Below are 72089 nucleotides of genomic sequence, written 5' to 3'. Positions count from 1 at the left end.
AAGATAAGAAGGAAAGGTCGAACAAAACAACAAAAAAAGAAAAGTTCGAACAAAATAAAGAAAAAGAGAAAAGTTCGCTCGCTAGGGTGTTCGTACCCTATGCCTACTGTGGACCTCCGTTTTTTTCGGGCCATACCTCTGAGCGGGAGAGATACGTGAACTGACTCTTTTTTATCGCTTATGCTTTCGCATTTTTTTAAAATTCACAGAGTCGCCACCGACCTTTTATTTTATCCAATTAAGGAAAGGTTTATAAAAGAAACAGAAAAAAGACCTTTAAGAAATTCTGGGTAAGGGGGTAGGTTATACAAAGGGAAGGTGTTAGCACCCTTTGTATCCATGGTTATCCATGGGCTCTTAAGTTTGCTTAGCTCACTTGTTTTTCGATCATTTTTCAATTGCTTTAGAATGCTCATATGTGGTTTCAAATACCTTTGTAAATTGAATTTTGTAATGATCCTTGTGCGGATGTATACAAAATGTTTGTTTATCTTTCGAAAGATGTTTTGAAAAGAACATTAACTTTGTAATGATCCGTGTTTGGATGTATACAAAATATTGTCTTTTTGGAAAGTTTTGTTTTGAAAAACAACAGTGTATGAGAATTTTGTTTGTTTTGATTTGAGCAAGCAAACTAGGAGGTCTACCCTGAGTTGTAAGGTCTTTATCCTATTTCCTTTAAAAATCTATCCTTTCACCGGATACAAACAAAAGGTTCGATTTTGTACTCGAAACAGTGGAATTTTGACTTTGATTTTGAAAAGAATGAGAAGGGATTACCTTAAAAGGTGCAAGTGTGATTGTGTTTGTATTCAGATATTTTATCTTTGAAGTTAGTGATCTAACGGTTCAATTTTATCTTTGACATACACGCAGTTTATATTTGCTGGAAATTAAAATGCGGAAATGTAAAGTGCGGAAAGTAAATCTACGCTATTACATCGATTGTGCAGGAAATGTAAACTAGCCTATTTACATGAATTTGACATCCTATACATTTATCTAGGAATTTAAATTGCAAGAAAAATAAAAGGCATGTTTTTTGATTTTTTTTTTATGATTGATTTTAATTATAATTAATGCATGATTAATTAAATTAAAATGAAGGAAAAAGATGAAAATAGATTTAAACCTAGAAATTAAGTTTAAAATATGTACAAAATATTTGTCAATTAATTTTAAAACAAAACTAATTTTTTTGGAATTTTTGAAATTGATTTGAAATTGATTAAGCTAATTAAAACATAATTATGCAAATAATTATACAAATAATTAAAACTTAAAGAGAAAATTATCCTAAATATGTACAAAATTAGTTTATAACATATAAACAATATTTAATATAAAGAACAATTTTTTTTTATGATTTTTTGATTGGTTAGAATAATTAAAAAGCAAATATATAAATATATACTAATTAATTATGCAAAATATTGAAATTATGAAGAAAAATAAAATATTTTTATTTCAGAAAATACGATATTATTTTAGAAGTCTAAAAATATTTTTTGTGTATTTTTTGGATTTTTAAAACTATTTTTAATTAATTTTGCAAAGAAAATTAAAATAAAATAGAAATAAAAGGATACATGATCATGTGTGATTAATCTGAGAGTCCATGGTATGGGGATTCATTCTGATGCGTTGGATGAGTCATTAAATGAGATCAGATGACCCAGATATTGAGGCACGTGGTAAAAGTTACACTTGCAAAGCACAGAATCAGAGACAAATTTAAAAAACACGCGCGCATGCCAGCCAATAGGGTGAGGACACGCATCATCTTCAACCTCCAGACAACACCTTTGACAGCGCTTTTGTAAAAAAACGCTATAATAAGTGATGCTTAAGCCTGTAAAATAGCGAATAGGTGTAAACGTGAATATAAATTTGGCGCGACATGCCCATTCAATTCGTCTAGTCCATACGAATTCAGTGGTACCACTTGGAACCTGTAATTTTGCTTATTTCAGGAAGCCCTAATTTGGAGAGTATGAACCCTAAAATGGTAACTTCGTATATAAGCAACCAAACCTTAATTAAATGTCCAGAAACGATCTACACACCACACTAAGTTCAAATATATGTCTACATCTTGCTAGATATGCGTGTGTTATGAGATATAAGTTAGTTTTAGTTTGAACAAATCGTGGCCTAGGTAGCTCGATTTATGAGGTTTCAAGACTTGGAAATGATTGAGATATGTTCAGTGATGCTTGAGGAAGGTATTAGAATGTTTAGTTTGTATGGAAAGTGACTGGAATTCAAAATTCGAATTTGAGATTTCTTTGAAAAGTTTCAAGTGATTACAAGTGTGTTACAAGCAAGGCTTTGTTTCTGAACTTGTCTCTCTTCATTACTGAAGTATGCTAGCCTATATATAAGCATTGAAGTGCTTAAAATCTAAGCTAGAAAGCAATAAGTGCTTTGTTGAATTTTTGACTTTTTCCACATGTGTAGCTTGGCATTTAAGCCACTATGGCTTGATTTTCTTCTCTCCCTCTGCTGTACTTTGGCTTGGGACAGAGTTGAATGATTCTCTTGATGAGTCATTCTTGGAATTCAAGCTATGCATTATCCTTCCATTTTCCTTTTTAAATTTAATCTTATATGTGATAAAATTAAATAAAAAATGGATAAAAATGATGTGGGCTTTGTCTTGGTCGTGGGAGGCCCATTATATTATGGAAATGATGTTTGAACCATGAAAACTTGGCCCCATTTGGAAAAAACACATTTTTGAGCAATGTTGATTTCATGTATTTTCCCAAAATTTAGCCAACTTCAACAAGGTGTAAATCCCTCAATTTTTGTCATATGAAGGAGATCTTGCACTTTTTGGAAACCTCAAAGAGTCCTCTAACCAATGTCTTTGGTCTCATGTCAAAATGATTTTTGATGCTCCTTGTGTGTCCTTTTGAAAAAAGTGTCTTTTTGTTGACTTTGAAAATGACCTGTAATGTCTTTGGTCATATTTTTCAAATGGTGAATGCAATGACCATGGGATCAATTTCATTTGAAAGATAATTGAATTTCCTTCAAAATGAGCTTTGGTTTGAATTTTTTGGATGAAGGATGAGAGAGTTATGACCAGTCAAAGTTGAGTTGACTTTTCAGGCAAAAACCCTAATTTTGAATCTTAGGGTTTTGTTGATTTTTGATCTTTCCTTAATGAATTATGATCATCCAATGATCAAATGATGAATCCTTTGACAAAATATGGACTTTGACAAAAAATTTCATTTTTGACTGTCTGTTGACTTTTTTGGTCAAACGGGTCGTCTGTTGACTGTTTGAGCTGCTGACGGTGCGTCTGAGTGAATTGAAGTTTGAAAATTTGTATGATGGTACTTTGAGATATATGGATGTGCATGAAATCCATTTGAGGTCTCAAAAACTTGTTTCTCCTGTAAAAACAAGAAAACCCTAGTTAGGGACTGTTTGTGTAGGAGACAGTTAAGCGTACCTGATTTTTGTGCAGTGTTGAGTCTCTGCTAATCGCGTGATATTCAGAAGACTTCTAGAACAAAAATCTTCGAATTTTGAATTGTAAAATATTGATTTGATTGATGGTACAAAACACTGAGAATTGTACTACCAGCAGTTTGACTGTCGACTGATTGTTACCAGTATAGTCTGAGTTTCCTGATTCTGCGCCTGCAAAAAGATTTTAACTCTGTACCAATTGTGTGAGTACTATTTATCTGTAAATAAATAAATAGCATGTGTGAAGTAATAAACAGTATTTGGCGTTTGCGTAAGAATAAATTCAACTGCAAGCCAAATTACTGTATAAGAAAAATTCTAAAAACTAAGTATTTCATATGTTAGGATATTTGTTGAAATAAAATCCATGATTATATGAGACTCTTAATTTTCAGATTGGAGTTTTCTTGAAAAAAGATGCGGGCAAATTTTGGGGTATGTACACCTACTTACCTCCAATGTGCAATGGAGAAATCAGAGCGCCGTAGTTCGGCTCAAAAGTTTCTGTTTCTATCTCGATTCGTGTCTCCTAGCGAAACGGAACCGAGCGAAACGGAACCGAGCAGCCTAAGGGAGCATGCAAACAAGGAGCATCACAAAGATCCTAGCAAACATGGCATGTGAACAGGCATCACATATAAGAACAGGCGAACAGGCATCACAAAGATATCATACGAACAGACATCGCAGATAAATGACATACACGTAACAGGCATACATGCATGGCAAACATGTAACAGGCATACACGTCAAATGTGAACAAGTATCACGAATAAAAATGCGAACAGGCATCGCAAACAACATGTAACAGGAATACATGTGCAAGTGTGTGAACAAGCATCACAAAGATATCATACGAACAGGCATCGCAGATAAGAAGATAGTGGACAAGCATCACAAAGATATAGCATACAATCGAGCGCCGCTCGAAAAACAAACAAACTACTGAAGTAGTAATCAATGCAAATGCAGCACACAAACGAGCTAGGCTCGTAAAGCAAGCAAACTACCGAAGTAGTGACCTAGGGACAGGGGAAGTGCTTTAACTAACGGGGAAAGCCACCCGAAGCTGCTATCAACGGGGAAAGCCACCCGAGATAGATACACTACAGACTCTTAGCTAACGGGGAAAGCCACCCGAAGCTACTATCAACGGGGAAAGCCACCCGAGATAAACACGCCACAGACTGTTAGCTAACGGGGAAAGCCACCCGAAGCTATTGTCAACGGGGAATGCCACCCGAGACAGGCGGAAAGTAAAAAAAGAAAGAAGCAAGGAATAATAAACAAACAAAGACAGAGCCTCTTTCGAGGGCTTGGCCAGATGAATGCCTAGGTCCTACTTCTCATGGCAAATATGATGTTGCATGCCTACCCTACTTCTCATGGCAAGATATGGTGCGCGAAAGAGTAAAAGGGACAAGGAGCGGTACCGAGCGGATAGCAATTCCGCAATGAGCTAGCAAGCGTAAGCAAATAAGTCCGGAATACTTCGCGTAAGCTAGCATCAAGCAAAGTCAGAAAGCATCGTCGCGAAAATAAACCACGAGCGACATGTGGTGCGTATCATACACAACCACATAAGCAACCTGCAAGAGAAATAATCCAGACAATACAGGAGTATACATCTCACTGAATGAGAGATCAGGTGACTGGCATCAGAAATAGGTTCGTGTCCCACAAATAAAGTGGAACACGACGCAAATCAATCGCACCGGAAGCGAATTCGTGTCCCACAAATAAAGTGGAACACGAAGCAAGTCGAATCGCAATCGAAGGCTCTCTCGAAGTACCTCGCACATCTCAGCAAACAAATCAGTAGTAACAAGGAAGCACGCTATAGAAAATACTAGCAATTAAATTCTAAGTAAATTCTAAAAGAGAAGCTAGCAAGATTAAATTGTTTTTTTATGACATTTTTATCAAAGAATTAGAGCAAAACTATGTACAAAAGAATTAAATCTAACACGGAAAATAGTACATGTTTTTATTATTTTTTTTATCAAGCAAAATCTAAACAAACATAATATTATTTATGGCATTTTCTATCTAAAAACTAACAAAAATAAGAGATCACATGTTTTGTATTATCTTTTTACCATGTTAAGAAAGCTAACAAAATTATTGTTTCTATGTGACATTTTATTCAACCAAAAGCTACCGAAACAAACTATTCGATTAATTTCTAAAACCTAACAAAACAATATCAAGATTAAATCCTAAATCTAACAAGGTTTATTATGATTTTATGTCATTTTTATTATACTAAAAATAATGGAAAGCAAACTAGGTAAAACAATTAAAATTTAAATACACAGGGGGGTTTAACACTGAGATCAGGGGTGCAGTCTAGGTGGAGGGCGCAGGGCCCATGGTTGTGGCCCAAGCAAAATGTTTTTGTCACAGTTTGTTGGTATCAAAGAGGGCGTGATTGGGCTTATTGGGGGGGTGAAGTCATGCAATTCAGTGATAAGCCCAAGGGATTATTGATTCAATACAATTAATCATATTCCAATTAATGTCAACTAAACCATTCTGATCTTTGTTAATTCTCCTCGTTAATCACAATAATCACAATTACTCAGGTTGAAATCATAATTAGAACAAAAGAGGATTAGGTTTGGAAGCATACCATTGAGCTCTCAAATGGATCTCCCTCCTCTCTAGCGACGGCGTGAACGGCGGCCGAGCCGCCCTCCTTCTCCGGTCGTTCTCCTGCCACCAACCAATAGCCTCACGTCGTCCTTTCTCATCTCTCTCGACATCATCCTTCGAAATCTCAACTCGGTTCTCAATCTCTCTCTGCTTCGTTTCCTTCTTCTTCTCTTCAATTCAAGTTTCGTTCTCCGTTATCATCCCTCATCTCTCCGATCAAAACAAAGACTCGCCGCCGCAAATTCTCTGCCTCTCACTCTTTCCAGTCCGGCCTCGTCTCAAATTCAAATGAGACGTAACGCAAGAAGCGTTGAAAATGTTCACCTATCAGAGAAGTCCGATGTCTCTTCAAGATCGAACGTGACGAAATAGACGTGACAGAAGACTTCGAATCAGGTGTTCTTCACTCCTTACACACTTTCAGATTTCGTTTCTTCTTCTTTCTTCGTGAATTTCCGCCGCATTTTGTTGTTGTTGTTTTGCGGCAGTGGTGATGAACGCTATGTTACAACTGTTACGAATTGTAGTGAAGAAGACGATGTTGATTGGTTGAGTTTCTCGAAATTGAAGGTTTGGTGATTTCTGTTATGGTGAATCCAGAGAGAAAGATTGAGGAAGGCATTGAATATTGACTGTGGATTCAAGAAGATGATGAAGGTTCAGGTTTGTTACATTTCGGTTATTTCTGTGAAGCTTTTCTGAGTTTTTTCTGTTATTGATTTTGTGGTGAAAGTGAAGATTGAAGGTGGTGAAGGATTTCGATGGAGGGTGATGAATCGTGGAAAAGTTTGTTATCGGTTTCGGTTAAAGGTTATTCTCTTCTTTGTGAATTCTCCTTTTTTGTTCTCCCTCCCTGAATCGGTTCTTTTTTTCTGTTATAAGTTCCCTCCTTATTGTGATATTTTTTTTTGGTTTTATGGAACAAGTGCAGGGCTGCGGTTCGGTCTGGTGCAGGGTTGAAAAGCGGCTGGTCTGAACCGTTTTTTGGATCTTTGAAATGCAGGGTGAGGTTTTGCGCAAAAGGGATGGTCTTGAAGAATTGAAGAACACATGAACGGGCATTTAGATCTTTTGATGATTTTTGACTTTGATCCCAGTGAAAGTTCTTGTAGCATATGGAGATATTTGAATATTTTGTGTAATGGACATTGACTTGATTAATCAACTTAAGTATGTTGAATTCAAATAAACTTCTCTTTTTGCCTTTCCAATGGTTCTTTATTTCCTTCCCATTTAATGATTTACGTCAAACAATAAGAATCAAATACTTGCATTCCAGCTCCATATCTCTTGGTTTTGATATTTGTCTGAACATCTTGTACCAATTACTTGCAACCCAAGTGAACCAAATGAATAAATGAGGGAATCATAACATGAAAAACTAGAATCATAGTCCATCGTCTGATCATTAGCAAAAAAAAACTTAATGATGACTTATGTGCTAAGAAATTCCACCCAACATTCAAACTTTTATAATATTAAGCCATCAATCTTCAAGTCAACTTTAATGAACATCCTACCCAAACTTTCATCAAGTAACTTGTATTACAAGTCATAAGCATTGAGACGAAGGACATGTTTTGAACCACAGAAGAACTCTTTTACTATTTTTATTCAATTTTTGAACGACGAATTAACGTCGTGGATAACTTATAACACAAATAAAGAGGGCAAATTTTGGGGTGCAACACATCATGTACATCAATATATAGTTCATAACAAAGCCATATATTATACTACATCCGTTCCTTTTTATAAGAGACAACTCACTTTTTAGGTTCATTGAATAATCAATGTATATAGTCTATAAACAGACCAAATACATTGGTTATTCAATGAACCTAAAAAGTGACTTGTCTCTTATAGTATTTTATAATGAGAGATGAGAGAAGGAAATATCAATCATTGGATTCATCAAGAGAGAGAACGTTAAGAATTTAATGTGACTATTAATTTCTCTCTCTTGATGAATCCAATAATTGATATTTATTCCTCTCATCTCTCATTATAAAATGATCTCACTTGATATGCTCCCATATATATATATATATATATATATATATATATATATATATATATATATATATATATATATATATATATATATATATATATATATATATATATATATATATATATATATATATATATATATATATATATATATATATATATATATATATATATATATATATATATATATATATATATTGTGTGCGGTAACCATTATCAAACAAAATATCTATGATTAAATTATTATACAAAACAACTACATTATCATCAACAACGACACAACATCAATTTTACACAGACTCAATCCCTATATAATATTCATCATAATTCTCATTATAGAGTCAGAACCTCACCCTTACCTTGAATTTGGAGGCCGCTCTATACTTTTCTGGTTGAATCCGCGTTCTTCCTCTTTTCCACTTTTCCTCTTCTGCACTTTTTCACGATCAATCTTCTTCTCCAAAATCCTTATTCTTCTTCTCTTCTTACTGATAGAATAAAACCTAATATTTTTATTTTTAACCAAATAATAATAATATTCTTATTGGGCCTAACAACACACCTCCCACTCCTACTACCATCAACACTTAATTAAGCCCATAATAATATTGTCTTATAATACTCTAATAAATTAATACTATATTATTTTCTACAACTTAATCAACCCATCAATTAAATAATATCTCATAGTATTTTGCCAATAATTCCAACTTCAACACTTTTAACAATTAAATTCCGCAATAATTTAATTGAATAATTAATTAAATTATTGGGGTGTTACATACCTTACTGCATAAGGGAACATGAAGTTGTCGTTGTTTGCAGAAACTAGTGTGGGCATTCTCCACCAACCCCATACTTGTAGCAAGAATGCGCATCCATAGAATGTGCAAGTGTCGTTTTTTTGCATTCTTACAGAGAGATTGATACAACATGGCCAAAACGGCGGAACCCCAACTATACTTTCTAATTTTATTAATTTTGTGTTACACTTCAAACTTTCTTCTTCTGCATAAAGGAAAGAACTTATGTCAAAAATCAAACATCTCATTACACAATCAACAACGGCCTCTACACAATACGTTATCAATGCTCATGTAAATGGTGAGACATACGTTTGTGAAGATGCTGATTTTCTGTTTAGAAACACTGAGATTACATGATTCTCTTTAAACTGAAAAACAAATTTTAGTTACTTCAAAAAAGAGATTAGAGGCGAAGCTTGCATGGGGTGATGTATTCCAAATTTTCTACCAATATCCATTTTTTCGTGTGAATAACCCGGTCTAGTTTTTCCAAGTTGAGGTCCAGGATAATGAAGACTTGAAAAATATGTTTGCCAATCATGAGCATTCTGGTTACGAGTCCATAGACTTGTATGTAACACTATAAGAAACGCAACTATCACAGTTGGTGGAGTCATAAGTCATTGATCCACTGGTTGACGAGCAAGCAGAGGTCGGCGTCATAGACGAAGAAGAAGAAACATCAGAGTTAGATGTTGATCACATGGTCAATGAGGAATCCGAGGAAAAACAAGACGTTGTTGTGCCACCAGATCATGTGTACACGCCTCTAACGCACATGAGTAACTTGAACTTGGATGGGGATGACCCATCATCTGATATTTTCTTGGATTCGTACACTCAATCAGATGGGCATTTAAAAGCTGGAGACAAATTTCGTTCAAAGGAGGAATGTATCATGGCCATAAAAAAATTTCACATGGCAAACGATGTTGATTTGAAATTTGATCGCACCAACGTGGAGAGTTACAAAATTCTGTGTAGAAACCCTGATTGTGGATTCAGGTTGGCTGCATCATACAGGAAGAGAAGTGATTCCTGGGTGATAGGATCTATTTCGCAAGATCACACATGCGTCAATACGAATCTTTCCCAAGATCATCGCAAGCTAAGTTATGATATTATATGTCAAGAAATCTTACCTCTGGTGAGCAACGATCCATCGTTAAAGGTGAAAACAATAATCTCTCGTATCGTTGTGACTTACAACTATACTTCATCTTATAGAAAGGCGTGGATGGTGTAAACCAAAGCAATCGAAATTATGTATGGCAACTGGGAGGATTCGTAACAACTTCCACGTTTCTTGACTGCGCTTCAGACTTATACTCCTGAAGCCGTTTCTATTTTAGAGACCCTTCCGGCGCATTCTCCCGACGGAACGTGTTTTCAAGGAAATGGGATATTCCGTAAAAATTTTCTGGGCTTTCTGACCTTGCATTCAAGGATTTGCACATTGCAAACCAATTCTTCAAATAGATGGCACTTGGTTGTACGATAAATACAAGGGGACTTTGTTGATGGCTGTTGGACAAGATGGAAACAGTAACAATTTTCCAGTCGTGTTCGCTCTTGTGGAAGGTGAAACTGCTGGGGGTTGGAGTTTCTTTCTCAGAAATCTCCGGACATATTGATAACACGAAAATGTATCACATATTTGGCTTGATTTACATAGACTATTTCCTTATTTTATTTTAATTAAGTTGCTTTATGTTGGTATTATGCTGGTATTTTAATGTGTTTCAGGAATTTAATATTTACAAGACTCGCTTGAGAAAAAGAGTAAAAATGAGAAGAAATGAAGTAAAAAAGATAGGAAGTATAAAAGAAAATAAGGGGGTGAAGAAAGAAGCATATGTACAAAGCCCAAAGGCCCAATTGGCCCGCGACGAGGGGCACTCTCCAGCCCCTTCCGGTCGGCACACTCCCCCTCCTGCCGGTCGGCGCCCTTTGCTGTTTTAGTGTGTGACGTTAGTCACACACTCAGACGCGCTCGTCGCGTCCTAACTTCCTCCTATTTTCCAGCCTTCCTCATTTCTCTCCAGAACCAAGTCTGAGACGGATCCATCTAATTTTCCTCCATTATTTTCTCAACCCAAAGGCGGAAGCATCAATATAAATACGGAGCATTCCATCAGTAGGGATATATCTCTTCTTTTCGGCATAACTTTTCTTTGCTTAGTTTTTAGGAAGATTTTCTACCATGTAAAAGTGGTAGTTTCTCACACCGAGGAACTACCACACCATTAGTATTAGGTGTTGTTTCATTCGTTTCAAAATTCAGTTCCAGTTATTGTACGCCAAGATTATTTTACATTATTTCAGAGGTAATTCCAGCTTTACTTTTAGCATTATTAACAGGTTTCATTTTATTGCTTTATTATTGTTTTCATTTATCGTTGTTATTTTAATTTTCATGTTGCTCTTAATTTCAATCCATATGTTTAATCTGTTTACGCTAAATTCTATGTCCAGCTAAATTGTTTTGAGTCCGGTGTGTGAGGATCGTCGTCACCGACGGAACTCAGTAATTATTGTGTTGGCTTAGTTATTATTATAAAATTATATTTTGGTTTATGTTTTTAATATTAATTTAGGTAACCTTGTCACGAGAGTGAAATGTTACCTACCACGATTTCGTCACGAGAGTGAGAAATCTATTAAGGTTCGAACCGGCACTGCGAGAGCGTGGGGGTCGAACCATATAGTAAAAATTAGGCATTAATCCTAAACACAGCGAGAGCGCTTTAGGATTAATTAGAACTTGTTTAGTTTTCAAACCGCGTTCCTTGATTTAAGTGGGCGAGCGAGAGCAATATCCTACGGTTAAGGAGCGTGACTTTATTCAAAACCACGAGAGTGTGAGGTTTAGTCTTTAAGCTAATATTTTCTACTAAATATGTTTTTAACATTTTTATAAGCCAATGAATTACAGAGTTCCCGAAGTACGCAGAATCACATTCCGGTCTCTCTTCTCCTATATTTATCTTAATCTTAGTTTTATTTCAGTTTTAGTTCTTAGGTTCCCCTCAATCAAACATTCATTAGCCTTAGCTTTACAAAGTAACAATAGATTACAGTAGGTTGACATTGGTCTCTGTGGTTCGACAATCTTTTATATTACTTCGATATATCCGTGCACTTGCGGACGCATCAAGTTTTTGGCGCCGTTGTCGGGGACCAATTTAGTCAATTTCTTAACTCCGTTGTTACACCGTATAGACTAAGGCATTAAAAAAATAATAAATAAATAAAAAATATTTATCTTATAATCCTAGGTAGATGTATCACCCAAATTTTTTCTACAACTCCCATTCCCAATATCTCGAGGAACCGCACCCAAATTTCTCTTATGATTCCCATTCCCAATATCTCGAGGAATCACAAGAACCCCATAAATCCGACCTCGAAACATATTGGTGTTACAATTGTACATATACAAACAAAGATTAAACAACAACACAAACAACTCTAAACAACAACAACACAAACAACTCTAAACAACAACAACACAAATGTAAATTAACTGAATTTAACAAGTACAGTTTTACGTTATCACAACCATCAAAAAGATGTTATCTGTGTCTTGCATCATGGTCATGACATCAACTTCGTTCTTAACTTCAACCCACCAATGTTCGATTTTTCCCGTGATAATTGACGTCCTCGTTCTCTGCCTCTGGATTCGTTTGATGCTTTCACCAGCTTCGTACTCCCCGTCTAACCAGCACAACAATGACCTCTTCAGATGATCTATGGAATGAATGCTCCAAAATTTCATTTTAATCGGAGATTTCACAGCTGAGTAAAACACATGACCATTTCTCTTAAAAATCGTCAAATCCGCCATGACGAAAAAAATCGAAGAGAATGTGCGAAAACGGTGAAAAAAAATGTGAAAATGAACGAAGATTGGGGTATATAGAAAATACCCTAACACATTGGAGCCATCCCATATGGCTCCTATGTACAAAATATGTACATAGGCGTCACAAAGGGGAAACCCTAATTTTGCCTTCCACATTGCGCCACCCCAAGTGGCGCATTCATACAAATTTTTCAACTATGACGCTATGGGGGTGACTCCTATGTGTAAGGCTCCCCCAAACCTGCTTATCTAGATAATTTTTTTTATCAAAACCTGATTCTTTTGGTATTTTTTATTTTAAACATGGCTATTCCATTTTTTCCCCCAAATTTAATGATGTGTCAAATAAAAACTAAAAGGCAATATTTGAATTATCCAAAACAACTTTTTTTTATTTTATATTATAGATATATAATAAGAACATGGTATTATCTTTTTTATTATTTTATTTTATACGACTTTTTCTAAATTTTTGTGACATACAAGTAGTAAAAAGAAAGTGTATAAGGTATTCATTTATAGCACTTGCTAATAAATAAGAAACGATCAAATTCTTGTTTGCAAGTCTGTATCTGGCTGCATAGGGAGCACAATTGCTGGCATGACCTTGCACATATACACAAAGCAACAATAAATAAAAGTTAGAGAGAGAGAAAGAGGAGCGAGAGTGAAGAAAAGAAGACCTACACACAGCACAATTATAGGAGAGACAGCTTCATAGTACAAAACAAGGTTATAATCATCTCTGTCTTTTCTTCTCTTCTCGTCAATCCTAATTATTATTTTTTTATTTTTTTTTATTTATTTTTCCAAAAACTAAGCACCGTTATTTTCTCTCTAAAATCTCCATGTTCCTTTACTCTTGAACTTTGGAGGAGATCCACTTCTCTCTCCCACTTCTCTCTCTCTCTCACACCATCTTTCAATTTTTTTCATACAGAAAAAAACAACACCATTTTCGTTACATTCTTTCGTTTTCATGGCTGCTCCACCGGCAAGGGCTCGTGCCGATTACGATTACCTCATCAAGCTTCTCTTGATCGGCGATAGCGGTAAATATATTTTATTCTTCCTTCTTTTATAATGGTTTTTTAGTTTAGATTTGTTTTAAATTTGAAATTTGAAATTTGAAATTTTGATCTAGTTTGATTTGACCCAGCATTTCTATCATTGTTTGTGTTATGAAGAGGTTGTTTTGTAAATTGGTGTTGACTTTTTATGTGATCCGTTTGTGATTTGTTTAATTCACATAATTGAGTCTTCTAAATGAATCTTAGTTATCTCGAGTTATTAGTCTCTGCAGAGATACTTTGTTTTACAAATATTGGGGTAATTAGGTTTGTTTTGTGTGAAACATGCCTTGATTTATATTTATATGTTCATTGTAGGTGTTGGAAAGAGTTGTCTTCTTTTGCGTTTTTCTGATGGGTCTTTTACAACCAGTTTCATCACTACTATAGGGTATGATTTTACGGTTTAGTAGTAAAACTGCAGAGTTTTGTTTGACGGAGGTTTCTTTAACATCGTGTGAGTACTTTTGTAATGCAGCATTGATTTTAAGATAAGAACCATTGAGCTTGATGGCAAAAGGATCAAGCTCCAAATCTGGGATACTGCAGGGCAGGAGCGGTTTCGGACAATTACAACCGGTAAGGTTTATGATTGTTGAATATTGATGAATGTTTGGCTGTTGGCATCTGGATTGTAGCACTTACTGGCCTTTTGTAAAATCTTTGTTTTTTGCAGCTTACTATCGTGGTGCTATGGGGATATTGCTTGTCTATGATGTTACAGATGAAGCATCGTTTAACAGTAATGCTCCTTAATGTTGCTTTAGTTTGAATTATATTGATTTGTGCAAAACTTAAAATTTAATTTCACATTGGGATATTCACTTAGCTTATGATAATTTCAGATATCAGGAATTGGATTCGCAACATTGAGCAACATGCTTCGGATAATGTTAACAAAATACTGGTAGGGAACAAAGCAGACATGGACGAAAGCAAAAGGGTATGCATGCAAACTTTGTTGGCAATGTTTAATGATGCTTTATGTTATTTTTCTCCCGCTCCTTCTGCTTTCTCCCCTTTCCGTGCTCCATAACAAACTCTCTGGGTCGTCTCTTCCTATTTATGAGTGGAGTTACATGACTAAATCAAATATCTTCGTAACACAAAATTGATTTTGAACAAAATGAGCTATAAATCTAAAAGCACATAGGCTTGAAAAAGAAACCTTTACAATTGTCAAATGTACTCTGATAATGGTATATGCCAACTTACTGATCGGTTGAATTGCATCATTGAGGATGTTAAAGAAACCATGTTACCGTTAGAGAAGTAAAGACTTTTGTTGACGGGTTGCATGAGGTTTGAAGAGGGTTGAATTCTGATCTAATATCATCAATTTAGTCCCTAATGTATCTCTCTCTAAGTTATAGCCCCTAAAGTATGCAACACAACTAGTCCTTAAAGTATATAATATCAGTCAATTTAGTCCTTGCGATGAAGATGTTAGAGATTGAATTGCAGATTTTCATATACTTTATGTAGCACCGACACCTTTGAAAATAGGCGGATCCGTGTCTGTGTCGGACACCGACACGACCCTGACACTCGTGATTACGTTCAATTTATTTATTTTTTCAAAATTCTTACCGTTATCGACATGTCAGTGCCGGTATCATGTCTGTGTCCGTGTGTCATATCTAAATTGTAGAAAGAGTGCATGGTGTTGGGAGAGTTGGCAACATGACTCTCCCAAACAAGAATCCGAGTTCGATTGTTGGAGTCGCTTATTTGGGAGGTAGTCCAGTCTCAGTAAAAGACAAACCCGATATCCCGCTGTTGACTCAGATTAGTTTAATAGAGGGCTTAAGCCGTGGGGATACCTTGTGGTGCTTACTTAATTCGGTTAGTTAGCAACACATTCTTTTTGGAGAAAGACTTATACTTTATGGACTAATTTTTTGGTTTACATAAGTTAATCAATTACATCTGCAAGCCCCTTTTTCCGTATCTTTGTATGAATTCTATTCGTATCAGATTTGTGATGTTTGCGATTGTCATTTTAGGCTGTGCCAACGTCCAAAGGCCAAGCACTGGCTGATGAATATGGAATCAAATTCTTTGAAACTGTAAGTGATTTATTACATGAAAGAAACGGAAACTTCCTTAAATTCTATGTTGCTATGCTCATGAAAAATGCTCCACTGCAGAGTGCAAAGACAAATCTAAATGTGGAGGAAGTTTTCTTTTCCATAGCAAGAGACATAAAACAAAGGCTTGCTGACACTGACAACAAGGCCGAGGTAGTATCTTAACATCTTTCACCTGTTCCAAGTCCCCGACTCTCTTTCTGACAAGTCGATTGAATGTGTCGTTATATTTTTTTTATTGCAGCCGACAACAATCAAAATCAACCAAGACTCTGCAGCAGGAGCTGGACAGGCTGCACAAAAGTCAGCTTGTTGTGGTTGAAGATAACATTTTACAAGTTAGTTGGTGGTGGGAAGATTATTGAAGAAGAAATTACTTGTATGATAATCATGATGCTGACTTGTGGTTTTAACGATTTCATTGTGTCATTATTTATTAATTCTGTGCTTGATAAGTAGTTTTGGACTTATATTGAATCAAAAAACTGAATGTGATTGTGGTGAATGAATGTCTAACTAACTACATACATCTGTTTGGTTGGGATTGGGACATACCTGTTATTTCACTGTATAAACGTGCTTATCTATGGCGTGTAGTTGTGAGTTGATATACATATTTCGAAATTGTCTTATTTCAACTTGATTCAAAATAATATTATTAAGCTCATATTTATGTGTTTTTCTAAAATCTAGTTTGACTGGTTTTTTTATATTGAAAATTGAACCAAATTGCATATAGAAATTTTAGATTAAATTATAATTTTGATCTCTAATTTTAGAAGGGAAAACAATGTTCCATTTATTCTCTTTCAATCTTCTTCATCCTTCTCGAGTAGCAGATTAAAGAAAAAAACAAATTACTCCCCCCTCTCTCTTTCTCAAATGAAAAAAAAAAACCTAAATTTGATGAGTTTCTCCCAAAGTTGTTGCATTATGTGCCATTGTTTCTTGAGAATTACTTAGAGCACCCCCTATGCCTTCAGGTTCTTAGCGAAAATTTTAAAATACTCCCAAAATTTGAATAAGTATTTCGAATTCCCCACATTACATTTTTTTGAGGGGTTTACCGATATGAATCTCCGAAACAATCTTTTTTTCCAAAATTAGGAGAGTTTCACGTATGCATCTCCGAGTCAACTCCATAATTTAAGTTTAGGAGGTTTTCGTAGATGCATATCTGAATCGGTTTGAAGTATATATTTAAGGCGGATAGAATCCCTCATACTTCATGTTCTTTGAACTCTTTCTATTCCATTCACAAAATCTCCAAATCCTTTATTTTGAGCAAGTTACTGAAGCAAGTTTTTTCGATACTTGAACGGAGTAAGTGTTACCGAAGCAAGTGTTTCTTCTACCCATTTTAACAAGTTTTCAGAAGCTCCGATTTTGAATAAGTTTTTCCGAATCATTTGTTGTACATTGCATGTATGTAGAAGTTTAATTTAGAAAATGTGGTTGTTTGGGTCTTTATTTAAAGTTTATGGAGGCATTTAGGGCAAAAACACGCATATGTTCATCCATGACTGTTCGTAGGGGTGTTTGGATGTGCATATCCGAAATCCCCTTTGAGGAATTTTCGGACATGCCAATCCGAAATGTTGTCTGAGTTTTTTCTTTCATATTTGTTTCATTGTTTCATTACCCGAATGTTTTTTTAGTTAATGCTATTTTTTCATAAATATGGCTGAGAACGCTAGATTGAGACATGGCAGGTCAAGCCAGACAGCATCCGCTCGGCGTGAGAGATTTGAGCAGTCTAGAAGGGCCCCGAGGAGTCGTCTGGATGATGCGTCCTCGTCTAGGGATCACGGGGATAATAAGCAGGAGCCCGAGGATGAACATGTTCAAGCATAGGTTCCTCTTGATACATGCTACTCCTGATACGCAGGCTGCATAACTACATGCAACAATGAGGCAGGTTGCCGAGAGGTCTGTCCAGGAGTACCCGAGAGGTCCTATGACACCTCCCTTTTGATATATTAGGACATCCATACCGCTCCGCATGTTTGGACATGAGAAGTATTTTTGTTTACAATTTTTCATCCAATGTTTCACACGCAAATATGTTAACGACTAACATTGATATTAATTTTTATTGTTACAGGAAAGACCAGTCCTAAAGCCCCTGAACCACACGCGGAAAATATTTGATCTTGTTCAGTCCCGAAAAGATTGGTTCAGGGAGGTCATCCTTGGCTCCGGACTTGTCAGACTATGTTGTTCCGGTTATGAGACTATCAGCCACGCCATGCAGGAGGCATTTTGCGAGAGATGACACAAGGAAACCTCATTTTCCCACCTTCTTGTTGGAGAAATGACGATCTCATTAGATGACGTCGCATGCATGCTACACCTTCCTATTAGAGGGAGGTTACTTAACCACTCTCAAATCAGTCGTAACGATGCGATTGAATGGATGGTCGAATATCTGAGAGTTCATCCAGAACACGCTTTGGACCAGTATGCCTCAACTAATGGAGCTCATGCCAAGTTCTCCTTCCCGACGACATTATATGAAGAGCACCTGAATGCGACAGAAGCATCTGCGAGCGAGGACAATGATTTTTTTGTTTAGTACCACCATGCTTGTGCTTTACGGTGTTAATTCATGTTCTTAGTTGACACGTCCATTTTTGTGAACAAAAGTGCAACCTACGTGGATGTTGCATACCTCCAATACTTCTTTGATTTGAATTCAGTTAGCGAGTGGAACTAGGGGGCCGGTTGTTTGGTATAACTATACCAAAAGCTGAATAAAGCTTCTAACTGGAGGACAAGGCAGTTGACGGGCTCTTGCAAACTGCTAATGGTACTTTTTATTTCAACTATTAATTTTAATTTGGTTTTAATATTTTGTTCTTACATAGCTCTTATTTGTTTTTCAGGGATGGATCATTTTCCACTTCCACCGCATTCATGGTTTCTACTTTGATGAGGACTATCGTGAAGAGTTACCGCGGGCTTCCATGTACCTCTTGCAAATAGGGAATAATGTTGTTGTGCTTAGAGTTGTCAAAATGGGCTCGGCCCATTGGGCCGGCCCATAAGCCCTACAATTTAGCGTGGGTCGGGCCGCAAAATACCTTAAAAAAAGATGACCCTGTCTTTTTAGGCCAGTCCACGGGGCCTATGTTTTTTATGGGCCGGGCCAAGCAGGCTTCGGGCTGGCCCATTAAAAAGATTGAGATAAGATATGATTTTATAAATGTGTTTTTAAGTCATAAAGAAAAGTTAAAGAGGATCAACATATATTTTCAAAATGATGTGATCAAGGAAATGGTTGTGAGATGTAGAAAAAATTTGATAAGTATTGGTGATAATATTAAGTTACTTTATACTTTTATATGGATGATTTTGTGGTATATATATATATATATATATATATATATATTTGTGGATAAATATTTTAAACATCACTTATATACATTTATGATGACTTTTTACTTATGTTGTATTGCATTTATCTATTACATTCTTTTTATAAAATTAAAATTATAATATTGAAATACGGGCCGGGCTGGCCTATCGGGCCGCACGAGCCTTTGAAAAATGGGCCGGGCTCATTTTATGTGGCCCATTTAGCAATTGGGTTGGGCCGGGCCAGCCCATTAAAACACGTTGGCCCACCGGGCCGAAGCGGGCTGGGCCGGGCCGGCCTATTTGACAGCTCTAGTTGTGCTGCTGTTCTGGGTGTATCTTGGTCGGAATTTTCACTATGACATCAAGTGGATTCCTTACGAGGATCACTAGGAGATGGTCCCCTTCGATCCCATCTCATTATACTCAGGGTGGCTGGCATCTGTGAGTAACATTATGGTCAGGTATCTTCTTGAGCGATGCATGCGACATTTTGGCTATGTACAGACCATCCCCAGATCTCCCTTTTAGGTCGTTTCTAACACAGTTGTCCGTCGGGATCTCGATGACATCTGTCAAGATTGAGAGCGTCATATGGTGCCAGGGGAGTATTAGATGATGCTAACATCAAGTTGCTGGCATTGTGCGGAGGGATACTTGACATGGTTCTACAGAGTGTCACACCCTATCATGACACCAGAAGCTCTTGGTCATCCACCTAGGCCAACCTATGAGGAGATATTGGAGAACCAGCAAACCCAAGATGACTATGCCACTACAGTTTATTTGGCAAGAAGCTTTGAACTTAGGAGTGATTGAGAGAGGCGGTCCTGAAGCGGTGGCCATCGTAGAAAGGATGGTTGACGAGGCTTCGAGTGTTGCGGGATACAAGAGGTAGAGAAGGGGTCAGGGGGTTAGGATAAGGCATACGCAGTAAGCTATGTCCTTCTTTTTTATTTGCCGATGTATTAATTTTACATTTCGTACTTTCTGAACAACATTTGTATTATTTTTCACTATATCAAAACAATGCTACCTACCTTCATTGTGTTTGTTTTATTGTTTTTTGTTTGCGTATTTATTAACGGTTTAACCAAATTACAGATCAAATCGATATTAATTCTTTTTTAAAAAAGTAAAAAAAAATTATGTTTCTGTCAACTATTTTGTCTAGCCATGTTTTCGGATATGCATATCCAAAACGTATTTGGGTATTTTCGGATATGCATATCCGAACTAATTTTTTAAAATTTCTTATGGCTCGTTCGGAGATACATCTCCAAAAGACAATTTAGGGTATTCAGAGACGTGGTACACTCTATAAAGATGCATTAAGAAATTATCTTGTTTCATCTTCATCCCTTATGTAATATTTCTCAAATAGTTCTTGTTTATCACATGTGAATAGATAAAATGAAATAGAAAAACAATCGAAGAAGCCTCAAATGAATGGGATATAAATAATTAAACAAAAGAAAGAAAAGATATGCAATCGCATTAGAGGAAACAAAGAGGAAAGGGAAACAATTTCTCCGATATTTCTTGTTTGGATGAATATAAATAATGAAACAAAAGAAAGAAAAGATATGATATTCAAGGAAAAAGAAGCAAAAGTTGGAAGGTAAAATAGTATAAGATGGTAAAACGAGTCTGGTCTGTCGAGCATGTACGTTTTGTCTGCATTTTTTTGTGGAGGTCAACGTTGTAGGCTTACATCTATAATATGTCTAATTCCGTTTTGACTGCAATTTTTTGCGGGAGGGTCAGGCCAACATCTTTAATATGTCTGTTCCGCCTCCTTAAATTTTTTTGCAGACTTTTGTGGGTTTTTGCACTAACATTAATATGAAAATTTGCAATTTTTAATCTTAAAAACTGCAATGTACGCGGATGTGCCCCATTCCACACTCATTCTTTTGCGAGACAGAGCAAAATTTTAGACTCACGCTTTCAACAAAGCGCACCCTGTTCTGTTCTATATTTTCTTTTTAATTTTTACAAAACAAACTTAATTGAGACAGACATGCTGATTTGTCACCCTTAATCTAATTGTAAAAGAAATGTTCACTCACAAAGGCGGACACATATAAGACAAGTTTGGATGACTTTGTATTAAGTGATTTTGTTTCTCTCTCTAAATCAAACATTATTTCTTATCAAAATAATTTATTTTAATCACATGTATCTTCTATTTATACTAAAGTCATCAAAGTTGTCCAATTCATTTCCTTTTGATTCTTTCATTTTGTTCTGGATTGGTTTATGTTGTTCTTGTTTTGATGTTGGTGGTTTTGTTTATGGTTTGGTGTTAGTTGGAATTTTATCCTTGATTAGGCAGGCCCCATAAATTGATGACGACGACAAGGTGAGTTTGAAGTTGATACAAGGTGGAAAAAGTCAACGATAGTTGCAGAATAAGATTGTCATAAAAGAAGAAGAAGAAAGGTTGAACAAGAATGAAAATGTTTGGAGAAAGAATTGAATGAGTTTCACATATGAAATTTAAGATTCTTAATTACTTTTTTATTTTTTTTAAACTTATTTTTTAATTTGTTATTATTTTATAACTAATGACAAGTCATTCATCAATCCACATGGATTGTTCTACATCCAAATCATTAGACTTTTTTTTGCAACATAGTGTAGCAGAAAACTGTTTATAAAATAGATGATTGATTTTGTAAATTGACTAAAATAAAGAGATTAATATTATAGTTTAACCTAAATTTTAATAATTTTTTTTATCAATTATCTCCTAGTTAATTTTAAATTCTTTAATAATATTTATACTATTCAATTTAATTTTAACCATTTCATATGTTTAAAAAATAATCAATTATCATCAATCTTGATTTATTCATTTTTAGCATGTTATATTTTCATCAAACATTATTTTAAAGTATTTTAATATAAAATTGTAATTTAAATATTCAAATTAAACTACAATTAATTAGATTAGATTGGTTTAGATTATCTTAAAACGCCCAAGCAAACAAACTATTTATGATCCTCTTAAGAACAAAAGCCCAAGCAAATGGCAACTATCTATGATCCTCTCAAGAATCCATCAACCCATAAAACATCAATACAATATTCTTTATATCAGATGATGTTATTTGAGCCATCCAAACCAACGGAAACACATTTTGATTTTATTTTTAGCTTAGATGGTTTTATTTCTTCAAAACTGATCCAAATTGCACCACATTCATGCCTAATTCAACCAAAATGAACAAACGCACAGGCAAACAGAGAAACTCTTTATGATCCTCTCGAGAACAAACACTCAAACAAAGCAGAAACTATCTATGACCCTATCAAGAATCCATCAACCCATAAGGAACTAATAAAATATTCAAGTGAATTTTCCTTGTGTAATTTTGAATACAAATAAAAAAGTTACATGACACTACTCAGGAGTCCAGTTCCTCGAAATTATTAAGTTTTGATCCTTCGATCACCCAAGAACATCAGCTTTCTCGAAACTATACTCGGCCATTTTGCAATTATTTGGACAAAAGTTACATAAAGTTACCAATTTTTTAAGCAATGCCACTAAGGTACACAAAGCACCAAAGGCCATGGAGCTAAACAAAGTTACAAGAAAAATACTGAAAACTGATGTATCTTGCTATTCACACTAGAAGATAACCTATGTTAAGTTTGCAAAAAGGTGGCTGAGACTTAGAGGTTGCGTCTTTCATTTCCATAAATACGCTGAAGCTCGCGTGTTGCTGCTTGAAATGATTCTGAAGACCAATTTACACGAGAGTTAAAAAATGGGATTAGTGACATACCAAATAATAAAACTCGTCTTTATCTTGCAGAAGTTAGTTAGTTTTTGTTTAAAGTGAAGGGGTCAGGAATTTCTTTACCTTTCCAAATGCGAAATGCTTTCTGATTAATTGGTGCACCGAAAATAGTTTGAATTGTGTCAAACAATGAACTCTCCGGAGAATTCCTCAATTCCTGTACTATTTGATAAATGGTCTTCCCATTCTCGAAATAAATATGATTGTTTGGATGTTTTGTTTTGCAACCGGCATGCCTTTCAAACTCATAAGCATTGAGACCCTAATAATATAAAGCATCAATCAATAAGTAATCTATAGGTTTTATGTAATTTGAAAACCTTTATTAAGGTGTCGGGTCAGAGTGTATACCAAGGAATTACTAACCTTAGAATAGTTACATGACGGACACCCACAAAGATAGGTAGAGCCTTTTATAATCCCACGAAGTTCCTTCATTCACAGGAATATAGCTTATAAAGTAGAATTTCACACTATTTGAAATAATCGACAACAAAGACCAAATATTACCTCCCGCGACACTGAGACATACTTCACAGGAACACCATCAAGCATACCAGTAGATATCAAGCTCCTGACATTAGTTGGGAAGGTGGTTGGAGATTCTTTCCTTTTGATATCTTGTTTATTCTTGGTCACAGATTCAGGCTTTATTGTTGCTACCGAAGGAGTACTTTCAACTACACCGGAATTTGATGCATCCAACTCTTTCTCATGGCCTGTTGTTGACACATGAACTGATGATTGATTATATAATTGTTCATAGTCTGTAGTAGCCCTGCCCATAGAGATAGCGCCCCGTTCATCTGGGAAGCCACCAAAAGAAATTATATTTTTGTCCTCTTTATTACAGGATTCACCAATTGATAGGACTGTGTTGTTATCTCCTTTGCCAAAGGGGGTACCAAACGATCTTATATGGGCATCCCCTCTGCCATAGGTGAGTCCCAGTAAAGCGACATTGCCATCCTTGTCAAAGGCTTGCCCTATTGACCCAGATGTCGTCTCAATTTCCCCATTATAGGCTTGATGTAGATCACCCTTACCCTGCCTATCATAGTCATGTCCCTCTGGAGCTTGTACAATGTCGAAATCCTTAACTTGATTCACTTTGACTTTCTTGATTCCCCCAAAAGTCATACATGGTTCAGAATCTTCAGCAGAATGAGATATAGACAAGCCAAAAGATGCATCATCTCCATAATGATTGGAGATCAAATTTGACCTCACATTAGAATCATCAGCTGAAACATAAGTATTCTTTTCAGAGAAATTGACAGGCCTAGTTTCAGATCCAAATAACCGATCAATAAATTGGTTTGGAACTGAATTGAAATTATGATTGTTCTCCCACTGAGTAAAATTTACATTTGAAAATCCAGAACTAGATCTTTCATTTGCATCTTCTATTGCTTGCTTCTTGTTTGGTAAATAATCCCCTTCAGTTGCATCAATTAACCATTGATGAGGTCGTTTTGGTTCAGTTTTGGAGTGATTATCAAATACCGGCTCTCTGTCACTAACATGTCCAGATCCTTTTACCATCCAGAATCCCTTGTTTTGTAAAGACTGCAGAAAAAATAAAAGAAATCAACAATGCTTCATATACATCTGTGCATCTAAAATAAATTTAATTGATATATCTATTTCATTCAATCAATCCAACTAGCATATGATAAAGTCGGCTAGTTTTAAAAATGGCAAAATGGTGCTATAAGTTTCCCAACATGGCAGAATATAGGGGGAAAGGGCGGCCTATTATTGCATTCTATAAAATACAAGGGGAAGGGTGATTTATTATAAATAAACCATTGCCTATTATTGCATTCTATAAAATACAAGGGGAAGGGTGATTTATTATAAATAAACCATTGCGTGAATTTCACAAGTGATTCTTTTTTATAGGTAATTGGGTTAACTTAGGCAATGATAAGTTAATTACGGTAGTAGTACCATGTGATTATAGCCCTACTAGTATGAACAGGTGAAGTTCTTAATGATTTCTCCTTCAAGTTCCATAATGCCCTATGGGCTATAGAAGAAGGGTTTGGTAAGTAGAAATGGGATAAAACTCGTTTTTGGTCTTATATAATTCCAATGATTTTCCATATTTCCTTCGGTAAATTCCAGAGTCTCAACCTAATGAATCCCAGTTGTATAGTAGAATGCTACCTAGCATCCCCAGCCTCTTTTCTTTACTTTCCGTGCTTTTATTACATGTCCACTAGTATTACAACTTTGCTTATTCACCCTTGGCGTGGATGAAGTACTCTTTTGCATGGCTTAATGTGGTTGATACAAGAGCATATGATGAAAAATTGATAGGAAGTAGGACCGAGACAATCAAAGATTGAAAAAGAAACAAAAAAGAAGAAGATAAACTTAAGTTTGGGTTGTGTCACAGAACTAGTTTTATTACAAGTTGCTAAGATTCTCATAGACTAAACATTAAGTCTAAAAACGGGATTAAAATGGTTTAAATATACCTCCTACAATTTACTTATCCCTCAAGTTTGAGCATCCTAATCAATTAAGAAATTCACAGACTTCCTAACTAGCTCATTTAAAAGTAGCTTTATAACACAAACCGTTTTCCTTTAAGCCCCTATTTTAACTGTGTATCTAACAGAAGCATGGTATATCTATGAAACACAAACACCTCTAAGAGCAGGCGTGTCACATCTGACACGTGTCAGTGTCCGACAATTGTATGACACCGTAATGTAATCAGAAAATAAGGGATTGGATTCAAACAAATATATAGTTTGATCTACATCTACATGTACTTAATCATATTACCAACCATTGAACCCTCAATAAACCTCATGATAAGATAGTTAAATACCATTTGCTTCAACTCATGCAGGTGAAAAATCCACTATATATTTGTTGACTTCAAGTGATAAATTTCCCTGCAACAACAAAACAACAGAATAAAAAACAAATGAATGCATCAAGCAATGGAATTGAATTCACCAAACAAAATCCCTAGAAACTCAATTCAAATAAAAAATCAAATTCAACATTACATTAGCCAATATTTGAGCTCAAGGTAAAAATTTGATAGCAGAAAGCTACAGGAACGTTTCACGATCTGCACCCTCAGCGATAGTCGGAACCCTAACCGGAGGATATTTACGACGGCGGTGAAGTCAGAACCCTATTGAATGTGTGAGGAGCACTCGATCTTTTCCTCATCTAGGCGATGATAGGATGAAACTGAATTGAGCAGATCTCGTGGTTGGGTTTCTTAATGATGTACACGTGTGTTTGTTGAATGAATCTGGACCCTTGGTTTTGTGTAAGAGATTTGTAGACATCTTAGTGGTTGGTATTGGCGAAACTACGTGAGGATTGAGGATAATTGTCCACATAAATTGAATTTTTATTTTGATATAAAAATGGTATATGAGAACAAAAATTATTGTTAATTTAAATATTTTTAGATACGAAAATTTACTATTTATTTAAATATTTTTTTAAATGATAATTAAACATAAATAAAATTTGTATACATTTTTTATATATAAAAAATAAAATTATTATATACATTTTTTATATATAAAAAATAAAATTTATAATCCAAAATTTTTTATTTATATTTTGTTTTTGATTTAAAATAAATATAATATATAAACAAATGTTCGTATTAAATCAGAACCCGTACTCGTGCGTATGCACTAGTTTGTTACTAATTTGAATTAAATTCTTATGGACTCGGGTTGATAATTGATATGTAAATTGAGTTTATCAATTAAAAATGTTAGATTCAATTGATTAATAAATGATAATTAAAACTTATAATTGGTTTTTGAATAAAGGTAATATAGTAATTTGCTGGCATATAAAGAAGATATCAAATTTCAGTATTAATTTTTAGGCTAAATTACAGTTTTGATCCCCAATTTTGGTGTTTTTATGATTTTAGTCCTCTTATTTTGTTTTTAAACACTTTTGGTCTCTCATCCCTATTTCGGCTTTAAAAAAATACTTATGTGTCACATTTTAAAATATGTAACTCATCCTCAAGTGGGGATGAGGAACCAAAAGTGAGGATGAGGGACCAAAAAACATATTTTAAAATGTAATACATAAGCGTTTTTTGTAGCCAAAGTGAGGATGAGGGACCAAAAGTGTTTAAAAATAAAATAGAGAGACTAAAATCGTGAAAACATAAAATTAGGGGGACCAAAACTGTAATTTAGCCTAATTTTTATAATACATTTTGCTTTAACAATTTTATTTATAATTTATTGTTTTTCTAAATAAGACTTTATAATTTATTTAAAAGTAAATAAGCGAGATGTCACGTATTCTTTTATAATCGTCGACTCTGCACTACTATTAGGGATGAGAAATATGTCAGATCTACTACAAAGGCATATGATCTGATCTATTTAAGTCTGATTTGATCTGTTTATAAGAAATGTTTTAAAAAATTTATTGAACACAAGTAAGTTTATTACCTTTCCCTCTATCTTTCTATTCCTACAGTCAATCAGCACAAACAAATTAGTAAGTGGATTCAAAATCTAGAAATGGAAAAGCTTAAAAATCTTCATCTCCTGACTACGAGGAACGAGTGAATGAAAGCATAAGTACAAGCTTTGGATTAGTCATCATAAGGCTTTCTTTATAATCTTTGTCTTCTGTGATTTCCCCTCACATAAGGATGTTATTCTTACAAATGCTTAGTGTCTGTCATACCCCAATTTTTGACCCTAAGATCACACATCATTTATCAATCAAGAAGTTTTAACTTAGAACTCTACTTGTGATGTTGTGCTCAATTCATCTGCAAGGGAATCATCGAGCACCCATGTTTTAGTCTTGTATATATTGTTTTACTAACCAAAATACCAAAAATATTGCCTTGTGCTTTTGTGTGTTTGTGTTTTGTAGGTACCAAGTCAAAATACCCATCAAAGGAGCATTTTTCAACAATTTCACTGTGCAAATCGATTTGCATAAGGTGTAAATCGATTTACACAACTGATTCTGCACCAGATTTTGCTTCTGCCATCAGTGCAAATCGATTTGCATAAGACAGCAATCGATTTGCATAACTGTTTTTGCCCCAGATTTTGCCTTTTTCAGCAATGTAAATAGATTTGCATAAGGTGCAAATCGATTGCACCAGTGCGAATTTGGAAAAATAAAGGCAAATTTCAGCTTTTTAAAAGTGTTGACATCATTTGCAAGCATGGGAAGCATGACTTAGTTCTTACATTTGATTCTCTACATCATTTAATCATAAACCCTCATGTGATTGCATCAAGACCATTGAATTTCATTTTTGGCTCCAAATCCTTTTCCCAAGCCTAATTCTATTTTCCAATCCTAACTCCAAGCCACAAAATTTCCCAAGCCTAATTGCTATAAATTGAGGCACTCCCCTCCTCATTTTTCAAGCTTTGATAGCCAAGAAAACTCTTGCTCTTTCTCTCCTCACCTCTTCCAAATCCCTCACTCAAAGCTCTCATTTCTTCCACACAAATTAGTGAGTCACATCTTGAACCTCACTAATTTAGAGCTAAACCTCAACATAAACACTACTTTTTCTTCATCAATTGTGAGAGATCAAGGCTTGTGGTTGTGTGTTCTTGAAGAAGATTCAAAGTTTGTGAAAGATTTGGTAAAATTCTAGATCCATTCCATAATTCAAGATGTGATCCATTGTTGTTTATGCTTGATGCACCTTTGGTGCTACATTGATGAGTTTTGCTTGCTTAATTGATACATTTTCGTGCACAAATTGATTCAAGATCACAAGGTGTTTGGTTTTATGTTTAAACAAGTTTTCTTCTCTTTATTTGCTGTTTTTTTGAAAACTGTGTTGTGCAAATCGATTTACATCTGGTGCAAATCGATTTACACAACTGAAAAACTGCGCAGATTTGAAAACAGAGTTATGCAAATCGATTTACACTCTGTGCAAATCGATTTACATCTGGACATAATGCTTGTTTTTGTGGTTTTTGACTTATTTTTGGTTCTAACTCATCTTCTACTCCTTTCTTTTGATATTTTCTTTGAAAACTGTGTTGTGCAAATCGATTTACATCTGGTGCAAATCGATTTACACAACTGAAAAACTGCGCAGATTTGAAAACAGAGTTATGCAAATCGATTTACACTCTGTGCAAATCGATTTACATCTGGACATAATGCTTGTTTTTGTGGTTTTTGACTTATTTTTGGTTCTAACTCATCTTCTACTCCTTTCTTTTGATATTTTCTTTGAATCACAAGTTAGAGGCCTAATTTCTCTCTAATTTCAATGGACTTAGGGCGTCGATAGGATGAGAATCCGAATCCGCAATATTAAGTGATTGAAATTATGAATGAAAGGAGCTTTTAATGGAGTTCCATCTTTTGTTTCTCTTTATTTTGATCGATGAAAGTCTTAATACCTTGAGAATTCTTATGGATTCTTGGTAAAGACTAGATCACTCACCATTTTTTCTTTTCGTGCGGTATTGCTTTCGGAGAGTGATCTACATATCGCTTCTCTCGCATGCATTAGCACATAAAGTTTTGACCGGCCTCGTTGTAGGGTGATTTCTACATAAATCACTTGGCGATCTGCTTAACATAGCGCAATATTTCGTGTCCCGAATCAAAAAGATCAAATATGGAAGAGAATTGTATGCGGTTGATTTAAGACTTATGGAGGTTTATCGTGTAGTCGCTATGATTTTATCAAGCTTCTGATAAATTTCTATTGAATTTAAATCCGAGTACATCCTTCACTCACCATCGATCTTCATTACTAACTTTGACAACATACTTGACAAGTTTCAAGATGGTTATCTTTAACATCTAACAATTGACTTTAATTTCCGCACTTTATTATACCGCTCTTTATATTTCTCGCTTTATCGCTTTATTTTATCATTTCATCATATTTATATTCCGCTATTTTCTCTTTGTCCATTTGGACGCTATGTTTATGTTTCCGCCATTTTCTTTTGTCCACTTGGACCATACTTTACTTTTATGCTAAAACACTAATAAATAATAAAATCTAAAAAACGTTTAAGGCTCTCTTTCGGACTATTGGTTACTATCCCTAGCATATTGGAGATTCGGACTTATGGACTTAGTACCTCTGGACCCTCATGATATTGTTACTATGCTGTTATTCTGTCTGGCTGGCATTGGATTGTTGTCTGTTTGTGTGTGCAGGTATTTCCTTGAAAGCCCTTGATGGTTAATTCCAAGGCATTGATATAAGGATTTTACCCGAAAACAGCCGTTACTCTGCCCGATATTCGTCAAAATTTTAATGTGCTTAATGCGAAATGGTGCTAAGATAATAAGTTCATCTGGATCCCCAAGTGGTAATGTTTTGGTTTGGTATTGATAAGTCCAAAGGATGGGAAATCTACCTTGCCTCATAATGTCAAGTGTTGGCTTCTTCTTCGGTTAGACTGTTTCTTTCCTTAGCTTTTATTTTACGCAATAGGATAGCCTCTTCGTCTCCTCCCATTCTTAAATTTTCAAAATCTTCTCCCTTTTTTCAAAAACCTTTTTATGTTTGCAAACCTTTTCAAAACCTTTTCTTTAAAATATCTTTTGCCCTTAGTGGCTTTTTCTTCAAAAGGTTAGACACTGTTAATTGTCGGAACGAGTGGTTATACCCCACGATTTTGAAATTGATTGATATAATGAAATCTTTTCCGCGTGAGAGAGCTAGTGGCATACTCGTCGATTTTATCCGAGTTGGAGCCCTTCTTTCATTTGCGAAGCAAAGAACTCATTTGTTCTCATGCTCAAGATCAATGGCTGAGTATTTCTCTCCGACGACGATAAAGTGTTTATTCGTTTTTTTAAAAACGTTTTTCCCTTTAAGCGGAACTACATTAGCTCTGACTTCTCCATTGCACCGAGGAGGTATGTAGGCACAAGGCTTAATGTCTTGCCGAGCTTATTTTAAAAAATAAAACAAACCGTTTTTAGCACACACGACACAGATTTTCAAAAAGGTTCCTGTGGAGTACCACAGATATGAGGGGTGCTTAAAACCTTCCCCTTGTATAAACAACACCCGTACCTAAGATCTCTTCTTTTTGTTTTAAAAAACAAACTTTGGGTTTTATTCGTTCTTTTCCCTTTTCCTTTGGAAATAATAAAGCGCGGTGGCGACTTTCACTGAAATATCGATTCGAGTCAATCCCATGGCTTCGATATCAGATTTTCCCCGCTACAGAAAAATGGCGACTTCACTGGGGATCCAGTTTTAAGTGTGTTAAGCCTATTTTTGTTTATCTGTGTGTTTATCTGTATATATTTGTTGTGTGCTTTGTTTGCTTATTTTCTTTTTTCTTTTTGGTGCTCGATGGTTCCTCTGTGATGAGACAAAGTTCTAACCCGAACTTTGGTGAGTAACTTGAGATAGGAGGTGGTAAGAACAATAGTCGCATGTCAGGAGCAATCCTTACCATGAGCGTCATATGGTGGAACCCCAATCAGTGGAGGCCTCATGGAAGGTAGTAGAGGTTGTTACGAACCATCGTGATAACGCTATTACTTTCAATAGTGAGTGTCCGTAGAAGCTGAATGGCCTAGAACCTTTTTAACCAATCTAAGCCTTTTTAGGATGTAGTGCAGAAACAAGATCAAGTACCAATTTGAGCTTGTTGTCATGCGATACTACGCTCAGACGAGGTCTTTTTAGGCATATTGTTGGCGCCCATGAGCAATTGTGCGTGCCGGTAATATCCGATAGAAGATTGAAAATTCTGGGAACCTTTGTAAAACCCGATTGGCAGGTACAAAACTCCTTAGATCACGCCTTGTGGGATGGGTAGACCCATGGCTCCATGCTCGTGACGTCGAACCTAAGAACCTGGACTGTGTGATTTTGTGTGATTTGATGTGATCTTGTGTGCTCTTGATTGTGATTGATGCATAAACCATGCATTCATGCATTCATAAAAATGACCTTCACAAATGGTTTTCAAGGAACTTAGAGACTTTCTTTGTAAACATCACAGGTACCATGGATCAAAAGAGAAGCATCAAGAAGTACACTTTCAGGAATTCAAGTGCAAAGGAATTGAAAGAGCTAGAAACTTTGATTCCTAATCTTGACAACTTCAAAAACCGTTATGGGAAATTGATCTCTATCTTGAAGACCAAAGTGGAGAAGGGGATTCTTGAGACTCTTGTGCAGTTTTATGACCCAGTTTATCATTGTTTCACCTTTCCGGATTATCAGCTTATGCCCACTTTGGAGGAGTATTCTTATTGGATTGGTTTCCCAGTTACGAATGACATACCGTTTAGTGGTCTGGAGAAAGAGCCTCAGGTTGATGAGATAGCAGAACTTCTTCAGTTGAAAATATCAGATGTGAAAGCAAACATGACCAAAAAAGGAGGAATTTGGGGGTTGACTTCTAAGTTCTTGATTGGAAAGGCTTCTATGTTGGCTAGTAAAGGAAGTATGATTGCTTTTGAGACATTTTTGGCCTTGCTCATCTATGGTTTGATACTCTTTCCCAACATTGACAATTTTGTCGATGTTAATGCTATTCGGAACTTCATGATTGGGAATCCCGTGCCTACTTTACTTGGGGATACTTATCATTCCATTCACCATAGGACTGATAAGAAAGGTGGACTTATCAACTATTGCACTCCTTTGCTCTATAAGTGGTTTATTTCGCACTTACCTCAGACTAAGAGTTTCTTGAACAATCCTGATGGTCTCTCATGGTCTCAAAAGATCATGCCTCTTACTAATGGGAATATCCATTGGTACAATCCTGCTTATGACATTGGTGAGATTATTGATAGTTGTGGAGAATTCCCTAATGTACCTCTTCTTGGTATACAAGGAGGAATTACATACAACCCCATTCTTGCAAGGCGTCAATTTTGTTACCCCATGAAGGAGCGACCCGCTAGTATTCTTGTGTCAGGAATCTTCTATCTTAATCAAGATGGAAATTCGAATATGAGAAATCGGTTTGTGCGTGCTTGGCACCATATTGATAGGAAGAGACATTTGGGAACGAAACAATGTGTTGCTCTCAAAAACTACACTGATTGGGTTCAAGCTAGAGCTCACACTTTTCAGATGGCTTATTTACTCGAGGAGCCATCTCTATCCATTGCTCCACCATTATCTTCTGCTATTCCCATCGAGAGTAGTGAGGGGCATCTATAGCTCATGGCTAGGATGAGATTGGAAAAAGATGCTTGGGAGAAAAAGTTTCATGCTTCGGAAACGGAGAATAAAGAGTTGAAGGTACATTTGAAAGAAAAGGATGAAATGCTTGATATCCAAGACGGTTGGTTGATGGAAAAGGATGATCAGATTCGTCATCAAGAAGAGTTGCTTCAACAACATGGAGAAAAGCGAAAGAGACAACAAGAAGATTCAGTTGCATGGAAGGAAGTTGCTGATAAGCTGATGGTCGAGAATGCTCATTTGAAGGCCTTTTAGGAAGATGAGTTGGAGAAGCTCCGTAGGAAGTTGCAGAGAGGAGTTGGATCTTCGTCAGAAGTGTTCCCTTCTAGTTTCTAGCTTTTCCTTTGTTCTGTAATTTTGGATCTTTGAATCCTTTTTTAAGCTTTTCTATTATTAATGAAGAATGTTGTTATGTTTTATGTTTTTTGCTAATGTTTACAATTAATGTCTTAAAGTTCCTTGAAAACCATTAATAATAAAAATCATTTGCATTGCATTTCATGCATCATTCTGCATTTTGGTCCTGCTTCCGAGAGTATTCCCGAGGTCTTATTCAGTGTTCTTCATACAGAATCAAGCTGTCTCACCGGTATAACACTCGAGCTAACTGCAAGAAGAAGATGGAAGGTCTTGAACAAGAGAATCGTGAGCTACGTGAAGAGGTTATTACTTTGAGATCTGGTGTGGAACGTCTCACTGCTCTGGTTGAGACATTGATGGCTGCTCAAAATCAGAATCAGAATCAGGTTCCTCCTCCCAATGCCCAAGCACAGGGTCAGACCACTGTGATTTCTGAAATTGCTGCTACAACAATTCCTGCTGTTCCTGCTGGTGCTACTCAGCAACGTATGCCTAATGTATATCCCTGGGGCATGCCTGAAGGTTATTTGTCTGTTCCTGAGATGACTCGTCTGTTGACTCCTGTTATGGTCAACACGTCCCCTGTTGTTCATACTGTTCCTTTTGTCCCAGAGCCCATTTATGATGCTGCTCCAAGTGAAATTCATGACAGAATGGATGGTTTCCAAGATCAGTTTGAAGAATTGCAGAAAGAGATGAAAGCCATGCGTGGGAAAGAACTGTTTAGAAAGAACGTGCATGATCTTTGCCTTGTTCCCAATGTGAAAGTGCTTGCTAAGTTCAAGTTACCTGAATTTGAGAAGTATAAAGGAAATTTCTGTCCTCAGGCACATCTGGTGATGTATGTAAGAAAGATGTCCACTCACACTGATGATCAACGTCTGTTGATCCATTATTTCCAAGACAGTTTGACTAGAGCTGCTTCTAAGTGGTATATGGGCCTTGATAGCACCCATATTCGCACTTTTAATGACTTAGCTGAGGCGTTTGTGAAGCAATACAAGTATAATGTGGACATGGCTCCTGATAGAGATCAATTGCGAGCTATGATGCAGAAAGAGAAGGAATCCTTCAAGGAATATGCTCAGAGATGGCGTGAGGTTGCCGCCCAAGTGATTCCTCCGATGGAAGAGAAAGAGATGACTAAGATTTTCCTGAAGAATCTTGGTCCATTTTACTATGAAAAGATGATTGCAAGTGCTCCTGTAGACTTCACCGAAATGGTGGGTATGGGTGTCAGATTGGAAGAAGCTGTGCGAGAAGGACGTTTGGTTCGGAATGATAATTCAGCTGGTGGTGTGAAGAAGTTTGGTTCTTCATTCCAAAAGAAGAAAGAATCAGATGCTAATGTTGTTTCTCATGGGAGGAATAATCGATTCAGAAATCAATCTCAACAAGTGGCGTCAGTGACTCCTGTTGTGAATTCAGTGCCTGTAGCTCCTGTTAATCAACAACCAGCAAGGCAGAATCCGTATCCTCGAGTTAATATTGATCCTATCCCTATGACGTACACTGAACTGTATCCTGCTCTAATTCATAAGAAGTTGGTTCAACCAAGGTCACCACCTCCCGTTCCAGAGAAACTCCCTTGGTGGTACAAGGCTGCTGCCACTTGTGCTTTTCATCAGAATGCTCCTGGGCATGATTTGGAAAACTGTTGGTCCTTAAAGAATGAAGTTCAGAGATTGGTCCATTCTGGAATGCTTTCTTTCCGTGATATTGGCCCAAATGTGCAGAACAATCCGTTGCCGACTCATGAAGCATCTGCTGTGAACATGGTGTATGGATGTCTTGGGAAGACTCCTCCAGAAGTGAATGCTATTGTTGAAGACGAACCAGAGCCAGAAGTGCCAAACTTTGTGACCCATGGAAAGATGATTAAGAATTGGATCATCATTGACATTCCTGAGTGTACTCATGCTTCAAAGTAATTTGCTTTTATGTTTTTCCAAAATCCTTTCATTCTGCCCAAGATGAAAGTGAAGTTTGTTGGGGCTTTTTTCTGTTTGTTTCAAACATTAAAATCATCAATAAAAGTCATTTTGTTTCTGCATATACATGCTTTTTATCTTTTTGCTTTTTCTGGAAAGTGGTAACACAAAAAACCTTAAAAATGTTTTCATTTTCCATAATCTGCACGATTACATGTTTGCATATATTTTTCCTTTTCCTGAAATAATAATCATTTGTGCAAATTAATCAATAAAACCGTTGAAAGTAATGACCCTGCACCCTCTCCTAACTTCGAGTGTCCTGTGTATGAGGCGGAAGAAGAGAGTGATGAATGTATTCCTGATGAGATTTCCCGACTGCTTGAGCACGAGGAATACACCATTCAACCATATAAAGAGCCGTTAGAAGTCATGAACTTGGGTTCTGAAGAAGATAAGAAAGAAGTCAAGATTGGGGCACTGCTTGGTCAAGATGTTAAGAAGAGGATGGTAGAGCTTCTTAAAGAGTATGTTGACATTTTTGCGTGGTCCTACTGTTGAACCCCCAAATTTGCCCACATATTTATTCCTAATTGGCTTTTACATCCCATTAATATACATGTTTCATTTAGGCCATCTAACATTCATACATTCATTAATCAAATAACTTTGCATTGGATCAAGGATCTTGGAAGCTAGGGTTTTTGTATGGTCGTTTATGGTGGACTTATTTCTCCTAAAGCTACAAGGTTTTCCTATGAGGATTCATCAGAGGCAAGAAGACTATGGTTCTTATACACAGTGTCTACAATCGTCAATTCATCAGAGATTCATTGGATTTCAGGTCGAGGTGTTCTTATGTGCTTCAATACTTTCTCCCTTGAGGATTCTTCAATGCACTATTGTTATGGTGGATTGAAATACCAATGAGAGTCATGGCATGAGAGATGAACTTGTGGATTCATTGTGATTAAGGAAGTTTTTGTTCTCATCATTGTTACTCGTTGCCTACAATATAAGTTGACTTGGATCTAAGATGGAAGTTAAGGTTTAAAAAAAAAGTGAAGGTTAAGTTGAAATACCTATTTGGAAACACTCATTCAAGGGACTGCTTGATACCATGGATTCAAACGGTTCAAATTAGTCAATGAATTGATGTTGTTTAAAGCACTCGAGTTTGAAAGATTTGTTCATTAAAAGGCATAATCCATGTTCACAGGTCATTCATAAGTGAAGTTCCATTCGAGGGGTCGAGGTCAAAATTCATACATTCCTCAATTTCATCCACTCATCTAATACCTTTGTTTATCAAGACCACTACGAACAAAAAGGAGAGAAATATAACAAAGTTGGTTTTGTCCATTGAATGTACAAATGCATTACTAAATTCCTCACAAAGTCCAAATGTCATTCACCTTCATGATCAAGCTTTTGTTCATTCAATTCATAGAAATATACATTACCAAGTCACAGTACACAATTACCAAAGGAAAAGAGGGAAACCATTCATTTCATACTATTTGGAACATAAGTCACAGTCACAAGTTCATCACAATTATAAAGTTCAAGCCGCGTGTGACGCACGCTCGCGAAAATGAACAACAGAGTCGCCACCAATATATTTATCCCAGAGAGGGAAAGGAATATCAGAAAACCTAAGATGGATAAGAACGAGGTCTTTCGACCAGAGAATCAAGGTACGGGAGTCGGTTACGCGAGGGGAAGGTGCTAGCACCCCTCACGCCCATCGTACTCGATGGTATCCACCTATGTTTGTTGCTATCTAAAGGGTGTATAAATCTAAAGCTTAATTACTAAGGGAATGCATGCAAATGAAAGAAGAAGAAACACGGGGAAAATAAGGTTTTTAAATAATTGTGCTCGCTTAGGCCCCGCGACCTAATGCCTACGTATCCTTTTCAGGAATCAGAGCGCCGTAGTTCGGCTCTTTAGTTTTTGTTTGTTTTTGTGTTTTTTAGTTGAATAGTTACATTCGCACTCCGCTGCTCGACCTCTGGAGTCTTAAGCTGGGAATAGAGCGGAAATAACGTGTCCGATTAAAGAATGCCTCTGAGGCGAGATAGAGAAAAGAGTTTGAGCGTTCGAGCGGCACCCTAAAGCAAGGGAGACTCGAGTTGCTCTTTGGTTTGTGTTTTTTAGAATTTGGGAACTTACGCCTGAATGGAACCCTAAAGCAAGGGAGATCCAAGCACTCGAACGTTCCCTAAAGCAAGGGACGTTCAAGCTTCCATTCCCTTTTTAAGAATTTTCACTTTTTTATTAGTGTTTTATTAAGTGTTTTCTTTGTATTTTTTAAAGGGATTTTATTTTGATATTTATTAGATGTTTTAATGTTGAAAAGGAAAAGAAACTAGCCTAAGTATGAAGGGAATTTCTACCTAATGTTATCATGGTTTCTACCTAAGGTTAGGAATAAAAGCATATGAAAATAAAGATCACAATTAGAAGTCAACAAGTAGGATACATGAAAATAGTACAAGAGCATAAAATAGAACAAGTCAAAATATAGCACAAAAGTGAATTAAAAGTACTATTATTTTTATGTTGATCTTTATGAGAGAAATTGAATTACAAGTCAAGTAAAAAGACTAAAACAAATAGCCTAAAACTACTATTTTTTATGATTATTTTTGTATGTCAAAATTTGTATTAAAGGCTAAAAACAATAGGAAAAGTCAACATTTTTATTTCTAAAAGACATAACAAAAAAACTAATTAAAATCTAAAAGAATCAATTAAAAAAAAAAGGAAATAGGGGGTGCAATCCTGAATTGCAGGGTGTGAAACGCAGGGCGCTGAGCCCATTGGGTCTGACCCAATAGCAGTTTTTGTTCACAGATTTTTGTTATAGATTTCTATGGCAGAAGACGGATAACAGGCCTAGGGGGTGTGGATGGTAATCCGGCCCAAGATCATTGTTTTTTCTTTGTTTTCAACACGGGCCAAGGGGGTGTAGAGAGAAGATTCATGGCCCAATGTTATTGCATTGATTCAGTTTATTATTATCAGATTAACAATTAAAATAAAAAACAATTTAAATAAAAAGAAATAGAAAGGGATTAGGGTTCTTGTTGTGTCGTTCCCTATCCCTCTTCTCCTTCTACACACCAACGGCGGCGATGGAGAATCTCACCGTCTCCGATCGAAACATCTCAGCCTCTCAATCACAAAACCTTCATCGCCCTCCTTCCACCGTGAAGCAAAATCATCATCTTCCGTCTCTCATCTCCGAATCGAACAAAATCACAATAACCGAACACCAAACGCGAGATTGAATGCATCAAGAGGTTTACCTGGAAAGTAATTGAAGATTACGAAGTCAAAGAGGAGATTTCGAAAGCTCAGGCGCAAAGAGTAGAGTTCTTCGATCGATTGGCGAAATAAACGCGCCGAGTACTTTGTTCCGGTAATCTTCCATTATTCTCTCTTTTCTTGTGCTATCCTCTTCTCCTCTTCTTGAATTCTGTTTTGTTGTTGTGCGAGGGATTGGTGGTGATGTTGATATGTTTCGCAGATGAAAAGAAAATGGAGACTTGATGATTCGTTGATGAAGATGAAGATGATGATTGTTGTTGAAGGTTGCTAATGATTGAAGAGTTCTTGGTGATGATTGAAGGAGCAGGATTGGTGAAGATTTTTCTGTGAATTTTTCGTGTCGATTTAAGATGATGATTGATGAGGAGTTTGAAGGATAATTGAATGTGAAGTGTGGATGAAGAAGGTTCAGAGAAAAGAGATGAAGATGAAGAGGAATGAAAGTGAGAAATCGTGGAGAAAGCGAAGAATGGTGGTTGAGAGTGGAAGAATGATGGAGAGGCTTGAATGAAGGTGGAGAAGAGAATATATAGGTGGAGAAAATCGATTCTGAAGGTTAGTTCAATCTCTGATTTTCTGTTATCCTTTTGTTTCTGAATCTGTTTCCCTTTTCTTCTCTGAATTCTGTTGATGAACCGTTATACGATTCTGTTAGGGTTAGTTGATATTCTGTTATCATGGATAGGAAGTTACAACTGATTCTGTTATATGTAGTTAGGTGGTTAGAAGTTAGTTATAGGTTAGCTGAGCTGGCAGTTAGTAATTGGTTAGGATTGGACTGAATTCGGTTAGGTAGTTATGCTGAGCTGGCAGGTTAGTTTGTTTTCTGTTAGGTTAGTTAAATAGTTTGTTATGAATGGTTAGAAGTGGTAACTGTTTTGAGAGCTTGTTAGAAAGGGTAACTGAAATTGGTTAAAGAAATGTTAGTGAATGGAAAGTTCTATGCAGGAAAATTATGGTTAGAGATTCTGTTATATGCTGTTAAGGGATTTTTGGGGTTTGTTTGTGAGTTGGTTAAGTTATGAGGGTTATGTTAAGAGGATTACATTAGCGAATGGCTGGGACTGTTATAGTATGGGGATTTGGATGTAGTGCAAAGATTGTTTGGATTATGCAGGGTCTCAAGTGTTTGGGTATGGGACTGGTTGTAACAGGTTCTAGTTAAGTTCTGTTATGAACTTGTGTTGGTTTGCTCTGTTAGTAACTGTTAGTTTTTGTTTGAAATTCAGTTAGAATAGGGTATTGGTTTAATGAATTGGTTAATAGGTGTATGGAGAAGCTGTATGTGATTGTTAGTTAATAGGACTGTATTGAATATGTTTATGAATGACGATTTTTGTATGGTGTTGCAAGTTTTGGCTGCTGTTAATTATTGTTTCATGCTGTGATGATGAAAGGTGTTAGATTGTATGTAATTGGATTGGTTTAATCTTGCAGGTCCTGGCTTGGTTTTGGGGATGGAATATGGGGCATGAGCTGCGGTAGAAGTCATATTGAAGAAGAGATTGAGAGTAATGATTGTTGGTTGCTGATAAAGAAACCGAGCCACTGGAAAAAGAATGCAAGGGAACAGCGTCACCGAAATTGAATGTGCTGCTGTTGAAAAATATATATTTTTTGTAATTTTTGTAATGAATGGAATGGATGAATATTGTATGTAATGAAGTTTATTTTGTATGGGAATTATGCATGAGGCTTGAAGTATGTAAGTTTATGGTTTGAGTTATGACTATATGAAGGACAATTATGGATGATTGGAACAATGACAAGAAGTTGTTCGGGAATTCGAATGATATGTAAAACTTGGTTTTAAATAATGGATGTCATTTGATGTGTAGCTTTTGGTTAGCGGATGATGAACTTGTATGATATGAATCAACTCCACAATGAATCTTGAACCGTATCCAGACAAAACCTTGGTCGAAATTCATGCACATACTCTTTAAATTACACCCTTGCGTACACTTCAATTCGCCATAACAACTCAAACATTAATTTGCCCAATGCTTATTCTTTTTCAACTTTAATGAAGACGAAAGTAACAGTACAACCCTGGATCTCCATCATCCTTGATCATAATATCAAATTTATTGATTTAATGATGTATGAAGTGCTAGATGACCTAAAAATGCGAATGATTATGAAGTAATAAGCCAATCAATAGAATAATTAGACGGGCAAATTTTGAGGTGCAACAGCTGCCCCTATTTAATCGTCTTAAACCTGAAAGTGAGATCGGCGCTAGCCTTTCGAGCATTCAAGGTAAAAGATGATTAAATATCAAGTGAACCTGAAAATTTGCCTGAAGAAAGGTAAGATCCACTGGAGAAGGAAGAAATGGTGTCAACTCCTCTGAGGAAAAGTGTATCAATTCTGGATTGAACAAATTAACTATGGGTTAGAAATGAAATAGAACTCAACTTTGGGTTAAAAAAAAGAAAGTGGGTCAACTCTGGGTCGAGGAATAAAGGGAAGTCAACTCTGGGTTGAAGAATGGAAAAAGTCGACTCTGGGTCAAATAAGAGGTGAATGTCGACTCTGGATTGAGAAAGAAAGAAAGAACCTCAACTCTGGGTTGGAAACAAGAGATAGACATCAACTCTGGGTTGAGAGAAGGTAATTCAACTCTAGGTTGAAAGTGGTGAGGTGAACAATTGGGAATAGCCATCAACTCTGGGAAAAAGACAAGAATCAACTCTGGGTTGAATAAAAGGTGACCGTCAACTCTGGGTGAGTGGGGAAGATAAAAATCAACATCAACTCTGGGTTGAGTGGAAAAAGGATAAGGGTCAACTCTGGGTTGAATAGAAGATGACCGTCAACTCTGGGTGAGTGGGGAAAAAAGGTAAGAATCAACTCTGGGTTGAATACAAGATGACCGTCAACTCTGGGTGAGAGGGAAAAGAGACAAGATAACCATCAACTCTGGGTTGAGTGGGAAAAATATAATTAACTCGGGGTCAAAAGATGAAAGGAAAGTCAACTCTAGGTTGAACACAAAGACACCAACTCTGGGTTGAAGCAAGATGAACATGATTGGCTTGAGGAGATGACACCACAATGGTAACTCTGAGTGCCCCAGTGGAATATCAATTGATTGCTTGTAGAGAACCCATCTGATGAGTAACTTGGCTTATGCTTCACATGCAAATGTTTGATTTATTTGTGCATTTCTAGAGATGCAATGCTATGAATTCTATATGCAGTGTACTGATGAATTGTTCAGGGTTTCTGCTTTGATGTGAAATAGATTAGGTAGAATTCTGAACTCTGCTTGATTCAAGATAGGGTGGATGCCCCTGCTTTATTGATGATCGGATGAGAATGCAATGATATGTATGATGCATGCATGATTATGAATGGAATGATTTGTTTCCAAGATACAAGGAGTGGATGGAGAATGCCTTTGTGGAAAGGTCATTGCTTGAAGGATAGAACTTGTGAAGGTGAGGTGTTTGGCTTGACTCCTCGACACTTGTCTCGATATCTGACGCTTGCTTGGGGATGAAAAAATGAATTGTCACTAGCTTGCCCCAGCTTGTAGGATCTCTTGAGATAAAACTTTGATATGCTTGAATCATGGAGATGTGCAATGGCCTGCCCCAGTGTAGATGAAAGGATGAATGCCCCATATTGAAATGAACTTTTCCACCAGACGGGTGCTTCAGAGATTTGCTTTGTGGATGACCAACCTTTGCCTTTGTAAGATTATTCAATGGAATTTCAATGTTGAACTTTCCTTGGTATCAAGTACTTACTTCTAGATTAGAGACAATTCTGTTTTGAAAAAGATAATGAGAATGCAATGCACATGTTAATCTCAAAGAAAAAGTTTTATTTGTCAAAATGTTGTATTGATACTAACACAAGTGACACAGCAACATTAGGAGTTAGTTTTGACATGATTTTACAGTTTGTATGCTTTCGGAACGAACCCTGCTTCAATTAGGACTTTTGAGGGTTGTAACGTGGCCGGGTTCACGGTTTGAGAAACAAAGGATAAAGGCTCAAGTTCTACTTAACCCACCCCTTCTTCGTGATGTTCTCCAGTCCTACGTTCAGCTAGTTTGACACGAGTGTTCGCCTTTCAGGAAGGATTGAGATGGAGGAGGATCTTTTATGACTTTGATGGAGGTGGCAGTCACCCTTTGATGCTTTCAATGATGATCATAACAACTTGTTCCTCGGAGGATTTTTGTTATTGTCCTTTTCTTTTGCTTTCCCTAACTTTTGCCTGGACAAGAAGTTTCTCTTGATTTTGGTTTTCGTTGTCCAACGGGATATGCCCTAATTTTTGCCTAAGTCATTTGCTTCAAAGCTTTTATTTCTTTTTTGACTTAGCGGGCTATTGTTTCTTTTTATCATGATTCATAGCTTTATTTTCACTCTTTTTTGTCTCGTTCGGGAACAAGTTATATGACTTTTGTGATTGACTTGAAGAAAAGGTTGTGACTGCCTTCTTCTTAGTGAATGGGAGACATCCATTGTGGATTGTGTTCTTCTTTTTTTGTTGTGAGATCTGAGATATGATTGATCCTCTGATGGAATACCTGAAAGTTGAGCGCTCGGTCGCACTAACTGAAGACTACCCTGCCCCTTGGTTAAGATTGAGGGTTTTGTATTTTTTTTTTTAAAAAAGAAACTACTTCTCCTTTGGCTCAAAAGGGTTGACGAAGGTTTCACTCCCTTATAACTCCGGTGTTTAGGATTCGAAACAATGCCTGTACATCATCAGCAGGATTTTGTTCCAAAAGCATACAATTAGTGATTCATGTGTTTTTGATTTTTCATCATTCTCTTTTTTAGTTGCTTAAGACAAATGGGTGAAGTATCAATGAACATAATGACAAAGATGAAATGATTTGAGAAAAACATGTATATTACATTTTTATTTATTCAAACAGAATGAGTTTCTTACAATGGATAGTACTTGATAACAACAAAAGTAATACAATTGAACATACTAAAGAAATCTATACAATGGCAAGTTTGGCCTTATTCTAATGCAAATGAAATGTTTTCTGACAAACATAAAAGTCTTCATGTTCCACTGGTGGAAGCTCCATTGTGAGGTGGCATGGGATTGTTGACCACATTAGGTGCCGCAGGTGTGAATGTAATCTCCTTTGCATCAAGCAGATCCTGAACCTTGTCTTTGAGAACTCTGCACTCTTCAGTGGTGTGACCAGATCCTCCAGAGTGGAATTCACACTTGGCATTAATCTTGTAATTTGGAGGGAGAGGATCAGGAGGAGGCCTCGCTTCAGCTAATTGAATCAGTTTTTGATCAAGCAAGGCGGCGAGAAGTTGGCTATAGGTCATTGGTACACGATCATACACCCTTTTAGGCCTATTCTGCCTCTGTTGACCTTGTCTCTGCTGATAACCTTGTTGTTGGAAACCTTGTTGTTGTTGTTGGACATATTGTTGATAAGGGACCCAAGGTTGTTGACCAACAGGTGCCACATAAGCTTGAGGAGCGGTGGCGTTCACTTGATAGTAGGGAGCTTGATCTTGAGCAGAAGCAGCACTAGTCTCACCTTCTTTCTTTTTGATGAAATTACCTTGAGGTTTTTTGTACCCATATGGATTAGCAGCAGTAGCATTGGCGGGATTCTGAATCTTACCAATTTTCAAGCCATTCTCAATTCTTTCACCAATCCTAACTAGATCGGAGAAGCCAGAAGAAACACTACCCACCATCCTTTCATAGTAATGTCCTTGAAGAGTGTTCATGAACATATCAACCAGCTCGGATTCAGAAAGTGGTGGATTAACTTGAGCAGCCATTTCTCTCCACCTTTGGGCATATTCTTTGAATGTCTCATTGGTCTTTTGTGCTTGATTCTGAAGTTGCAACCTAGTCGGTGCCATGTCGATGTTGTATTGGTATTGCTTGAGAAAGGCATCATACAAATCCTTCCAAGATCGGATCCTATTACGCTCCAGATTCATATACCAGTTCAGAGATGCCCCAGACAGGCTATCTTGAAAGCAATGGATGAGCAATGGTTCATTGTGAATGTGAGAAGCCATCTTACGACAGTACATGATAATGTGGCCCTTCGGACAGCTTAAACCCTTGTACTTCTGAAAGTCGGGAGTCTTGAACTTGGGAGGAACAACCAGATTAGGAACCAAGCACATTTCTTCAGCGTTCATCCCATAGGCACTAAAACCTTCGATAGCTCGGATCCTTTCCTCAAGAATCTTATACTTCTCAGCAGATCTCTCAACAGGTTGAGCTCTTTCAGCAGTTGGTATTGGATGCATTTCTGGATTAGCAAACTGAGGACCACAAAAAGCAGGATGAGGAACTTCTGAATGAGGAGGTGGAGTAGGAAATGGGAAAACAGGCCCATTCATAGTTGGCACTCCAGAGGTTAAGGGCATGGACCCTCCTTGGTTTGAAGCTCCAAGAGTATCAGCAGTCATGAAGCTAAATGGCATCCCAAGAGTAGCATTAGTCCTTGGTTGGAACTCAGGTGGATTAATAGAAGGTGGAATGACATCAGGTTGACTAGCAGCAGCTTGATTAGCATCAACAGGAATCTCTTGTGCAACAGGAATCCTTTCATTCCTCAAAGCTTGGAGGGCTTCCAAAATAGCATCAACCTTGCCCTTCATTTGGTCCATCTCTTCTCTAATGGCAGCTTGATCTTGTTCATAGTTCTCCATGATTCTTCTTCTATGAGCTCTTGTCAGATATCGGTGTGGAGGAATCGTCTTGACTGATCTGATGGAGAGGAAGAGTGGTAAGAGTCTTGATAACCATGGATGCACATGCATGAATGCAAAAATGTTAATGAAGATGCAAATGTATCATAAATCAGGATCAAGGATCAAGGCCTCTTGGATAACAACTTCTCATGGTCAATAAGATATGGTCGAATCCTCCAGATTCAGAGGTTCGACGTTGCTCTCTGGATAAATAGCTTGTGCATAAGTCAAAGATGGTCGAACCCTCCAGATTCAGAGGTTCGACGTTGATTCTGATAGATAACTGATGTAGAACTTCTATATAAGTCAAATGTCCCAGGATCAAAGGTTCGACGTCTTTTATTGAATAGCAGAAATCCGGGTATGATGGAGGTCAAGTTTCCTGTCCCACCCCAATCTCACGGGTATGTAGTCTAGACACGGACGAGTGGTCCCTAATGGTCACTAGGGTCTACAGTTCCCATGGGGTACAAAGTGTTTGAGGCAGCAAGGGTGCCAGACACAGTGTTCCATGAAAGAACCTCGCCCAGTTGTGGTACCCCATGTTGAACTCGATCGTAGCAAGGGCCACGGGAGTCAACATGAGCATCCACACTAATCCTATGTGTCACTGGCCTGGGTAGTGGGCCTTTTACCTCACAAAAACCCCCCACCTGCAAAACAGAACAGAAGACCCCAAGGAACACAAAATATAATCCATATGCATGATGTGTAAGCAGAAATAAACATGATATGCAAGCAGAAAATAAGCATGCAAACATATATACAAGGTATAGACATAAAACAAGTAAACACCCAGTAAATAAACAAACAAACGCAGGCTAGGATCGACTCGCTAAGAATGGACCCGCAATAGGTCTAGCAACGTCCCCAGCAGAGTCGCCAGCTGACGCACGCTCGCGAAAATGAACAACAGAGTCGCCACCAATATATTTATCCCAGAGAGGGAAAGGAATATCAGAAAACCTAAGATGGATAAGAACGAGGTCTTTCGACCAGAGAATCAAGGTACGGGAGTCGGTTACGCGAGGGGAAGGTGCTAGCACCCCTCACGCCCATCGTACTCGATGGTATCCACCTATGTTTGTTGCTATCTAAAGGGTGTATAAATCTAAAGCTTAATTACTAAGGGAATGCATGCAAATGAAAGAAGAAGAAACACGGGGAAAATAAGGTTTTTAAATAATTGTGCTCGCTTAGGCCCCGCGACCTAATGCCTACGTATCCTTTTCAGGAATCAGAGCGCCGTAGTTCGGCTCTTTAGTTTTTGTTTGTTTTTGTGTTTTTTAGTTGAATAGTTACATTCGCACTCCGCTGCTCGACCTCTGGAGTCTTAAGCTGGGAATAGAGCGGAAATAACGTGTCCGATTAAAGAATGCCTCTGAGGCGAGATAGAGAAAAGAGTTTGAGCGTTCGAGCGGCACCCTAAAGCAAGGGAGACTCGAGTTGCTCTTTGGTTTGTGTTTTTTAGAATTTGGGAACTTACGCCTGAATGGAACCCTAAAGCAAGGGAGATCCAAGCACTCGAACGTTCCCTAAAGCAAGGGACGTTCAAGCTTCCATTCCCTTTTTAAGAATTTTCACTTTTTTATTAGTGTTTTATTAAGTGTTTTCTTTGTATTTTTTAAAGGGATTTTATTTTGATATTTATTAGATGTTTTAATGTTGAAAAGGAAAAGAAACTAGCCTAAGTATGAAGGGAATTTCTACCTAATGTTATCATGGTTTCTACCTAAGGTTAGGAATAAAAGCATATGAAAATAAAGATCACAATTAGAAGTCAACAAGTAGGATACATGAAAATAGTACAAGAGCATAAAATAGAACAAGTCAAAATATAGCACAAAAGTGAATTAAAAGTACTATTATTTTTATGTTGATCTTTATGAGAGAAATTGAATTACAAGTCAAGTAAAAAGACTAAAACAAATAGCCTAAAACTACTATTTTTTATGATTATTTTTGTATGTCAAAATTTGTATTAAAGGCTAAAAACAATAGGAAAAGTCAACATTTTTATTTCTAAAAGACATAACAAAAAAACTAATTAAAATCTAAAAGAATCAATTAAAAAAAAAAGGAAATAGGGGGTGCAATCCTGAATTGCAGGGTGTGAAACGCAGGGCGCTGAGCCCATTGGGTCTGACCCAATAGCAGTTTTTGTTCACAGATTTTTGTTATAGATTTCTATGGCAGAAGACGGATAACAGGCCTAGGGGGTGTGGATGGTAATCCGGCCCAAGATCATTGTTTTTTCTTTGTTTTCAACACGGGCCAAGGGGGTGTAGAGAGAAGATTCATGGCCCAATGTTATTGCATTGATTCAGTTTATTATTATCAGATTAACAATTAAAATAAAAAACAATTTAAATAAAAAGAAATAGAAAGGGATTAGGGTTCTTGTTGTGTCGTTCCCTATCCCTCTTCTCCTTCTACACACCAACGGCGGCGATGGAGAATCTCACCGTCTCCGATCGAAACATCTCAGCCTCTCAATCACAAAACCTTCATCGCCCTCCTTCCACCGTGAAGCAAAATCATCATCTTCCGTCTCTCATCTCCGAATCGAACAAAATCACAATAACCGAACACCAAACGCGAGATTGAATGCATCAAGAGGTTTACCTGGAAAGTAATTGAAGATTACGAAGTCAAAGAGGAGATTTCGAAAGCTCAGGCGCAAAGAGTAGAGTTCTTCGATCGATTGGCGAAATAAACGCGCCGAGTACTTTGTTCCGGTAATCTTCCATTATTCTCTCTTTTCTTGTGCTATCCTCTTCTCCTCTTCTTGAATTCTGTTTTGTTGTTGTGCGAGGGATTGGTGGTGATGTTGATATGTTTCGCAGATGAAAAGAAAATGGAGACTTGATGATTCGTTGATGAAGATGAAGATGATGATTGTTGTTGAAGGTTGCTAATGATTGAAGAGTTCTTGGTGATGATTGAAGGAGCAGGATTGGTGAAGATTTTTCTGTGAATTTTTCGTGTCGATTTAAGATGATGATTGATGAGGAGTTTGAAGGATAATTGAATGTGAAGTGTGGATGAAGAAGGTTCAGAGAAAAGAGATGAAGATGAAGAGGAATGAAAGTGAGAAATCGTGGAGAAAGCGAAGAATGGTGGTTGAGAGTGGAAGAATGATGGAGAGGCTTGAATGAAGGTGGAGAAGAGAATATATAGGTGGAGAAAATCGATTCTGAAGGTTAGTTCAATCTCTGATTTTCTGTTATCCTTTTGTTTCTGAATCTGTTTCCCTTTTCTTCTCTGAATTCTGTTGATGAACCGTTATACGATTCTGTTAGGGTTAGTTGATATTCTGTTATCATGGATAGGAAGTTACAACTGATTCTGTTATATGTAGTTAGGTGGTTAGAAGTTAGTTATAGGTTAGCTGAGCTGGCAGTTAGTAATTGGTTAGGATTGGACTGAATTCGGTTAGGTAGTTATGCTGAGCTGGCAGGTTAGTTTGTTTTCTGTTAGGTTAGTTAAATAGTTTGTTATGAATGGTTAGAAGTGGTAACTGTTTTGAGAGCTTGTTAGAAAGGGTAACTGAAATTGGTTAAAGAAATGTTAGTGAATGGAAAGTTCTATGCAGGAAAATTATGGTTAGAGATTCTGTTATATGCTGTTAAGGGATTTTTGGGGTTTGTTTGTGAGTTGGTTAAGTTATGAGGGTTATGTTAAGAGGATTACATTAGCGAATGGCTGGGACTGTTATAGTATGGGGATTTGGATGTAGTGCAAAGATTGTTTGGATTATGCAGGGTCTCAAGTGTTTGGGTATGGGACTGGTTGTAACAGGTTCTAGTTAAGTTCTGTTATGAACTTGTGTTGGTTTGCTCTGTTAGTAACTGTTAGTTTTTGTTTGAAATTCAGTTAGAATAGGGTATTGGTTTAATGAATTGGTTAATAGGTGTATGGAGAAGCTGTATGTGATTGTTAGTTAATAGGACTGTATTGAATATGTTTATGAATGACGATTTTTGTATGGTGTTGCAAGTTTTGGCTGCTGTTAATTATTGTTTCATGCTGTGATGATGAAAGGTGTTAGATTGTATGTAATTGGATTGGTTTAATCTTGCAGGTCCTGGCTTGGTTTTGGGGATGGAATATGGGGCATGAGCTGCGGTAGAAGTCATATTGAAGAAGAGATTGAGAGTAATGATTGTTGGTTGCTGATAAAGAAACCGAGCCACTGGAAAAAGAATGCAAGGGAACAGCGTCACCGAAATTGAATGTGCTGCTGTTGAAAAATATATATTTTTTGTAATTTTTGTAATGAATGGAATGGATGAATATTGTATGTAATGAAGTTTATTTTGTATGGGAATTATGCATGAGGCTTGAAGTATGTAAGTTTATGGTTTGAGTTATGACTATATGAAGGACAATTATGGATGATTGGAACAATGACAAGAAGTTGTTCGGGAATTCGAATGATATGTAAAACTTGGTTTTAAATAATGGATGTCATTTGATGTGTAGCTTTTGGTTAGCGGATGATGAACTTGTATGATATGAATCAACTCCACAATGAATCTTGAACCGTATCCAGACAAAACCTTGGTCGAAATTCATGCACATACTCTTTAAATTACACCCTTGCGTACACTTCAATTCGCCATAACAACTCAAACATTAATTTGCCCAATGCTTATTCTTTTTCAACTTTAATGAAGACGAAAGTAACAGTACAACCCTGGATCTCCATCATCCTTGATCATAATATCAAATTTATTGATTTAATGATGTATGAAGTGCTAGATGACCTAAAAATGCGAATGATTATGAAGTAATAAGCCAATCAATAGAATAATTAGACGGGCAAATTTTGAGGTGCAACAGCGTGGAATACAAGTTGTTATAAGTTTCAATCATTACGCAAAAAGAAAATTACAAAAGAAAAGCCACGGTTGACTACATTACCAAGTCACAGTACACAATTACCAAAGGAAAAGAGGGAAACCATTCATTTCATACTATTTGGAACATAAGTCACAGTCACAAGTTCATCACAATTATAAAGTTCAAGCCGCGTGGAATACAAGTTGTTATAAGTTTCAATCATTACGCAAAAAGAAAATTACAAAAGAAAAGCCACGGTTGACCGTCGACTTGTTGACTCTTCGACTAATTCAATTGACTTCCTAGACCTAATGCTCTCCTTTTCAACGTTATTTGGTCTCTTTCTCCAAGTCCTCTTCATTTCTTCACATCCTCATTTTTGCTCTATGTGCTATTTCAAGTGTCATTCCAAACTACTCCACAAAGTATAAACCTGCAACAAGAAACATCATCATAAAACAACCCATAAACCAGATGCGTTCAACTCCCACACTACAAAAGAAAACCAGAGTCAATCATGTTCAAGAAATTCCCAAGTGAGAAGTTCACCATCAACAGCCCCATACTTCCTATCAATTTCAAAACCAGTCACAAAACAAATTCCCTATCAATCTCTAACAGTTCTATTTTAACCACCAATCTGCATATTCCTACATAAACAAAAATTTTGTACCTGTCAAAAATTCCCACAAACAGTCCCTAAAACCAGTTCAGAACTAACAGTCATAACACTTCCAATTAACACTCACTGACTAATCCAAACTCCTAACTTTTTTTTTCCTCTTCTACTAACATCCATTCCATAACTAACTTAAACTAACCCTTTGTTATTAATTCCTTAACATTCAGCCACTTACTAACCTTTCCTAAACATGTAACAAACTCCTAACTGCCCAAACAGCTTTGTAACAAACACTCAATAACAGTTATAGAAAACCTAACTAACATCCCTATAACTAACAGATAACAGAACCAGTTCATAACTAACTAAAAACCGATTCAGTTACTAACCTAACTGTCTAACAGAATTTCAACCAATTGCTAACAGAAATAACTGAATCAAAACAGAAAAAAATCAGAGGGAGAATTCAACCTGGACGCTTCTATAAAACCAGGACCTCCACCTTCATTCATCTTCTACACCTTATCATTCTCTACACACACCATTCACAGTCTCTGATTTCACACTTCACTCATCAATCTCTCTCCATTTTTCTCAATCTTCATCACCTCTATATAACCTCATCTCACCATTTTTTATCACCTTCATCTTCCACCATTAACCTGAAAACAGAACAGAAAAGGGAGAGACTCAGAAGCTTTTCACTCATCATCTTCTTCTCCCTCGATCTCCATCTTCTTCACTTCTCACTTCTCCATCAATTCTTCAATCTGCAAACAGAAACCGAGAATCACAAAGAAAATCGCAACGGAAAATCAACAAAGAAATTGCATCTTCTTCATTGCGCATCAATCTCGATGTCATCAACAAGACTCCAGCAACTATCACCTTCAATATCATCATCAGGATTCGTTATTCACCGCAACATCGTCAATCAATTGCAATATCAATCGCATCACGCAGGAAATTTGAACGGAGTATGAGTTTGAGGCGGAGAGGGGTTGATTTGATCGGTTCAAAGAGGAAATGATGTCGCGTTGTTGAGTTCCTTCGGAGGTATGCCTTCACCGTCGAGTTCATGAGAGAGAGAGAGAGACGAAAGCGGAGAGGGTGAGATCGAGAGAGAACTGTCGCGGATTGAGATGATAGAGGAAGAGATACATATTGTTTGGGGGTTCGTGGTGGTGAGCGGAAGTCTTCGCCGGAGAGATTGAGTTCCGATGCCGCCGTTTGTTTGAGTGAGAGGAAGAAGAACGTGAAATCATCTCATACGTAACCCTAATCCCTTTGTGAATTCTTTTATTAATTGTGAATTAATCTGGTTCTTAATTTGAATTAAATAGATAATGACATGATTAATTGGCACAAATCTGGATTAATAGTGTGATTAAAATCTGAGAGGATTAATTGAATCAAGAAAATTTGAATTGGATCAATTGCTGAATCCATGAACCAAAACCTTGGGCCTTCCACGAGTTGCTAGCGCCATACCCCAATGGCCCAGCACAACTCCTCTCTTTTTTCTGTCAACAACAAAAAACGCCCTTGGGCCAAATGCTGCCGGGTTCTGCGCCCAAACTACTGTGTACACCACTGGTTTTTAGCTTAAACCCCCTATTTCACTTAATCTCTAGTTAGAATTAGCTTTGTTTCCTATTTTTCTTAGAGATAAAAAATGACACAAAAATGATAGCTTTTGTTAGATTTTAACATGATAAAAAAGAATAAAAACATGTAGATAGTTTGACATATTTTTGGTTCTAGTTGTGTTGATAGATGACATAAAAACCTCAAAAAAATATTAGTTTAGGCTTATTAAAGTTTAGGTTTTAGTATAATTTTGGCTTGAATTAGAATTCCCTTAACACAATAAAAACTCATAAAAGTAGTAGTATATTTTAGGTTAATTCTTGAATTGCTTCTTTTATGTCTTTTGTATCATTTCCATGTTATTTTTATATAATTGTGGTGTGATTTTGTTGCTTAACTCTTGGCCATACTTTAGGCCTATTTTGTTAATACAACTTGTATGCTCCTTTTAGAATTTAGTCACCATGTTAACTCTAGATTTAGAATTAGAATAACAATTAGGCTAGAAAATAGGTTAGTCTCCCCTCTTTCATTCCTTTTTTCTTTTCAACATTAAAACACTAATAAATAAAGATCCAAATCACATTAAGAAAGTGATAGAGAAATGAGTGGGATTCATTCCCTAATCTGTTTCTCAATCACTTAGTGGCATAGAAATGAGTGAGATTCATTCTCTAATCTGTTTCTCGGTCACTATTTTATGGGAGAGAAATGAGTGGGATTCATTCCCTAATCTGTTTCTCGAACATTAATTAATGGGATAGAAATGAGTGGGATTCATTCCCTAATCTGTTTCTTGAACATTATATAATGGGATAGGAGTGAGTGGGATTCATTCCCTAATCTGCTTCTCGATCATTATACATTTTTTATGTGATTCGAATCGCAAAGTAAATTCCCTTAAAAAACACTCAACCAAAAACATTCAAAACACTTAATAAAGGCTCGAATTAAAACAAAGTGACGAAGTGGTGCGGAATCTTGTATTGGGTTTTGTTCATCATGTAGTTACATAAAAAACACAAACCCAAGTTCATTCTTTTGCCTTGTTAGGCACTTAAGAACAAGTTAAGTCCTTTCCAAAAGTACGCGCATAAGTCTCCAAAGGTCGAGCATCGTGGATTGTGACCTTAACCTCTGTTCAACTAAAAAACACAAAACAAATGGAAACTATGGAGCCGAACTACGGTCGCTCTGATTCCTGAAAAGGGATACGTAGGCATTGGGTCGCGGGGCCTAAGCGAGCACACTTGTAAATAATTCCTTCTTTTCCCCGTATTTCTTTTGCATTCATTCACATTTAGGTTTAGACATAGATACACCCTTTAGATAGAAACAAACATAGGTGGATACCATCGAGTACGATGGGCGTGAGGGGTGCTAGCACCTTCCCCTTGCGTAACCGACTCCCGCACCCTGTTCTCTGGTCGAAAGACCTCGTTCTTATTCTGAGTTAGGTTTCCTGGTATTCCTTTCCCTTATGGGATAAATATATTAGTGACGACTCTGATTCCATTTTTCGCGGTAGCGACAGCTGGCGACTCTGCTGGGGATGTTGATAGACCTGTGCTGGTCCATTCTTAGCGAGTCGATCCTAGCCTTTGTTTGTTTCTTTTATTGGGTGTTTATTTATTTATTTATGTGTTTACATTTTGTATATATGTTTGTATATCTCCTGTTTGTATATCATGTTTACTTTCCGCATGCATCTGGACTATATTATGGGTCCCCATGGGGGCCACATATTTTCTCTCTGTTTGCAGGTTGGGTGGGATGATTCTATGAGGTAAAAGGCCCAATACCCAGGCCATGAGTGATACCTTAGGAACTAGGAATAGAGTGGCCATGACGGACAGAAGACGTATGTCTGATTGATCCGATCATGTATCCACGGGCAGAGCTTGGTTGAAAGAGGCAATATCGTATGATTACTCCTACTTTCATTCCTCTGTTGGCTTTTTCGACCTACCCTGGCCTAGATTCACCTGTGAGTGGGAGGGATATACGTGACAGGTACGGTTGATGACTATTCTGTTCTGTTGGTGACTATTGGTTCTCCTGGTATTCAAAAAGGTGTCGGACCTTTGATCTCATGACATCTGACCTACATCAGTTATTCAGAGGATTGCACAGTGGTTACTAAGATTATATGGACCTTGATCCCATGTTGTTGCATCGCATAACATCATTGTTTTATCCACTTCATTTATGGGGGATCCTAAAGTCTATTTCAAAAAAAAAGGAGAAAAAAGGAAATAGAACAACAAAGAGAAAAGAAAAGAAAAGAGATTCTATACAAATAAAGCTTTGATTTCAAGAGAAAAAGAGAAACAAAAAGTGTGAAAAGACTTTAGGATTCTCCATAAATGAAACATGCATTCATACTATCATGCATTTCATAGTTCTCTGAGAAGCTTATGGGGGCCCTTTCTATTCACATTTTGACTTCAGCAACAAGGTAGACTTCTCACCGCTACGTGCTCAAAAGTTAACAATGGAACGATTCCGTGGGGTTTTGACTGAGATGAGAACTGAAATGAGGGCTGACATGAATCAGTGTGTGGAGGTTATTCAAGCCTTTTCTCTTTGACAAGAAGAGTTGAGACAAGTTCTTCAAAGGCCAAATGCAATGTTAATCTCACCTCAAAAGAAGGTCCTATGAATCAGAATGTCTGAAATAATGTTGAGATTCCTATTCTTGGTAAGGAGCATTCACATCATTGAAGTCTTCAAGTTTCCGAGTATTGAAATTGACAAAAGGTTCCACCTCTTGGAGGAAAGTTTGGAAGCCATAAAAAAGTAGTGACTCTATTGACTTAGATGTTGTTGGTTTATGCTTGATGCAAAAAAAAAAACTGCAAGGGTCATTTACTCTCACTCCGAATGGTTTGGATATTGAAGCTAAAGTGATAATCATCTCTTGCACATATGTGGAAATTGCTTGGGGCTCCCGACTGAGGGATAAGCAAGACATATTCTTATCTTGAGCACTTGCATCATTTGCATTGCTCGAATCCTTAAAGCACTACAAAGTTTTGTGCAACTCCGTCAAAATATTTTGCCATGTGATAATCAAGAGTGTTCTCCGAAGACATTCCTCATTCTCAAGGTTCTTCTTCACATCATGGATCATCTCTTCCTGGAATTTTCTTCTCAGTGGCCTTTGCTCGTCAACAGAGAAAGAAAGAATATAAGAAATGAACTGATGTAATTCTGATGCCTTTGTGACCAATTACTTCCCTGTTGGTTAGAATCTCAGTTGGTATTTCAGTTGGTATTTTGGGTCTTCCTCACCACAGATAGCTCTCTTGAATTCGATGATAATGCAATATCCTTTCAGTCATGATGGTGGTTACTGTTCTAGCATCTATATTTGGGGCTCCCGACCGTGGGATAAGCAAGACATTATCTATCTTGAGTACTGCATCATTTGCATTGCTCGAATCCCTAAAGTAAGGCAAAATGCGCCACTCTTGTACGCCTTTGTTGGAATATTCTTCTGGGAAGTAATCTAAAGTGTGTGGAAGGAACGTATGATAATGCTAGGTGGCTACCATGCTGGGGAACCTAGCCATTCAACTGAAGGTTGTAGGACATTCAAAGGCAAAATTCAAGTCCTCGTTGATTCTAGAGCAATCACATCCACTCCAAGAGGTTTTATGCACAAGTTGAAGCCTCAATGAGGTATTAAAGCCGCAGAAAGCATTCAAGAGCAATAAGTCCAGAAGGAGTCAAGTCTCCTCAACAATGGCATTCATTTAGTTCTGTGTTGCATTCTCATTTGTAACATTTCATTGTTTGTTTAAGCATTGCTAGAATGTAAAAATTTGTTAATTTCTGAATAAAAATCATAATGCATTGTTTATGTTTGTCTTGAAGTAATCCATTCGTTTTCACTCATAAAAATGTTTTGGCATTACGATACCAACTTTTACTTATCTTTTTCTTAGGCAAAGAGCAGAGGGAGAATGATGAGAAAAAAATGCAAAATCCCTAATTGTGTGTTTTTGAATAAAATCCTGCTGAGGATGTACATGCATTGTTTCAAATCCCCAAACACCGGAGATATAAGGGAGATAGACCCTCGTTAACCCCTTTGAGCCTTGAAGTAGGAGTTTCTTTTCTGATCAGAAAAAAAACCTTTATCTTAACCCTGGGGCAGGGTAGAGTTCATTTAACTTGATCAAGTGTCCAAAACTCATAAAGGATATGCATCTAAGGATACAACAATGGTTATCCGTCCAAAAGGTTGAGGAAAGTCAAAACCGTGATGGTTATCCTTCACCTGCCAAGAGAACAAAAGATGACGATACCACAATGGTAATCCTTCATCAATCATGGAATGAGGCAGTCACAATCACTTCCAACGAATCAAAGACAATGTGGGGTCACACGACTTGTTCAAGAAAAAAAAGAAAAAATATGGCAAAAAAAAAAGAGAAAAGAAAAAAGGATGAAAGAAAAGAATATAGCAATAAAAAGAAAAATGATGGTAAAAGTAAAGCAAGAACGAAGTCATGTGATACTGAATCAGAAGAATAAAAGGTGAGTGACTGCCACGTCCGAAAAACCTCATTGATTCCTCAACCATTTCAAAATTCCTTGTGAGGGATGAGCACTCATGTTGAGTTAATTGAACTTAGGAGTGGAGAACATCACGAAGGGGGTGGGCACCAAATAATTTTGAGCCTAAAAATCTTTTGTTTCTGAAAACCATGAACCAGGCCAAGTTACAACCCTTAAAAGTCCTAATTGAAGTAGGGTTTATTTCGAAAGCGCACTCCGATGAGATAACGTTTAACTGACTCTCAATGAAGCATAACACATATCTATGTTGGTATTGTATGCCCTCTTTGCATTTCATCCACAAGAGGTGGCCACCTCATTGCATAAAAAAGTTTATTTAAACTTCAAGACTAGCATAGGCTTTGCATTAGAATTATCATTCTTAGAATTAACATTCTTAGAATTAACATTCTTTTGCATACAAAACATTTGCTTAAACATCGAGGAAGTTTCCATGATGAGAATCCATGAAGAGCTTGATAATGTCAAAGTAAAAGGACTTGAGAACTCCTTAGAGTAAAAAGAAATCATTCCAGAGACTGATATCAAGGGGCATCTTGCCTGAAGACTCCATTGAGCATAATAAGTTGATACCTTCTTTGATTGGTTACCCTGAGGGGAGAAGTCTGAATACTCTATTGAGCATGAGCAGTGGATAATCTCTTTGATTGATTACCCTGAAGGATTCGAAGACTCTATTGAGCGCGATAAAGTTGCTTCCATAGTTTGGTTGACTTCAAAGGAAGTAAACTTGAGGATTCTGATAAGATGTACATAATCAGGGGCAATCACGACGAGGAATCTCTCTCGTGAGTTCAACAGTTTTGGGGCAATCAAATCGAGGTTTGACATCTCAAATTCAATCAATCTGGGTCAATCAAGTCGAGGAATCTCTCTCTTGATTTCGACCAATCTGAAGTATTTATGTCGAGACACCTCTCTCAAAATTCAGTCAATCTTGGGCAATTATGTCGAGATTCGAAAAATCTCTTCAAGGATATGTTGATCAAGGGAAAGAATATCTCAAATGTATGAACATGCTGGGGCAAATTTCTCAAGTAATTGTGGTATAAGGATCCTTTCGAGGCAAATATCTTCGTAAATCAGATACCTTCTTAAGTCAGGCAGCCTGGGGCATAATCTTTTGATTTGTATTGAAGGAACCGTCATTCACTTGTAAAGTGCAGTTGACCATCACAAAGTTGATAGGTATCATAATGCTTTTCCCCAACAAGTCACTCCCTCCCCAAGCATAGGAGTTTATTTCTCCTGAGAGTTTGTTCCATTCCCCGAGTATAGGAGTTTATTTCTCCTGAGAGTTTGTTCCATTCCACGAGCATAGGAGTTTATTTCTCCTAGGAGTGTTCCAATCCTCCCAACAAGGGTTCCTTATCCGGATTTCTAATCCCCACCATGGTGAATTGAGGGAATCTCCTCAAAGCTGAAAATTCCCCAAGCAGTGGCACATGGTGAGAAGTCAGAAATTATTCTTCAAGTCAACAATCATAAGTATATCTTGCAAGTCAAAGTCCGATGTCTATTGGCGCCCCACAGAATTCTTAACACTAAGGGGATTCTCCCTAGTGTTTACCTATCCCGAGGTCAGAGATGAAGCTCGATCGACAAGTCAGTGGTATATTCTCTAAAGGGCCCACGTTATCTCTGCATATAGTAATCATTGCATTCACATTGCATCTACAAAAACGCGTAGCATTTCCATAAATATGGAGCATTACGCCATGAAAAAATCAAACAGGCATCAATGCATAAGCCAAGTTTGTATGTACTCCAAGAGCACAAAGTAATATATCCCCAAAAGAAGTCTCACTTTCTCCCTCCAGTGTGGATTGGATACAAAGTCTTTCTTCTTCAAGATTATTGTCTCTTTGGTTATTTCCCTTTTGTCGACCCATACTTTGTATGTGGCAATTCGAATGATTGTCACTCTTGTAGAATTACACCCTGCCTTTTGGCCTGAGGGAACCATGTAGTTCTTATGTTCCATAAGTAACAATACCTCTTTCAAAGTCCAGTATTTACTGGCATCATCCAATAGAGTCTGGTCGTCACCAGTCCTCTCTTTGTATTCACTTTTCGTGAGTCCCCTTACTGCCTTTTGCATAAGGAATGTCTCTTGCTTCTTGCAAGTTTGCCTTGGTTATTTTCCCGTATGTTGCGTGCAGATTAGAGTGCGAATGAGGGTGGGCATTCAACCCATCTCATTTTTCAATCATTTGGGTAATCATACTTGGTGTGTGGCAACTCGAATGAATGCCACTCTTGAAGAGTACACCCCGCCTTTTGGCCTGAGGGACCCATGTAACTTTTATGCTTCACAAGCATCATCACCTCCTCAAAGGTTCAGTGGTTACTGTCATCCGCGTGTCGAGTCTAGTCGTTACTAGTCTTGTTTTGGTTATTTTCCCGCATGTTGCATGCATAACAGAGTGCGAATGAGGGTGGGCATTCAACCCATCTCATTTTTCAACCATTTGAAATCCATACTATGTGTGTGGCAATTCGAGTGATTGCCACCCTTGAAGGGTTACACCCCGCCTTTGGCCTGAGGGATTCATGTAGTTCTTACACTCCGCAAGCATCAATACCTTCTTGAAAGCCCAGTGTTTACTGGCACCCTCTGATTGATTCTAGTTGCCACTAGCCTTTCTTTCAGTCAAGCCCAATGGTTATTGGCATCACCTTCAAAGTCCAATGTTTATTGGTATCGCCTTCAAATTCAGTGTTCATGAACATTCCCAATAAGAGTCTAGTCGTTACCAGTCTCCTTTCCTTCAAAGTCCAATGATTATTGGCATCTCTTTCCTTAAAGTCCCATGGTTATGTGCATCCTTCAAATTCTGGTTGTTACCAACGAAAGTCCTATGGTCATAGGCATCATTTGGTTGAGTCTAGTGGTTACTAGCCTTTTCCTTAAAGTCCTGTGGTTACAGGCATCCTTTGGTCAGTTCTAGTTGTTACTAGTCTGTTCCTTTAAAGTCCTGTTGTTACAGGCATCCTTCAAAATCTGGTTGTTACCAGCAAAAGTCCTGTTGTTACAGGCATCCTTTGGTCAGTTCTAGTTGTTACTAGTCTGTTCCTTTAAAGTCCTGTTGTTACAGGCATCCTTCAAAGTCTGGTTGTTACCAGCAAAAGTCCTGTTGTTACAGGCGTCCTTCAAAATCTGGTTGTTACCAGCAAAAGTCCTGTTGTTACAGGCATCCTTTGATCAGTTCTAGTTGTTACTAGTATGTTCCTTTAAAGTCCTGTTGTTACAGGCATCCTTTGGTTAGGTCTGATTGTTATTGGTCCTTTCCTTCAAAGTCTGGTTGTTACCAGCAAAAGTCCTGTTGTTACAAGGATCCTTTGATCAGTTCTAGTTGTTACTAGTCTGTTCCTTTAAAGTCCTGTTATTACAGGCATCCTTTGGTTAGGTCTGATTGTTATTGGTCCTTTCCTTCAAAGTCTGGTTGTTACCAGCAAAAGTCTTGTTGTTACAGGCATCCTTTGGTCAGTTCTAGTTGTTACTAGTCTGTTCCTTTAAAGTCCTGTTGTTACAGGCATCCTTTGGTTATGTCTGATTGTTATTGGTCCTTTCCTTCAAAGTCTGGTTGTTACCAGCAAAAAGTCCTATGGTTATAGGCATCCTTTGGTTGAGTCTAGTGGTTACTAGCTCTTTCCTTAAAGTCCTGTGGTTACAGGCATCCTTCGGTTAGGTCTGATTGTTATTGGTCCTTTCCTTCAAAGTCCGGTTGTTATCGGCAAAGGTCCAGTAGGTGACTGGCGTTTCTTGTTTATGTCAAGCATTTAATAGTATCCCTTGTTTGGAATCAGTGGTAACTGGTGTCCTCCTTCAAAATCACAATTGCAAATGTCTCTTCAGAGTTGTTACTCCATAGTGCAAATTTCGATGGTACTTTCGGGGTATTCAATCCACTCGCACCTCAAATGTCCGAAACCCAAGATGTTCGTACATTCAGGTCCAAGAAGATTGAATAGGGGCAGCTGTTGCACCCCAAAATTTGCCCACATATTTATTCCTAATTGGCTTTTACATCCCATTAATATACATGTTTCATTTAGGCCATCTAACATTCATACATTCATTAATCAAATAACTTTGCATTGGATCAAGGATCTTGGAAGCTAGGGTTTTTGTATGGTCGTTTATGGTGGACTTCTTTCTCCTAAAGCTACAAGGTTTTCCTATGAGGATTCATCAGAGGCAAGAAGACTATGGTTCTTATACACAGTGTCTACAATCGTTAATTCATCAGAGATTCATTGGATTTCAGGTCGAGGTGTTCTTATGTGCTTCAATACTTTCTCCCTTGAGGATTCTTCAATGCACTATTGTTATGGTGGATTGAAATACCAATGAGAGTCATGGCATGAGAGATGAACTTGTGGATTCATTGTGATTAAGGAAGTTTTTGTTCTCATCATTGTTACTCGTTGCCTACAATATAAGTTGACTTGGATCTAAGATGGAAGTTAAGGTTTAAAAAAAAAGTGAAGGTTAAGTTGAAATACCTATTTGGAAACACTCATTCAAGGGACTGCTTGATACCATGGATTCAAACGGTTCAAATTAGTCAATGAATTGATGTTGTTTAAAGCACCCGAGTTTGAAAGATTTGTTCATTAAAAGGCATAATCCATGTTCACAGGTCATTCATAAGTGAAGTTCCATTCGAGGGGTCGAGGTCAAAATTCATACATTCTTCAATTTCATCCACTCATCTAATACCTTTGTTTATCAAGACCACTACGAACAAAAAGGAGAGAAATATAACAAAGTTGGTTTTGTCCATTGAATGTACAAATGCATTACTAAATTCCTCACAAAGTCCAAATGTCATTCACCTTCATGATCAAGCTTTTGTTCATTCAATCCATAGAAATATACATTACCAAGTCACAATACACAATTACCAAAGGAAAAGAGGGAAACCATTCACAGTCACAAGTTCATCATAATTATAAAGTTCAAGCCGCGTGGAATACAAGTTGTTATAAGTTTCAATCATTACGCAAAAAGAAAATTACAAAAGAAAAGCCACGGTTGACCGTCGACTTGTTTACTCTTCGACTAATTCAATTGACTTCCTAGACCTAATGCTCTCCTTTTCAACGTTATTTGGTCTCTTTCTCCAAGTCCTCTTCATTTCTTCACATCCTCATTTTTGCTCTATGTGCTATTTCAAGTGTCATTCCAAACTACTCCACAAAGTATAAACCTGCAACAAGAAACATCATCATAAAACAGCCCATAAACCAGATGCGTTCAACTCCCACACTGTAGCAACCTGCCCTAAAATTGAAAGGTTTAGAGTCGCCACCTATTCTGAAGGGCGAATAGGAAACCCTACGCAGTATAGAGATCAGGGTAAGATACTATATTCAGGTCGAGGGAAGGTGTTAGGCACCCTCAACCCTTTCCTAAAGGTTAACATTGCAAAGATGAAGGTTTGTGGCAAAAGATAAAGAAAGATGACAGACAGTAAATAGAGTTAAAGGCTAATTATTTGAACATGATTAGAGTTTGGAAGAGGGGGACTCGCCTTGTTGCCAAGTGCCTACGTACCTCCTTAGGGAGGATCAGAGTCTACGTAGTTCGGGGAAGGGTTGTACGCCCTTAAGGTTTGAAATTTGATATGAAGGTTTGAAGGCTTTTGAATAGCCTATCGTGGTTTGAATAAGGATAAAAATCCGTATTTGGAAATCGAAGTTTGAAAGGTGTTTGAAAAGTGTTTTGGAATTTGTTTGGGCGTACAACCCTGATTTGATATGGCACTATTAACCGCAACGATCAATAGATTCGATCGCCATAGTTAACAGATTGAAAGTTGTATCGTTACCAATTTTAATCAATTAATTTGATTATTACTAATAACGAATTAAGATATTTTTAAATAATTAATTTGTATCGTTATCCCTCGCAACCGATTAATTCGATTAAAAAGAATAAGGAATTTGAGATATGGAAAATAGAAGGGTTAATCATCGCGACTAATAAGATAGTCGAAACCATTTAACCGAATAGAAATTAATTGCATTTTAATTAAATAACATTTTAATTAAAATTATTATTGCCCATAGCGATTAATCGATTTAATCGGAACGAACAACAAATTGTCATTTTAATATAAATATCATATAATAATTTATTTATAAAATATAATTATTATTATATAAATAATATATTAAAAAGAATTAATTAAAACATATAATTAATTAAAATTAAATTAGTTTATTAGGATTAGGATTCAGTGTGGCTGACTGTATGGTGCATGGCATAGGGAACAAATCCTGGGCATTAGATCTGAGTTAGTGGTGAGTTACACGGTTGAGATTTGAGGGACTACGGTGAGCAACCATACTGCAGACGCATAGGATCAAGGGACCAACGTTTTGTTAAAAATTAATGTGGGTGATAGGGTTCGAACCCACGTTCTCTCCCTTTCCAGAACTTGCTCTTACCAACCCAACCAAACGTTTCAGTTGTGTAACATACGCGTTTGATACATAATATATGAGAATCCCAAAGCATAATGGAAAACGCGCGCCACTTTTTAAATGGACCAACGAGATGATGACACGCCGTCATCTTCCTCATAGGACCTGCAATTTCTGATAAAATTCGCTACGAAATCGCTACTATCTCTTGCGTAGCAAATACACCTGGGAAATAGAGAATTGAACACAACCACACATAAATTTGGCGCACCTATCCCATTCTCCTTGTTTCGATCATGCGAATCTGATTATGCTATCGATTTATCCTAATTTTATCTCTAACAAAAAACCCTAATTCAAACCCTAAAACCTCAATACAGACGTTAATGGCAAAGTGACCTCCGACCACCCAAACTTTAATCTAATAATCCAGAAACGTTCACAATAACCATATGAATGATAATACATAAACAATTTACCATGAGGATATGCGAGTTATGCCAATTGATCCAATGTTCAGAACAACATACCTTGGTCAAATGGAGGTCGATCTGGGGGTGTTGTCGCAGCGTGATGATCCTAATAGATTCAGAAAGCCCCAAGGATCATAAAGCAATGCTTAAACCTCTTTGAAATGCCTTCAATCTTCGAAACCGAATCTTGACTTTTAGGTGGATTTTCTTGCTCGTGAATATGCTTCTCCTTGCAGAATTCCCTCCTCTAGTCCACTGCCTTGCCTCAACTACTTATAGCGATTCCATTAGGTCTAAAACAAAAGCCCAAAACTCCTTAAATCCACTCTTGCCAAGTTTCTCAATTTTGATTTTATTCTTGAATATAACCTTTCTATTTTGGCCAAAAATTGCATCCATCTCTTTCCAATTAACTTGCCACGAAAATATATTAGATTTTAGCATTAATGTTGATTGAAAATCACCAAAATATATTTTCTATCAAAATTATTTGATTTCCCACTTATTTAAATCATAAAAAATCAATTTTAAATGAAATAAAATTGTGTAAAAATCCAATAAAGTGATAAAATTCGTGGCATATGTTTTAGATAACTTATGGGCCAAGTTCAAGTCATAAAAGTATGGGCCTATTTGCAAGAAATCCAATTTGAACCTCCTTTTTTCACATTTGGTCCTCCAAAATCACCCAACTTTGATCAAGCATATCTCACTCAATTTTTAAGCTATGAGGGAGTTCTAAGACTTTTTGGAAACTTCAAGAAGTCCTCTACAAGCCACTTTGGAATATATTTTTCATTTGGAGCTTTTATCTTGATCATATCCTCTTTGGGAAAAAACTGCTTTTGAAGGATGCCTGAAAATGACCTGTAATCTTTTGCACTGTATCTCTCAAATGAATCATTTCTAGCCCTGGCTTGTGAGAGACAAAGTTGTAGGGAATCCAATTTCCTTCAAAATAGGCTTTGAGTGGGGAATTTTTGATTTTCCATGTGAAAGTTATGCCCAGTCAAAGTTGGGTTGACTTTCTCCTAAGAAACCCTAATTTGAACCTTTTTGTATTTGTTCATCTCTGAGTTTCTATTAATAGAATCATGATCATTCTTGATCAAATGATGGTTATACTCCTCTATACTTGATGTTTGACCAATGATCATAATTTGAATCATGCTTTGATTGCAGTTGACCTTCAGGTTTGAATCAGTTGACTGTGGATCTTGGGGATTGTTTGAGCAAAGCTTTGGCATTGAATCTTGAACTCTGAATCATTGTGAATGGAACATGGAGGGCAAATTTTGGGGTATGACAGCTGCCCCTGTTCAATCTTCTTGAACCTGAAGAGGTAGAAGATGATTGGACACTGAAATGCCCTGAAATTTGCTTGCGTAGGGAAATAACTCTGTGGGAGATGGGCTTATAGATGCCACCCATTTGTCTGGCAAGAGATTTGTCTAAAGCATATGCTTTTCCGACCTTGATCGTTTGATTGTATTTTGAGGAGAGAAGAAGTAATGTCTTGCATAAGACTACCTGAAGAGGTTTCTGGAATGGATATGAAAATTTGTCTTGAAGAAGACTATCTGAAGAGGCTGAAAATGTTTTGCAAAGATTACCTGGAAGGGTACTTAGAACAAGAATGTCTCGAAGATGATTACCTGAAAAGGTGTTTAGAAGAAGAATGTCTTGAAGAAGACTAACCTAAAAAGGTACTTAAAACAAGAATGTCTCGAAGAAGGCTACCTAAAAAGGGGCCTTAGAAAAAGGAATGTCTTGAAGAAGACTACCTGAAGAGGTTCCTAGAAGGAATCGGATACATGTTTCGAAAAGATTACCTAAAAAGGTATGATACATCTTAAACAAGACTGACCTACAAAAGTATTTGGAAAGGGTGTGATACGTCTTAGACAAGACTGACCTGGGGAGGCTCTTAGACAGGATATGATACGTTTTAAACAAAACTATCTAGAAAGATTCCTATAGAGGATACAATATGTTTTAAACAAAACTACCTATAAAGATTCCTATAAGGGATGCGATATGTTTTAAACAGAACTACCTTGAAAGGTTCCTATGAAGGATATGAAACGTTTTAAACAAAACTCACCTAAACAGATTCCTATAAAGGACATGAAACGTTTTAAACAAAACTACCTATAGAGGTTCCTACAAAGGGAATGATATGTTTTAAACAAAACTACCTATAAAGGTTCCTATAAAGGATATGACATGTTTTAAACAAAACTACCTATAAAGGTTCCTATAAAGGACGCGATACATTTTAAACAAAACTATCTAGAAAAGATTCCTATAAAGGGTTTGAAAGCGTTTTAAACAAAACTGCCTAGAAAGGTTCCTATAAAGGGTACGAAGCATTTTAAACAAAACTACCTAGAAAGGTTCCTATGAAGGCTATGTAATATTTTAAACAAAACTACCTATAAAGGTTAGGATATGTCTTAAACAAGACTGCTTGGAAAGATTAGGATAATTGTCTTGGACAAGACTACCTAGAGAGGTAAGAAGTTCTTTGATTGCTTTTGGATTGTCTTTTAAGAAAGACTCGGAATGAGGTATTGGACTTGTATCTGTGTGCGTTAAGATTGAATCGTGGATACGATCGCATCTGTACTGTAATTGGATGATAACATCCTTTTGAATTATGGAATGACCTGAAAAGGCAGCGTTAGTTTTATGCAATGTCATGATGCATGTGTCATGTAATGAGATTCTCAAAATAAATGAGAATTATGCATGTATGCTTATCCCACACTGCGGGATGTAAATAGTACCGGCGTGGGAAGATCAATTAGGCAATCAATGCTCCTTGTATGATACTAGTGTGACTCCCCGATTATCAGAAATTTTGAGAGACGTGCCCCTTAATATGAAGGAGGGACCTTTAGAGGGAACTCGAGTTTCACCATGTCTTGCCTGATATGCATTGCCTCAGTGTTTGATTTTTTGAAAGATATGACCCTAGTCAATAGGATCCTTGGTTGTATGCCCCTGTTTTAGGAAAACCTTCTGGATGTGGTTTCCCCATTCAAGAGTCTTTATCAGGAATGATTGTCTTTGATTAGACCAATTTTTGAGGTCTCCTTGATGCTAAGTGTTGATTTGAATGTGAAGCAGATGCTTTTCAGAATGAGTCACGCGTTTCGGTAGCGCCTGACGGATAGCGATTTGCTGAGTACTCAGAATGAGATGATGTCTTTTATAAGATTACCTGAAGAGGTCCTTGGAAAGAAACGTGAACTTGTCTTAAATAAGATTGAGCTTTAAACAAAGCTCGAAGGGATGTGTTGTGTAAAGGGTCAGAAATATTCCTATAGAGGATAAATACTGTTTTTAGGAACGCGAGGTTTTAAACAAAACTCAGGGAAAACATCTTGAAGAAGACTACTCTAGAAAGAATGGTGAACTGTTTTAGAAAAGACTCTGTACTTTAAATAAAGTTTGACAAGGTTTTTGGAAGCGTAAGAGAAGTTTGAATATGTCTTAAAAGACTAACTGAAAACAGTTAAGAAACGTCTTACAGAAGACTACCTAGAAAAGGTTCTTGGAAATGAATATATCTTAGAGAAGACTGTCTGAAAGGGTTTGAAAATAGAAAGGATAAGAAGGCGGGTCTTTAAAAGACTGTTTGGAAAAAGGTTCCTAGAAAGGGTAAGAAGTATTTGAACACGTCTTAAAGAAGACTATATGGACAGATTGAAAAGTATCCTATAAATGTTCCTGAAAAGGATGTGAGAGTGGCATTGACATCATCTGATACTGAGTGACCTTTGCAATGTGCCCCCAGGTAATGGGCTTGCCCCATGGGCTATTCAGCGTCTTTGAGAGATTCTATGGATCTTGATTAGATTGCCCCATGTAAATGGGATAATGACGGGTTATGCCCCGTGTACACATTAGCCATCCCAGTCACGCGTAAGGGATGTTTCTGAAGGATAGAAAAACACTTAGAAAGGGGGGGATTGAATAAGTGTGACTTTAAATCTTGGACGATAAAAATAAATTGCACAATTATTTTTATCCTGGTTCGCTGTTAACGAAGCTACTCCAGTCCACCCCCGCAGAGATGATTTACCTCAACCTGAGGATTTAATCCACTAATCGCACGGATTACAATGGTTTTCCACTTAGTCCGCAACTAAGTCTTCCAGAGTCTTCTGATCACACACTGATCACTCCAGGAACAACTGCTTAGATACCCTCTAAGACTTTTCTAGAGTCTACTGATCAACACGATCACTCTAGGCTTAGTTCACTCCTAAGACTTCCTAGAGTATTCTGATCAACACGATCACTCTAGTTCCTTACAACTTAATGTAATTCTAAGAGTATTACAAATGCTTCTTAAAAGCGATAATCACAACTGTGATATTTCTCTTAACGTTTAAGCTTAATCTCACTAATATATTACAACAGCAATGTAGTGAGTTGATGAAGATTCTGAGCTTGATTGAATAGCGTTTCAGCAAGTTTATTTTCGTTCAGAGTTGTTAAGAATTGGTAACCTTGCTTCTCATCAGAACTTCATATTTATAGGCGTTGAGAAGATGACCGTTGAGTGCATTTAATGCTTTGCGTGTTCCGTACAGCATTGCATTTAATGTTATACGCTTTTGTCAACTACCTCGAGCCTTGTTCACGCTGTGTCTACTGACGTAGCCTTTAGTAGCTTTTAACGTTCCTTTTGTCAGTCAGCGTAGCTTGCCACTTGTACTTTCTTCTGATCTGATGTTTGTGAATACAACGTTTGAATATCATCAGAGTCAAACAGCTTGGTGCATAGCATCTTCTGATCTTCTGATCTTGAAGTGCTTCTGTTGCGTGATACCATCTTCTGAGCTTCAGTGCTTCTGATCTCATGTTCTTCTGATGCTTCCATAGACCCATGTTCTGATTCTGCTTCGACCATCTTCTGATGTCTTGCCAGACCATGTTCTGATGTTGCATGCTGAACCATTTGAGACAAAGCTTCTGAGCGCTGAATTATGCGTACTCTTTATATATTTCCTGAAAAGGAAATTGCATTGGATTAGAGTACCATATAATCTTAAGCAAAATTCATATTATTGTTATCATCAAAACTAAGATAATTGATCAGAACAAATCTTGTTCTAACAATCTCCCCCTTTTTGATGATGACAAAAACATATATAAATGATATGAATTTGCGATCAGAAAGAGTAGACGGCAAAAGACAAATTACACAGCTATAGCATAAGCATATGAATATGTCTCCCCCTGAGATTAACAATCTCCCCCTGAGATAAATAATCTCCCCCTGAAATAAATACTCGAAGAACTTTGATAAAAGACTTCCCTGATTATTTCGGTAGAGACGATCATATAAGCTTCTGCCTTCAGAGAATTCATAGCTTCTGACTTCTGCTTCCATTGGACAGCTTCAGAACTTGAATTTCTTTAGATCCTTAGAACACTCACAGCTTCTGATTCCTGCTTCCATCGTGGACAGCTTCAGAACTTGAATTTCTTTGATCTTCAGAACATTCACAGCTTCTGACTTCTGCTTCCATTCAGGACAGCTTCAGAACTTGAGTTTTCTGGATCTTTTAGAACATTCACATCTTCTGATTTCTGCTTCCCTCGGATAGCTTCAGAACTTTGAATGTCTACCAACATCACTTCATGCTAGATTTGTATCAGAACATTGTTGAATGTACCAGAGCATCATCAGAGCATCTCTACATCCTGAAATGTTACAGAACAAAAAACTAAACGACAAAAGTCAGCATGAACAAGTTAGAACATAAAATGTATGTTTGAACACATTATATGTATCAGAGCCATATAGGCTGAAATAATGTATCAGAGCAAATAATGTATCAGAGCCATAACATTATATGTATCAGAGCAAATAGAATTTTGTCAGAATAGGATAGACAATGATATTCAAATTCTATTATCAGTGCTTCTGATTCATTCTTCTTTCTTGCTTCTGATCTCTGAAGCTTGACAGCACTCAGCTTGCTTCAGTTTCCAAGAGCTTATTCCTTTTACAGAATAACGCTTCTTATGGTTTTGCTTCTAGTGTTTGCTTCTGAAGATTCACTTCACTTCTCTGTACCTGCAAAACACTTAAACCATATAGAACTTGCAGTTCTTGTTAGTAAATGTGTGGGAGCCTCTTTACCCAGCAACTGATAGATTTAATCAAATCATTTATCATTTATCTTCTCCCCTTTTTTGTCATAACATCAAAAAGAATATTTAAAAAGATTCAGATGCATAAAACGACAAATAGAATCACTGGAATGTAAAACAAAGAAACTTTTCATTGATAATCAAAAAAGTATTACAAAAGGTTCCTATGTTTAACAAGATGAGAAACATTCCTAGCAAATACAAAGTAGAATTTCCAAAGAGGAAATTACTACAAAAATTAAAAACAGAACCCTAGCTAGACACGCTCTGTGTCAACCCATCAAGAATCCCGGAGGACTTCTTGTCTTCCAGACTGAAACCTCCACTGTAGGAGAGATCCCAGAACCAAGGAGGAAGTGAGGGACAGTTCACAGACAGAGAGCTAATGTTGCAAACGGGACTTTCCCTCAACATAGACGTTGAGCCTATCTTCCCACAACTCAAGAAAGTCTTCTGTCTTTGGATGAAAGTTGATAACAACATCAAAGAAGGATCTGACTTGAGAGGTATTAGAAGAGCCATCCCGAGATGCACAGAGATCTGTCGCCTTTGAGTCATGGAGCTACAACAGGATTAGGGTTAACACTAGGTTTTGAGAGAAGAAATAAAAAAAAACGAGAGAGAGAGAGAGAGAAGAAAAGAGATAGAGAAAGATGAGAGGGAAAGAGAAGAGTTTGAAGAGTATTTAAAAGAAAATAAAATGAAACGAATGATGACTAGCATTTAATGTTACGTGACGTGAGGAGAGATAATAAAGACAAATGAGGTGACTAGCACAGTTACCTATGGTCGGCGTCCCTTCAACTGCACGCGCGCTTATCCATGAATAGTAACGACAGGTTTACCATCCCGAGATAAAACGTTACAGCTGTTTTGCTTTAAAAGAGGTTCTGAATCAACTTAGACAATGAAACGTTAGTGATAACCGAATCATAATTTCTAAAAGAATTCAATCAGAACTTCTGATTAAAAGAAATGTTCCACATTCATTTCAGAAGATACTCATACATGAGAACTTCTCATCTTCTCATTCTGGGCATAAATCCATACTGATGTTCTTCAGAATGAACTTAAACCTATCTTCAGCCAGGGGTTTTGTAAAGATATCAGCCCATTGATGGTCTGTATCAACAAAGTTTAAAGATATAACACCCTTCTGAACATAGTCCCTTATGAAATGATGTTTTATCTCAATATGTTTAGCTTTTGAATGAAGAATAGGATTCTTAGATAAACATATAGCAGAAGTATTATCACAGAATATAGGAATGTTACTCTCAAATATCTGATAATCTTCTAACTGACTCTTCATCCAGAGCATCTGTGTACTACAACCAGCAGCAGCGACATATTCTGCTTCTGTTGTTGATAGAGCAATAGTTGCTTGCTTCTTGCTATACCAAGAGATCAAATGACTTCCAAGAAATTGGCAACTTCCTGAAGTACTTTTTCTTTCAATTCTGTCTCCAGCATAATCAGCATCGCAGAATCCTACTAAGTTGTATTCTTTAGATTTTCTGTAAACTAAGCCAACATTAGTAGTACCTTTCAGATACCTTAGAATTCTCTTAACAGCAGTTAAATGAGATTCTCTAGGATCTGATTGGAATCTAGCACACAAACAAACACTGAACAGAATGTCAGGTCTAGAAGCAGTCAGA

At 37.0% G+C, this 72089-nt stretch overlaps 2 protein-coding genes and 3 long non-coding RNA genes across 5 annotated transcripts; 3 read left to right on the top strand and 2 right to left on the bottom strand.

Annotated features, from left to right (window-relative positions):
* Positions 1 to 13369: 13369 nt before the first annotated feature.
* Positions 13370 to 16626, top strand: LOC131642559 (ras-related protein RABE1c-like). Its single transcript, XM_058912799.1, has 9 exons — positions 13370 to 13560; positions 13769 to 13880; positions 14217 to 14289; positions 14377 to 14477; positions 14575 to 14640; positions 14744 to 14841; positions 15905 to 15967; positions 16049 to 16141; positions 16233 to 16626. Exons 2-9 carry the CDS (start codon positions 13808 to 13810, stop codon positions 16308 to 16310), a joined length of 645 nt encoding a protein of 214 aa, XP_058768782.1. The 5' UTR covers positions 13370 to 13560; positions 13769 to 13807; the 3' UTR covers positions 16311 to 16626.
* Positions 16627 to 22699: 6073 nt separating this feature from the next.
* LOC131642560 (uncharacterized) lies at positions 22700 to 26420 on the bottom strand. The gene is made up of 6 exons (XM_058912800.1): positions 26187 to 26420; positions 26003 to 26069; positions 23668 to 24726; positions 23524 to 23589; positions 23221 to 23419; positions 22700 to 23094 (listed from the first exon to the last, which is right to left on the bottom strand). Exons 2-6 carry the CDS (start codon positions 26003 to 26005, stop codon positions 23030 to 23032), a joined length of 1392 nt encoding a protein of 463 aa, XP_058768783.1. The 5' UTR covers positions 26006 to 26069; positions 26187 to 26420; the 3' UTR covers positions 22700 to 23029.
* A 12304-nt stretch (positions 26421 to 38724) lies between these two features.
* LOC131642561 (uncharacterized) lies at positions 38725 to 40786 on the top strand. The gene is made up of 3 exons (XR_009295935.1): positions 38725 to 39073; positions 39182 to 39537; positions 40420 to 40786. It is a non-coding gene; the product is annotated as an uncharacterized LOC131642561 (long non-coding RNA).
* Positions 40787 to 48091: 7305 nt separating this feature from the next.
* On the top strand, positions 48092 to 50148 carry LOC131642562 (uncharacterized). Its single transcript, XR_009295936.1, has 3 exons — positions 48092 to 48440; positions 48549 to 48904; positions 49787 to 50148. It is a non-coding gene; the product is annotated as an uncharacterized LOC131642562 (long non-coding RNA).
* Positions 50149 to 50649: 501 nt separating this feature from the next.
* Positions 50650 to 52498, bottom strand: LOC131642563 (uncharacterized). The gene is made up of 2 exons (XR_009295937.1): positions 51641 to 52498; positions 50650 to 50980 (listed from the first exon to the last, which is right to left on the bottom strand). It is a non-coding gene; the product is annotated as an uncharacterized LOC131642563 (long non-coding RNA).
* Between the last annotated feature and the right edge of the window lie 19591 nt (positions 52499 to 72089).

This window comes from Vicia villosa, unplaced genomic scaffold (assembly GCF_029867415.1).
Source record: "Vicia villosa cultivar HV-30 ecotype Madison, WI unplaced genomic scaffold, Vvil1.0 ctg.005272F_1_1, whole genome shotgun sequence".
NCBI classification, from domain to species: Eukaryota; Viridiplantae; Streptophyta; class Magnoliopsida; order Fabales; family Fabaceae; genus Vicia; species Vicia villosa.
This window is presented reverse-complemented; position numbering and strand designations above follow the sequence as displayed.

What these genes read in the sequence shown, in the direction of transcription:
- LOC131642559 (XM_058912799.1), top strand. Translation starts at nt 13,808, where the DNA reads ATGGCTGCTCCACCGGCAAGGGCTCGTGCCGATTACGATTACCTCATC. An exon ending in ACATGGACGAAAGCAAAAGG is followed by an intron (nt 14,842 to 15,904) that starts GTATGCATGCAA and finishes TTGTCATTTTAG; the next exon opens with GCTGTGCCAACGTCCAAAGG. An exon ending in GAATCAAATTCTTTGAAACT is followed by an intron (nt 15,968 to 16,048) that starts GTAAGTGATTTA and finishes GCTCCACTGCAG; the next exon opens with AGTGCAAAGACAAATCTAAA.
- LOC131642560 (XM_058912800.1), bottom strand. An exon ending in CGTCATGTAACTATTCTAAG is followed by an intron (nt 23,420 to 23,523) that starts GTTAGTAATTCC and finishes TTATATTATTAG; the next exon opens with GGTCTCAATGCTTATGAGTT. An exon ending in AGCATTTCGCATTTGGAAAG is followed by an intron (nt 23,095 to 23,220) that starts GTAAAGAAATTC and finishes ATTGGTCTTCAG; the next exon opens with AATCATTTCAAGCAGCAACA.